We start from the raw sequence: 72,089 nt of genomic DNA on the forward strand, positions 1-72,089 counted from the left end.
GAGGACATTAATAATTGTGAATTGGGATTAGAAAGATTCAATACAGTCAGATGAAATAGATCAATTCTTACGAGTGATAAAAAACGTGGTGGTGGTGTTTTAGTTTCAGTAGATAGAAAATTTAATTTTGAAAATATTACACTTATTGTTAGGGATGTAGGATGTAGAGGGTATACTGAAATGAAACGACTAGCACTAAATAGGAAATCTTGGAGAGCTGCATCAAACCAGTCAAATGACTGAAGACAAAAAAAAAATACACTTATTGATAACACGTTTGAATGTGTAATCTTAAAAATTTGCATTGATAATGGTAAATTTGTTCTTTTGGTTAGTTATTATACCCGATTCACTATCTGATTATTATGTCTTTTTTTGTTAACGTTACTGATTCATTAGTTCCTCACGTGTCTAGTGTTGGTTATGAGAATTTATTGATTGTTGGTGATTTTAATATTCCGGGTTTCAAATGGTAATGCATCATCAGCGTTGGGTTATCATAATAATGTTGAAATTAGAGATTAGGCTTCATGAGCCACTAACTTTTGTATAACATATAGTTTCAGTCGATTTAATGAATGTGTTAATGCTAGAGGTAACATTCTAAATCTTGTTTTTTATAATGTTATTAATCTCTCATGCTGCATATCACATGATGTTTTTTGATTGATGAATTTTACAGTGCTTTAGAGATTAGTCTTCCATCTCAACCCTGGAAGTGAGTTGATCCCGTCTCATAGTGTGTCTGGTCGCTACACCACCTCCTCCATTCCTAGCCAGTTGTGGCTTAATTGGAGGTCATCTACTTGCCCTCAAACTGATCACATTCCACAGTACTCACTCCGGCCTCGTGAGATGCCCCAAGGGACATCCACATCAGTAATTTCGCCCCAGTAAAGATTACTCTTCCAGTTATTTTTACTGATAAGTTAACTTTTAATTATTACATTTTTGATTTCAGAAATGCTGATTATATTTCTATATGTAGTAAATTAAGCCTTTTTGATAAAGATTTACCTCTACTGATGTCAATGAAATTAATTTTAATAATATATTATTGAATTAAATACATTTATTAATAATATTATTCTTGAGCATGTACCAAAATTTGTTTACGTCAAGTAGTTATCCAAAGTGGTTCACAAAGGAACTTAAAACTGCGATTAGTAATAAGAAAAAATATCACAAAATTGTATAATTCTGAGTTTTCTTAGGAAGGAGAGATCTTTATGTAAGCAACTTTGTAGACGGAATGAAAATAAGTACTACATTGATGTTTAAAATGCTGTGATAAATGATTCTAGTTATTTTTTCATATTTTTTAACTCATTAGACTGTAGTAGATCTCTTCCTTAGTACAATGTTTTATAATAATGATAGAGTGGATTGTTTGCCAAGAATTTGGTAGTGTTTATAGTCGAACCGATTTGTCATCTACTGAAGTAAGCTTTAACAATAATAACTTTAATTTGATTCGATTTGGTGAGGATGAGATATGTAAGGGTATCATGGATCTTAACATTAAATCAGCACCCGGTCCTGATAATATACATCCTTTGTTTGTTAAAAACTGTGTTTTGTTTTACGCCTTACTTTTAACTAAATTATACAATATTTCTTTAATAACTGGAGTTTTCCTGGATATTTGGAATAAATGCTTTTTCATTCCACTGATATTAATATCCACTCCAGGATATTAATAATCCTGCTGATATTAATAACTATCGTCCAATTTGACTGCCTTATTTGTAATACTATTACACCATATTTGCATAAATATATTAATCTTCAGCAGAATGGTTTCCTTTCTGGCAGATCAACACTTTTGAATCTGGCTGTCTTTAATGAATACATTAATGATCATCTAAACCTTGGATTTACAGTGGATGCTGTTTACTCTGACTTAACTACTGCCTTTGATAGAGTGAACATTGATCTGCTCTTAGAAAGGCTTGATGCATTTGGAATTTCTGATACCTTACTTAAATGGATTTCGTCTTTTTCAAGGGAATCGTGTGCTCAATTTGTTAAGGTTGACAGTTATATATCTAATCCTATTTATGTAACATCTAGTATGGGACAAGGTACCACCTTGCACCACCTTTGTTCTCGGTTTATATCAATGATTTACACTTGGTTATTGAGTTTGCTTTACTTTTGCTTTTGCTAAACTGGCATTAGCTATTAAGGACTTGACTGATTCTTTTGCAAAGGGATTTATACTCTATGGTAAATTGGTATCATCTTACTGGGTTGACATGCAACGCTAATAAATGTTTTTCTATAACTTTTGGAAAACGGGTAACTAATAAGTTAGTGATTATAGAATCTATCTCAATCAAGTTACTAAAATTAAGGACCTTGGGGGTTTATTTTGACTGTAAACTTTCATTTAAAAATCATACTGATTATATTGTTTCTAAAAATTTGAATTTTATAAAAAGGTTTTCACGAATTTTAGGAATACCACCATGTTTAGAAATTTATATTTTGTAATTATTTATCAACGTTTTTTATATTGCTCGAGGATCTGAAGACCTAATACTTTTGAACTTTTTAAAAAACTAGATAAAGTGAATCACCTTTTCTTTGGAAATGTTTCTCATAAAACTGGTAACACAATGCATTATTTGGACTACAATTATAATCGAATTGCGTCTGCATTAGGTATACAGTCAGTAAATTGTCACTTTTAAGATGCGATTTAATTTTTGCTTATAAAATTATTAATAATTTTGAAATATTGATTATCCAGAATTGCTTTCAGAATTTGATTTCTCTTGTTCCTGGTCATAAAATTATATTACGTTTACATATATAAGACTTTTGATCAATTGTTATTATTAAATTGTAATAATAACACATTTTGATTTGTATAATTTTAGTTTGTATCAAATTAAATTTAAATCTAGATGATTATTAAAAATGAATGAAATAATTCTATGTGACAGTATAATGTTGACCATTTATTTTGTATCATGGGATTTATCCTTTGTTTTAATAAATAAATGAATAACATAATTTTAAACTAAAACAAGAAACATTTCAATAATTGAAAATATCTATAAACAGTATCAATTATTAAAAATGTATTGAATCAAATCTACCCCTTAATCTAAGTTCTGATGGCTTCATTTTATACTTGGAGCAGAAATCAGAGGAAGCTATAATTTGGAAATGAAGCGTTTCTGGATCCATGATTAATAAAGCTTTTCCTTTATCTTTGTTTTGTAGGATATGAAGTATATCCTATAGTATATCTTATAGAATATATACTAAAATTCTTTCTGTTTCTTCATGACACACTGTATAATGAATATGTAACATTAAATATAACTTATTTTTATAGAAATTTTACTTCATTAAATGCCAGATATAAACATCCACAATTTTTTTCTAAATAAAATCTTTATTTCATCTATTATTAAGTATATAAAATCATAAATATTTTCATCAACTTAAAATCAATTATCACTTACGAATAAAATGTTAATGCACCTTCGGCAAAAAGCATACAAAAAATGTCTTTTTCTGAAGAATGTAATAATAAGATATACGAATAATTAAAAATTTATAAAACAATTTATTAAAGTGAAAGTAATACAGTTAAAAATATGCTATTTTAATTTTATTTATTTATTTTTTTAATAAAAAAATTATTTATTTTCTTTACTGCAAATGAAGGATTCTTGAAAAGATTTTGAATGTAGGTAGTATTTATACTTTACACACAAAAAGATTGTACGGTTTTTGCATATCTTACATCTTCGTCTTGCTTTTTTCACATGCTCTGAAATAACATGTGCCCTATCTAATCATAACGAACATAATCTGGCAAATCTTTTTTTGATGGAAGACCCTTGGTTGCCTTTGGTGGTAAGGGAAAATTATCTTTACGTTTTTCTTCATTATCAGCAATGCTTCGTGGTATTTTATTCACTCTTTATCACTGGTAATATAAGAGAAGACCTAAAATCAATTTGACTGATCTTACTGTTAATTGCAAGTCTGCATATTTTCCATGGATTTACTATAATAAAATTTATATAATTTATAACAATGGCCACCATCATTTTGTTCCACGTACTCAAATTCTATAATTTCCAATACCACTGTCGTAGGAATCAATGTCCCCCATACTTTTAATATATTTTGCTATCATTAATGGCTGAGCAATCAATGTGTCTTTTCTTTCTTTTTGGTTGCATCTTTTTGTATTTGATAATGCATTTACGTCATTGTGGTTACCGACAACTGTGACAAACATTATCATTCCACCTAGGAACTGCAAAATTTGTTTTTTCAATTGGCAATTAGGAAGCCTATTTTTTCTCTGACACAGCCAGTCACAAAAAATCCTTTTTCGTTCAGTAAATTAAATAGATCAAATGTAGAAAAGAAATTGTCAAAAAATTCTACGCTCATTAGGATTTAACAAAAATCTAGACTTGTGTCCGAAGACTGTATCAGATTTTTCTTTGTTTGCACCTTCGTATGGAATAAATTGTTATAAATATGCAACTGAACTACACAAACATCAAAGCTTACATCCAGATCTAATTGGTTTTCCATGATAAACATTTTTACTGAATGCCTACCAAAATATGGTACTACGATTTCTTCATCAACAAATAAATTATGAGAAAAAACACCAAAATACAACAATTTTGTTTGTTGACAAACATAGAAACTGACCATTTTATACAATAATAAAAATAGTAAAATGACAGACAAAACAAACATTTAACAATTAAAACAGAAAATTAGTACAACGCAGGATTGCAAATTATTGGTAATGTAAGAATAACATGTTGCAGGCCTAGCGTGTGATTCGTCACTCTATAAGCCAAAGATGCATAATCGCACCATTATTTTTAACAACCCGATTCATTAACAGTTTTCAAAATAAGTTTCATGAATTAATGAAAAAAAAAGCAACACTTAAATAAGCAAATAAAATAGAAACATTATTTTTAACAAGCATATTGCGATCATTACATACCTTACATGGAAGGGGGTTACACGATCTCGTAAAATATAGTAAATTGATATGCAAGAAACTCACTAATTAAAAACCTATACCGTATAATTTTTTTTGTGATTACAACACCTAGGAAAATAAAGGCAAATTATACAAAGTGTCAAAAATTTTATAGAAATTAAAAAGAAAAAATGTATACAAAAAGGTTTGTTAACAAACCACTAGCTATTAATCAGTTAAATACGGATCAATTTGTAATATTATGATACTTTCTTAAAAATTAAAAAAAAAGATTGTTAAATTAACAATTTAAAAGTTTATCGCTTGTAAAAATCCACTGTGTTTATACATTTTTCGCAATGTTATTAATTAATGTGTAAAAAATTATTAATAATTAAAATAAATTATACTTAAAAATAATAATAACAACAGTAATTACATGTAATATATTAATATGCTGGTAATTAGTTAATTATACATAATTGATAATGAAAGAATGTGATATATAATTATAAATATAATATATATGTTACTGTATTGCTATAGCAATGATTGTTCCAACATTATTCGTTCGAATCCATTTGGTACTGGATTATTGAAATTATCGACAATTACATCCAAGATCGCTCCATCATCAACTGAAACAAAAACAGGATCATTATGCAATTTATTGGAAACTCATTTCCATTAAATTTATACTAAATATATATACGCACGCACTCACACACACCCACACCCAACAGAAAAAAATCACAAACAACCAGATCAGGTGAACGTGCTGGCCAAGGAGTGTCGCCAAATCGGGAAATCAAATGTCCAGGGAAGGTTTCTCGCAGAACATCATTGCGATTCTCGCTGTATGGGCGGTGACACCGTCTTGTTGAGACCAAATTTCATGTCCTTGAAAGTCATTTGGTTTCGGTATCGAATGACATGTTTACGTATCTATGAGATGCTATTGTTACTCTGTGATTTAACTCCTCAAAAAAATAAGGGCCGATTATGCTGAACTTTGAAACCGCACACTGCACTGTAACATATCGACTGTGAAGTGCTTTTTCAAGAATTTACCGTGGATTATGCGAAGCCCGATAACGGTAATTTTGTTTATTCACAAATCCTGACGGATGAAAATGAGCCTCGTCACTTAAAAGAACAATGGCATCCAGGTGGACATTTTCGAGGATGACCTCGCAAGCTGCTTTGCGAGACATCCAATCCTTTGCATTAGGAGGAAAATCGGAGGGGGATCGAATGTTGATGTACAAGATGTTTGTGGATTTTAAACAATCATATTATAAAATGACTGATTGTTTAGGACAAGATGAATGATAAAAATGGATGTTATTGATTTGAAAATTAATATTGAAGTTGAAGAGAATTTTAAATCCAGTACAATTGTGTATTGTTTATTAATATATGAAAATATAGTGGCTTACTCACAATTAACCGGCAAAGTAATAAAACAACCTTCATAATTAGTTTATTTTATTTTTATTATTTCATGATATTTTAAATTATTTGTTTATTTTTTATCTATCTATTTTTAATTTTTTGTAATACAGAATTGTGCTTACTATACTCTTTCATGGTGAAAATTTAACTAGAAAGAAGGGGCCGCTCTCATAAAAAAAACCTCAGGTTCAAGCACAGCGGTTCGATGCTCAGGACTGGTTGGCCTGTGTTTGGACCTGAGGTTTCTATACTACTTATGTTATTTAATAACTATATGTTTAAATAACTGTATATTTTTAATTTGTTCTTGCAATTCATAAAACCAAGTTAGGCTTTTTAAACGACACTAGGTTTACTGTTATAGGTTTATACTAATGAAATTATGATTTCCCTAGCAAATTACTGTTTTTGCTACTTCAACTCCATGTCAGGGTTTGTAAGTAATTACTGGGGTTGAAAATTATGCTATACATTACTTATAACTGCTGTAAACTTATGATAACATATTGTAATCATTAGTCTATTTAGAAGAAAAAAAAAAAATAGCTTTTAACGAATACTCCTCTATTAAGAGACTGATTCAGGACAGCAAAATATTCTTTTTCACTTCATTTTCCCTCGGTACACTATTTTATTATTTTTTTCCGATAAAAATTCATACTTTAATGAAGAATTAAGATAATAGGACTTTGTATTCAGGTTCTGAAAAAACATTTTAAAGAAAGATTTGAAAATTTAAATAATGGCGAATTATCATAAATATTTCTATAAGTATTTTTAGTCTTATTGGATGGTTTAAAAGGCTAAGCCTTTTATTGCGAACAAAATGACACCTCATTTGTTTAGATTGGTTGATAAACAACCGAGGTTTGACTGTGCCTGTACAATTATTATTATTAATTCAATTAGTGAAACTTTGTCCAACATCTTTGGAGAACACCTTGTACTTTTCTGATTATTAAAAAAAATAAATAAAATAATTACCAAACAGTGCTGGATACACAGTTCCTCTTATACCACTGACTGGTTTTTCAAATGATTTACCATTTAGATAAAAGTTTAATTCTATGTGGTCATATGTTACGCCCTGAAACAAATAACAAATTTAAAAATTGGTATAAGACAATCTCCATATTGATTTACACACACATATATATATATATATATGTGTGTATGTAAAAAAAAAAAGAAGTAAATAAACTGTATAGTTTATCATCTTGAAGCCCTTACCTTATAACACCTGACAACTCATTGTCATGAAGAATCAAAGCCCACGTATCTCAACATCAAAAATAGTGTGGAGGAACCTTTTTGAATCATAATTATAAAGAAGCTTCACAACATATCTTGATGGATATGAAGATGCAAAGCTCTCTGCACACACGATAGTGCACATACAGATAAAAAAATTTTAAATACAAATTTATATAAATATTAAAAATATGTACTAATTCCGACACGAATATTTGTCTAAGGATACAGACTTCTGACATAAGGTAAATCTACTTTTAATAATTAAAATTATTCTAATCCTTTTTTTCATAATAAAAGCTATTCTGAAGAAGAGATCTTGTGGATCTAATAACAAGTAAAGGCAATAAGTGGTAAATCACATAATTGGAAAGATGGAATAGAAGTGAAATAATGATTACGCCCGCCCACCACAAAGTACAAGCACATAAAAAAAAGATTCAATACCATGAAATATGTAATGGTTTTAAAAATATACAACTGGAAATTTCATTAACATATTAAAGCATTTGTATACTTTTATATGGCGATTAAAAAGTCATATTACCGCTAGATGATAAGCTCGTATTCGATTTATACTTACAATTATGTCACCTTCTGAAGCATTGTCGGTAACACGATTTAGCTCAACATTGTTATGACGTATTACACCATCACTACATAGTACCCATGATTCTGAATCCATACCGCCGGGGGCTTTATTTAAATCGGTGTTAGCTGTAGCCAAACCAAGACCCCATATTCCTAAAAACAAAACAAAATTATTAGATATGTATAACAACATAAAGGTATAACAAAATATGTCTGGCTATACATTTATGAAATCTACATCGATAGTAACAAAAAAAAAAAATTGTGATCATTATAATATTTGGTACAAATAAACTTTAATAAATAAAAAATTACAGTTATAAACATATTCAAAAATTTCAAATTGGCAGCGACATCAATTTTATAATCTTTAATATCTCAATTAATCATTACTTTTTTAAAAATATGTTTTATTACGTAAAATGTTAAGCATTATTTTTGAAAACAGGATGATAAAATAACGGACTTATTCCAGAAAATTGACAACATAAGTTTTGAACATTTTTTATCTCCACCACTAAAAAGAATTTACTAAACTGAAATAATTTAACAAATTCATTATTAATTGTTATTTAATAAATTACATTAGATTTTAGCAACAACAGTAACATAACTGCATAGGCCACTAAAATTCAGAATTAATGTCTGCCAATACTTAGATGATTTATTTCCCTGAATGATAGATTGACAGAGAAGGAATCTGCAAGATCACCTGATCTAAATCAAAACATTTTTCTACCTTTAGGGTCACGTAAAAAGTACGGTTTTCATAGTACGCCAATGCTCAGTGTTTAAAGATCTTCCATAGAAAATTGAAAAAGGTATTCGACATTATCATAGCTACAATAAGGTTTTTAAGGAATATGTCAATCGATAAACTGTCAGCTTCTGCTGTGTACTACCATCAATGTAGAAGGTCTCTTTGAATATTAGCAGTAAGGTATCTCTCTCTCTCTCTCTCTATATATATATATATATATAGTATATATTCTGTTAAACTTAAATAATACTGTTTACTGTAATTATTAGAAATAATTTAATTTAATGCTGTTGTTTTGCTATAATGATAATGGTTTATGCAATCATTGTTAAGAATGGTTTGCGTAAAATGCTGGAAAGCTGTACAATACTAATAACTGTTATTTTAATTTATTTGTTTGTAAATAAATAAAAAGGCAGCCAATTTTACAACAAAAATAATGCTTCACAAGTTAATGTATTTACAATAAGTTTAATTAGCGTTATTTATTAAGAAAAGTATGAGAAAATATGTCACTGATTTTCTCCAATGACTCGATTTTCAAAAATAGGGTGTCATTTCATTTACGGATGACAGGTTTAATATTTTAGCAAATATAACACATTTTGATAAAAGTAATTAGAGCGACCGAGCGATCCCACGCTGGTCCGGCTACTGGTGCTGAGTCCGCCGGCCAGGACGATTGAAGCCCGGCGAGCTGGAACGGAAAGGTAGCGTCCGTGTCCAGCGGCTCCCTCGGCGGGGATGTTGGCATCCGCCGGGAGGTCCCACGTTGAGGCGGCCAGGGAACTTCTTCGGTCTTCTTCCATCTTCTTCTTCTTCTCCCAGTGGTGGGGTCGACGATGAACTGAAAATTCACTCTCGTGTAAGCTCTTTTATCGGGGCCTGAGAGTGGCGGGAGAACTGTGCAGTCATCTGTATGGAGGTAGTGATGCTTGTATCAGCGCTATGTATATTGTGCGCCAATCACATCTGAGCTGCTACTGTTTTCAGCTGCCGATATTAAATTAGGCATATGTGATAACAATATATATATATATATATATATATATATATATATACAGACGAGATCTGTTCACAAAATAACCAAACATTTTTAATTATGCACCAATGGAGATATTTAGTGATGTGTGGTCGGCAACATTGTGTTCCGCACAACCTCCTCTGTAAACACATGTTCTTGGATTGTTGGTATCTCATTTAGTTTTCATGTTATTGTTATTTGAGGGCAACGTTTAAATGTTAGTAGTGATTTTTGTAATGTGCGATTTTCAGGAGCAACAATGCAACGTAAAATTTTGCTTGAAACTGAGGAAAGCTTTCACAGAAACGTTTCGACTTTTGAAACAAACTTATGGAAGGGGTGTAATATGCAATGTTACGAATGGTTTAAAAGTGGTCGTCAGTCGATTAAAAATGGCCATCGACCAGAAGGGTCTTCGACTAACTTATAACACCCGTCTTCAGAAAATCAATGATCTGGTGCGTGCAAATCGGCGACTGACTGTCAGAGAACTTGCAGAAGAGGTTAGAATTTTGACTGGATCATGCCATGACATTTTGAGTGAAAAACTGAACACGCATCAGTTGTAGCAAAATTTGTACCTTGTTTGATGACGAAACAGCAGAAAGAACATCAAAAGGATGTTTGCTGGCAACTTCTTGAACAAGCCAATGACGACGAAACATTCATGTAAAGGATCATAATGGTAGATGATGCCGGGGTTCCGGCTACGATATCAAGACACAAGTTCAATCATCACAATAGATCGGTAAAGGATCTCCAAGCTCCAAGAAAGCACGTCAGTCTTAATCCAATGTCAAAGTGACGCTCTCTGTTTTTTTTTAAATTTTAATGGAATTGTGCATTTTGAATTCTTCCCTCAAGGTGAAACAGTGAACTGCGAGTACTAGCAAGGCATTTTACAACAGTTACGTGAAAAAAGAAAAAAAAAGAAACCAGAGTTGTGGCGAGACAACTCATGGTTCCTTCACTATGCCGATGCGCCCACACACTCAGCTTGGTCAATTCGTCAGTTTTGTGCCAAAAATCGGATGACTGTCCTCCCTCAGCCACTCTACTTGCTAGACCTGGCTCCTTGTGATTTTTTCTTATTTTCAAAATTAAAATCGGTGATGAAAGGATGTCATTTTGAGACCGTTAATGATATTAAAGCAAATACATCACGGACCTTAAAGGCCGTTTCAAATGAAGCTATCCAGGATTGCTTCGTGAAATGGAAACAATTGTGGGAAAAGTGAATGAGTAGGAGAGGGGAATACATTGAAGGAGACAAGGACCTGTAAAGTTAACAGTAAAGATTAAAAAAATTAAGTTTGATTATTTTCTGAACAGCCTCATACATAAAGGTGTCTCAATAAGAACAGCTATTTTAAATTATGCACAATTTTTGAGCTACCATATTTGATAGCTGTATTATACTGAGACTTAAAGGTTCTAGAAATGCCATGGTACACATTAGAGCTACATTATTTATTGTAAAAATCGATTACAGAAATGGGGTGTGTTTGCAGAAACAATAAGATATGTATTCATTTAAGTAAACATAATGCCTTATTTCAGACAACTGTTGAAGTCGATTAAAAAATTTTTAGCATATGTATTCCTTCAAGGATGATATACCACCTATGTGTCAACGTTTTGGTCGGTCTTCACAAAACATCACTACAGTGTGTAAGAGTGTAACAAATAATCCTAAAACATCAATACGCCATCGAGCACACAACAATAAACATTTCATGAGCCTTAGTACAATGAATTTTGACAAAAGACCTCTTTCATGTATACAATATCAACTGAAATAAGATCTGCTAGCGACAGATCATCAACAACAGAGAGACTTCATCAACTGATGTTAGAAAAAAGGGAACGGTAAATGAAATTCAGCAAAAAATAATCTTTAGTGACATGTCTCATTTCCACTTTAATGGCTTTAAAATTTAAAAAAATTGTTAAATTTGGAGCAGCGAAAATCCAAGGGTACTTCACAAGCATTCCGTACATGTACAAAAAGTGATGGTATGATGTGCTATTTGGGCTGAGGGAATCATCAAGCCCTATCTTTTCAAGAATGATGCTGGTGAATGCTGTTCATTATGTGATGCTCAGGAATTCTTTTTATCACAATTGGAAGGAATATGGTTCCAATAACACAGTATGACCTGCCACATAGTACAGGGTTATCATAAAAGAACGGTGCGGTTTCAGTAATTCATAGGAAGATTGTAGAGAAATTTCTAGATGTTATATCGGTATCCCTGAAAGCCTCCGACCCAAAAGTTTGTTTATCAGCAGTTATAACCGCAACGTCAGTTCTTGTATTGTTGTTGCGATGAGTTTAGTGAGTTACTATGTTCTCTGATAAAGACAAAACAAAGTGTGTTTTATTGATGGCCGAATTAAAATCCGTAATTTTAGTTCGACGTGCGTTTCGATGTGAATTTGGAAGAGATCTGCCACACAAAATAACATAACACGTCGGTTCAAACGATTCAAAGAAACCGGATCGGTTGAGAAACAGAAATCAACCGACAGACCAAGTGTACCAGATGAAACGGTTGAACTAATTACACGATCGGCAATTAGAAGTCCTGGGAAGTCCATCGCTATTTCAGTGATATCCATATCTAAAAGGTATTTGCAAAAAATTACTCACCGGCTCATATTTAGAGTTTTGTGGCATTCTAAACTGATATTTATACCACTCATATTATGGAGACGTAAGATAGATAGACTCTGTTCCTTATTAAATGTTTCAATCAAAATCGAATCATCTTGCAATTTTCTAATATTCTTCAGGGAACCACTTTAAGTTGTTATAACTTTGTTTATCAAGAAAGGCGAGACCTTTTGGAGGGATCCACCTTCCTGATTATTGTGGAGAACAACAAACTGGATGTTTTTATAATTACCAGTCTCTTCTACTAGGCTATTATCCTCATCAGACAAGGCTGAACGAGGCCTATTTACAAGACTAAAATTGATGGTTTTTCAGATGGACCATCAACCATCATAATATTTTTTTTGAGAACTTGAAATTTTGGACCCACAAGTACCAACAACATAACGGACCACTCCAGCAAGCGCACACGTACTAGAGCTACAGCTAAATACAGCTGGGTTTGCCCTGGTGCCCAGAGGACATCATTCGAGACTCACTACATAGAGCCATTCAACCATCAGCACGATAATTCCCACCTTGGATTACGGTTTTGTAAGATGTCGCAACACCACCAAGAGTAAATGTAAGGAGAAACTGTGTAGGATGTTGTTGTGTACGGGTATATGTTGTAATTTGTGTAGTATTCTTGGTGTAGTGTGTAGTGTAAAGTGTTCTGCAGCTCAGCGTGTAGCGGAAAGAAAAGCTGCAGAGGCTAGACACGTGGGGATGCCAATCCCCAAAGTCTTAAAGAATAAGACTCCGCATCGGGACAAAAAAGTGGTGCAAGTTTCATTATCACTGAAGCAATTTTTTTTCTCTACATGAATTATCTCATTAATTATGGAACGTCCCTTGTACATCCATATGTACGAACATAACCACCACATTTTTTTTTGTTTTTTGAGGTCCCTGGATCAAGAAATGTCAAGTTATGAAGAAATCCCATATCCCATTTTTTAACTGATTAACATGGTTTCCTTCTTGCAGCATAGCTTTAGAGCTATGATGCCATGAAAGTAAAGATTATTTAAAAAATACAGTGTGTCAATAAATATGCTATGAAATTTTCCACAAATTTTCTTCTTTCATCAGACAAATTTGCTGATATTTTATTAAATAACAACATTTACATGCGAAATAAACAAAAATTCTACTGAAATGAATTCAGGAATAAAATTTCTATTAGCTAGAAGCAATAAATCAGTCGATCTCAAACAACTTTGTAAAATTTATGGAAACAATTTTATGAACGAATGAGATGTGAGACAATGGTATGATATAACATAATGGTATGATATGGTATGTCATACCATACAACTATGGTATGAACTGATCAAGTGTTGTTCACGATGAAGAGAGACATCAGCCGATTATCATGAATGTTGAATTGTTAAAAAAGATTAGCAATATGGTTTAAGATAACCACTATTTCAAAGTATTCCGATAAATTCCCTTCAATCTTTTTGTTCTGATTACAAAATGAACACAGCACTAGACTACAGCAAGTATTATGCTTGGTGAGGTATTTAAATTTCTTACACAATAAATATCAACAGGGATTGCTATCGATGTTTTTAAACTTAACAAGTACTAATAGTGATGATTTTTTTTAAAATAAAATTGTTATGGTAGTAAGTCTTTAGTCACACATACAACCAGACAAAACAGCAAGCTGAAATCATATGCAAGAGAATTTCACAACAAATTAAAAGTTTACGAAATACTATGATGAATTTTTGGCTGGAGAACTTTCTCAACTTTACATTATTTCTAGAAAATTCTTCTTCTGTGTGAACTAAATGAAATTAATATGAGTAAAATCAATGTCTATATATTATTAGAATCAAATTTATATAAGTATAAAACAGTTTATCAACAAGAGTAAAGAATTCAATAATGTTTTTTACCTTATACCTATTATTTCATAAAAGTGCTTTCGAGGATTTCTCTCATCATCAGTTAATAAAACTTTTTCTGGTACTTACATATTTACGTCACCGCAGCTACAGCTTTATTTAAAATTGAGTATTTATTTTATCGAGTCTCTTTATTAATTTTAAGAAATGGTTATTTATATTTATTTATTTTATAAATATAATTTAACCAAACTTAACCTATGCTCGCTAACCTTGACTAATTAACACCGTATTTATTTAATAAATTCAGTAATTATTTATTATTTAAATAACAATAATTACTGAAATTTATTAAATTTTTTTTTTTGTCTTCAGTCATTTGACTGGTTTGATGCAGCTCTCCAAGATTCCCTATCTAGTGCTAGTCGTTTCATTTCAGTATACCCTCTACATCCTACATCCCCAACAATTTGTTTTACATACTCCAAACGTGGCCTGGCTACACAATTTTTCCCTTCTACCTGTCCTTCCAATATTAAAGCGACTATTCCAGGATGCCTTAGTATGTGGCCTATAAGTCTGTCTCTTCTTTTAGCTATATTTTTCCAAATGCTACTTTCTTCACCTATTTGCCGCAATACCTCTTCATTTGTCACTTTATCCACCCATCTGATTTTTAACATTCTCCTATAGCACCACATTTCAAAAGCTTCTAATCTTTTTTTCTCAGATACTCCGATCGTCCAAGTTTCACTTCCATATAAAGCGACACTCCAAACATACACTTTCAAAAATCTTTTCCTGACATTTAAATTCATTTTTGATATAAACAAATTATATTTCTTACTGAAGGCTCGTTTAGCTTGTGCTATTCGGCATTTTATATCGCTCCTGCTTCGTCCATCTTTAGTAATTTTACTTCCCAAATAACAAAATTCTTCTACCTCCATAATCTTTTCTCCTCCTATTTTCACATTCAGTGGTCCATCTTTGTTATTTCTACTACATTTCATTACTTTTGTTTTCTTCTTGTTTATTTTCATTCGATAGTTGCGTAGGACTTCATCTATGCCGTTCATTGTTTCTTCTAAATCCTTTTTACTCTCGGCTAGAATTACTATATCATCAGCAAATCGTAGCATCATTATCTTTTCACCTTGTACTGTTACTCCGAATCTAAATTGTTCTTTAACCTCATTAACTGCTAGTTCCATGTAAAGATTAAAAAGTAACGGCGATAGGGAACATCCTTGTCGGACTCCCTTTCTTATTAGGGCTTCTTTCGTATGTTCTTCAATTGTTATTGTTGCTGTTTGGTTCCTGTACATGTTAGCAATTGTTCTTCTATCTCTGTATTTGAACCCTAATTTTTTTTAAATGCTGAACATTTTATTCCAGTCTACGTTATCGAAAGCCTTTTCTAGGTCTATAAACGCCAAGTATGTTGGTTTGTTTTTCTTTAATCTTCCTTCTACTATTAATCTGAGGCCTAAAATTGCTTCCCTTGTCCCTATACTTTTCCTGAAACCAAATTGGTCGTCTCCTAACACTTCTTCCACTCTCCTCTCAATTCTTCTGTATAAAATTCTAGTTAAGATTTTTGATGCATGACTAGTTAAACTAATTGTTCTGTATTCTTCACATTTATCTGCCCCTGCTTTCTTTGGTATCATAACTATAACACTTTTTTTGAAGTCTGATGGAAATTCCCCATTTTCATAAATATTACACACCAGTTTGTATAATCTATCAATCGCTTCCTCACCTGCACTGCGCAGTAATTCTACAGGTATTCCGTCTATTCCAGGAGCTTTTCTGCCATTTAATACTTTTAATGCTCTCTTAAATTCAGATCTCAGTATTGTTTCTCCCATTTCATCCTCCTCAACTTCCTCTTCTTCCTCTATAACACCATTTTCTAATTCATTTCCTCCGTATAACTCTTCAATATATTCCACCCATCTATCGACTTTACCTTTCGTATTATATATTGGTGTACCATCTTTGTTTAACACATTATTAGATTTTAATTTATGTCCCCCAAAATTTTCCTTAACTTTCCTGTATGCTCCGTCTATTTTACCAATGTTCATTTCTCTTTCCACTTCTGAACACTTTTCTTTAATCCACTCTTCTTTCGCCAGTTTGCACTTCCTGTTTATAGCATTTCTTATTTGCCGATAGTTCCTTTTACTTTCTTCATCACTAGCATTCTTATATTTTACACGTTCATCCATCAGCTGCAATATATCGTCTGAAACCCAAGGTTTTCTACCAGTTCTCTTTATTCCGCCTAAGTTTGCTTCTGCTGATTTAAGAATTTCCTTTTTAACATTCTCCCATTCTTCTTCTACATTTTCTACCTTATCTTTTTTACTCAGACCTCTTGCGATGTCCTCCTCAAAAATCTTCTTTACCTCCTCTTCCTCAAGCTTCTCTAAATTCCACCGATTCATCTGACATCTTTTCTTCAGGTTTTATTAAATAAATACTCAAAAAATTACGGTGTTAATTAGTCAAGGTTAGCGAGCGTAGGTTAAGTTTGGTTAAATTATATTTATAAAATAAATTAAAATTAATAAAGAGACTGTTTTAAATCTATGTTAAACTCTATATCAGCCCATTTTCCACCGAAATCCGATTGACTATTTTGCTTTTAAATAAAGCTGTAGCTGTGGTGGCGTTAATACGTAAGTACCAAAAAAAATGTATTAACTGATAATGAGGGAAGTCCTCGACAATTCTTTTATGAAATAATAATAATAAGCATCAGGTAAAAGCATTATTGACTTCTGTACTCTTGGTGGTAAACTGTTTTATACTTTTGTCTTTGACATAATTAGTACGGAGGGGAGAATATGAATACAAAAAAAAAAAAATGATTTTGCTAAGTTAATATATTTATAGGTAAATAAGCAAGACAAAAGATTAATAATTACCAGTCTGTTGTAGTTTGACTTCAAAATATGATTTGCTTTGCACCAACGGTGCCGTACATAACGCACCTCCAGCACCACAAATCCGAAGCCCATTTTTTATAATAACAACTTCATGACCTGAAAAAAAAAACAACCATCAGAAGCTGTCAGTTTAAAAACGTAAATAAATCAAAAAATTTATGAAAAACCAAATAATTTTCTGAAACAGAACTTAGATTTGTATAAAGGCGGTAAAGTTATTCTGGGTATTTATCGATTGAAATTTCATGATTTTCTGAAAAACTATTCTACTCTTTGAGTAAAATTTTCAGATATAGGACCTGTGAGATTTGTATCTTCCTGCCCATTTGACCGACTGACCAAAACTAAATGATCCCATATGCAGAGAAATCATAGTGCTAAATTTCATCCAAATCAGTCTGAAGATAATCAAGCAACAAACAAGCCAATGTATATAAATTATATCCTTCCAAAATTCTTCAATGCTAAAATTGGGTTTTTTGACTAGAGGGTCATGGAACATTAAGAGCTCTGACAGGCACAATTTGATCTGTTTAGGATTGAAGACAAAGTCATCGGATATGAAATTAAAAAAAAAAATGCAAAAATCAAGGATACATTTTAATGAAATTATTGTGACATTCTAAGCATTATTATGAAATATCTGTTTGAAAAATGTAATAATAATAATCATAAATAAAAAATGGCACTATGTTAATGACAAGCTTGGAAAAAAATTATATACTACAATTGAATTCCTGCACAATAGAGAAACTGGAAGTAAAATCGGAGGTGATAATAATATTATTTTAATAATCATTTTAGATATTTATAAAAAAAAAATTTCTTCATGTATCATGCCAAAGAATAATTATAAAAAACAAACCATTTAATAATTCAGTGTACGTTTATTCTTATAATACAACTGAGGTAAAGAAAATTAAAGAATTAAAAAAACAAAACTGATGGCTTAGACAACATTCATACTAATTTAAGTTTTCCTTTTGATACGCAGAGTATATATTACTTATGTTTTGAATTAGGAGTATGTCCGAATCATTTTAAAATAACAGAAACTGTCTCAATACATAATGCTGGAGATATAAATAATGCAAAACTACTGACCAATTTCGTAAATTTCTAACTTCGCAAAATTTTTTGAAAAGCTCTTACACAAAAGGAAATAAATGTTCTACATAAACAAAAAGTAGTCTTTAATTTCCAATGCAGTTTTAGAAAAGAGAATGGTTTACAAAAAATGCTATTACGAAAGTTGTTGAACTATTATATATAAAAACTAGAACAAAAGATTGCAGCTGTGCTTTTGGATTTTGTAAAAGCCTTTGACACGGTGAATTATAACAAACTAAAGCAAAAATTGAATGGTATTGGTGAAAAAAGATTATTGTTGAGGTTAACTGAAAATTATTTAAAAGATAAAACAAATTTGTTAAAATAAATGGTATCAAAAGCGAATTAGTTGATCTCATCTGATGGGAGTTACCCAAGGTACAGTATTAGGCCATAAGAAACCGGTTTAGTACCACAAAATTATTCTAATTTAGGTAGGGAATATGAACAATTAATCATTAAAATAAAGGATAAAATGAAAACAGTTAAATCCAACAGGGAAAAGATTAATTTTTTAAGTTTATTACCAAGCAGCTGGAGCATTCAAAAAATTCAAAATGAGATTAGTGTTAGTCAGTATTTAGCCTGTCAATCCAAACAAAATTAGTTAAAGCAAGTGGAATTTCACCACAATTCGGCAAAAAATACCCAGCCGTGTAATTGATAAAAATCTTATTAAATGTTTCCAAGATTTTTACCAGAATGATGAGCACATCTCAATCCCCCCCCCGACCACAGCCGAGGGGAGAAGATCCCGCCTCGTAGCGTGTCAGGTCGCTACACCATCCCCTCCGTTCCTAGCCAGTAGTGACTTTAACGGAGGACATCTTCTCGCCCTCAAACTGATCACATTCCACAGCGTTCAGTTCAGGCCTTGTGAGATGCCACCGATGCAGATGCCCCGAGGGACATCTACATCAGTAAATGCACCCCGATAGTAGAATTTAGATTTATTGCTTCCGAAGAAGACACCTAAAGCTACCATGTCGCCCTCAAGAACTAAGCTAGAAACCTAACCGCGGAAGATCGAAGACCCCGCGCCTAGTTCTAACAATTTAATGAGCCAATTTCGTGAATGTCTCAAATTCGAGGCAGTATAAAGAACAAGTTTGCCCACTAAATGTGTTGATTGCAACAAAATTTAGACTTGGTTCCCTTAATAAACCCAGCTAAAGAAGAATGATGATCACAGCCAAATGATGCCAAGACAAGCTGACTGGAAGAAAATTAATATTAAAAAAAAAGGCTTATCTTATGTAACTTAAAAGAATTGTACACACCCTTCAAAGAAAAACATAATTTAAAAATTGGTTTTACAAAATTTTCTGATTTAAGACCTAAATTTTGTGTTTTGGCTGGTGGGTCAGGAACTCACTCTGTTTGTGTTTGTATCACTCATCAAATTGTAAAACTATTTTGCCTGCTCTAAAAATGAAATTTGATTATAAAATTCTCATTTCAACCACAGTATGAGATACAGAAAATGAAACGTCGTCACAGTGTGAAAAATGTTCAGGCAGTAATGAAGCGTTCAGATTACTGCAAGACAGCTGTGATGATTTTGATTCTGAAATTATCTTCAAACAGTGGGTTTTTGTTGACCGTTGTGAACTAACTACTCAAATTCTTCCATTTCAAGAGTACTTAGACAAACTTAATGAAAATTTAAGTAATCTAAAAAAGGCACCATTTTGTTGAAAAGAAACAAGTTAATTCCTCAATATTAAAAAGGAAAACTTGTTAGACAGTGAATGTATTGTAATGGGACTCTTAAAATTTATTTTGTGATACAGGATGAAATCGTCATATCACTAGTCAAAAACTTATGCCACAGTACATACATTTCTCATATATTTTAAAAAAGAAGGAAAATTACAAAGCCAAAGCTACTCTGTGGATTAGTGGATATGTGAAGCACAATACAAAAGCAATTTATAAATAAAGTAAAAACAATTGTTTTATTTCTCTGATGGCTGCTCAGCCTAGTATAAAAACAAAAAAACTTCATAATTTGTGTGACCATCAAAAGATTTTGAAATTGCAGTTTAATGGAATTTTTCGCCTCATACCATGGAAAAGGACCATGTGATGGTAATGGTAGAACTGTAAAAAGGACTGTGACTAAAGCAAGCCTTCAAAGGACAGTCAACAATCAAATTGTTACACCTTCTAAAATGTACAATTGTTTCAAAGACAATATTAAAAATACATTTATTTTCTGCTCTAATAAAGTAGTTCAAGAGACTGAAGAATAATTCAGTTCTTGTTGTCAGGTAATCACAACAGTCCCAGAAACAAGAACGTTTCGCAGTTATGTTCCAACAAGTCAGAAATGTATTCTGAAAGTCTGGCCAACCCCTGAAACATTTACATTAGTATCAGTACACAAGGACATTAGTGTTTCTGATTGCTTAACAGATTTACCAAAGCCAAAATGTAAAAATTATGTCTGCTGTGTATACGGTGGCTAGTGTTGGTTAGGTGAAGTCATTGAAGTCAAAATAAATGAAAACGAAGAGGAATATCAAATACACTTTTTCCATCCGCAGGGTCCTGGTACTTCATTCAAGAAATCATTGAGGGATAATCAAACAAGGGTTCAACTGGAAAATATTTTAAAGATTCTCATACCTTCAGAGCTTTTTCCAACAACTACTGGAAGAGGACCTAACATTACACCAAAGATGAATGAAGATTTATCAGTTCTACTCAATAAAAAAATGGCAGAAGCACAAAGTTATGTTGGTTAAGTTTGTTTACAAAAAGTGCAAGATTTATTATTCATTTCCATTAGCACTCCTGCTACCTTATTTCTCCAAATAAGGTAAAAGTGAATTGAACAACTTGTTAATGTATTTGAATTGTTTATCATTCTGTAACTGACTTATTTATTAATTATCAATAAATTCTTTCTAATGAGTTTTGTTGTAATTTTTATAAACTGAAAAAAAAAATACATAACATCAGTATTTTTGGATACACTGATTATGGTTAGAAGGAACGGTATTTTTAGCGGTATTGGCTTCATTACTTGACAACCCCTTTGAGTAACAAAATAAATTTTATATGGTTTTAAATGACATAAAAAGAAGTTACTGCTGTAAAAATTTCAGATTTTTTCAAGCTGTTCCACATACGGTCTTTGAGCCCCAAAAATGAGACATTTTCAAAACCTTATGATTTGGCGGCCATTTTTTTAATGAAGGACACTGTAACAATTCAATTTTTTTTGTAAGTATTAATAGCACCTAAGAGTTTAAAGGTAAAAATAAGCCTGGTACCTTATAATGAGCCCTTCATTATTTATTTTGGGGCCAAAATTTGAAGAAAAAAAAACAACATTATGTAAACGTAACTTCAGTAAAAATTACAAGATTTGGTTATGTAACAAAATCAAATTTAAGTACACTAAGATGAAGTTCCATCTTTCCTCTTTCAAAAGAGCCCTTTTTAACCGCTGTAAGATGTCAAATAAGAATGCTACAGCTCATGGAAAAAGTGATGAAAATGGCTGTTTATACCAGTTGGTGAGTTAGAAAATATAGTCTATTAGTCAAGAAAAATTTTTTTTTTAAATATAAAAAAATATTTATGGCCCACTACAAGGTAGGTAGTTATCATATACCAAATATCAAGATCAAAAATAGTGATGCACTGATCATTTGGTGAATTAAAATTGAATACCAATTTGTGTTGCTTGGCTGGTACCATGCCCTGCCTCTACACTCTTTGATATTGTGATATATTCTATGAAATAGTTTGCTGACAATAAGGAAAAAATGCTTACATTATTACTGTTAATTGTTTTATCATAAGATAATGAAATAATGAAAAAGCCTCTCCCATGTAAATGTAAACTACACCTTCACGAAGTGTAGCTATGGCTTCCTACATGGTGCATCCTGTTCTCACAGATGTGGCTCTGGCAACCAAGTGGCCATCAGTATAAGTGGCTCAGTTTCTGCCTATTCTGTTGTGGACAAGCGGGTAGGATGAAGAGAACTCTATTGCCTTGGTGGTGAGAAATGATCCCCCAAAGGCGGATGAATCACCAGATCAATGGCATTGGAATGTTGAAGGCAATGGGAAACCACTGCATTAAAGATCCTTAGTCGATCAAGGCAAGGAATGAACCTTTTTGTAAAAGAATCCGGAGATAAAGTTTCCCCTCATTTGAATCTCTGGGAGGGGAATACAACAAGGTTTCATACTTATGAAGAGGTAAGAATGAAGTATGGACACAGAAAGGATAATTGTGGAGGGAGGGTTGGAAAAATTATAAAGAAAACACAATATGAATAGGAACATGGAATGTACTGACAATAGTGCATAAGGATAAGCTTGAAGATGCAAAACAGGAAATGATTAAAATAAATTAGATATACCTGGAATGAGTGAAGTGAGATGGGAAGGAAATGGAGAAATGTCAAGTGGGGGCTTCCATTTGCACTAAGATGCTGAAAGAAGGGGTAGGAATGGAGTTGTGTATTAATAATTAAAAAAAAAAAAAAAAAAAAAAAAAAAGCAGGAAAATAATTAAGATGGAATATGTTGATGATAAGGATAGAAGAGATATAGATGTTGTGATAATTGTATATATGCCAACATCACAGTATATTGAAGAAGTTTAGGAGTATTATGGAAGGCTGGAAAATACACTAGAAAAAGAAAGGAAAAATGCATATGCACAGATGATGGGAGACTGGAATGCTGTAGTTGGTAAAAGACAAGAAGGCAAGGTAGTAGGAAAATATGGTTTAGTTAATAGAAGCAAAAGAGGAGAGAGATTCGTTGAGTTTTGCATGGAAACTGATATGGTAGTGGGAAACACATGTATGAAAATCATAAAAGAAGATGTACATGGGTGTTGAGATTGGATGGAGAGAAGTATCAAACTGAATATATGCTCGTACAACACAGCTAGAACTGTATGAAAAATGCAAAACCTTACCCAAATGGAGATATAAACCCTGATCACAACTTAGTAGTAGCAGAAATCAACTTGTAGCTCAAGAAAATAAAGGTTGGTCAGAAACGAAGTACCTATAATCTGGATAAACTATGAAACAAAGAGATAGTCAAAGAGATGCTATTTTGCATTTCTCTGACACCTTTGGGCATCTCTCTTTTTTCTGGTAAAAACAAGAACAGGAGGGGAGCCTGTATATAGTGTGAATGATCATTGGTTAAATATTAAAAACAGTATAAAAGAAGCAGCTGAGGAAACGACAAGAATTAAGAACAGAGAAAAGAATATGGAAGGAGTGGGTCAGTGAAGAAATGAATGAAAGGAGAAAATGGGAAAATGTTCTGACAGAGGAAGGTAAAAGGAACCGTACAAAGCTTAATAATGAATTAAAAAGAAAAACTGAGGTAGCAAGGGAAAAGTGGTTACAGGAAAAATGTGTTTCAATAGAAAAACAAGGGAGATATGATGATCTAATGTACAAAGACGATGCAGAAATGGCATTCAGGAAAAATGGAAAAAGTTGTATAGTGTATCAGATCAAGTCGAAGAATAAGAACATAGTAACTGAGAGGAATGAAGTGAAAGAAATATAGGAAGAGTAGATGATGGCTTTATAAACACTGAATGATAGGCCAAGGGGAGTAGATCTAGGAAGACAAGAAGAGAACAAAGTTCATGAAGATCACAAGGATTATAATGTATTAAAATGTGAAGTATGGCCATGAAAGTGATGACTAATAGAGAAATAAAAAATAAAATATATGATGAGGATAGACGTCCTACAGACTTTCTGGATAAAATAATGGTGCCATTACCAAAGAGATTTAATGGTAGAAAGTGTGAAGAATACCAGATGATTAGTCTAATTTCACATGCAGAAAAACTCTTACTAAGAATTCTGAACAGAAGGTTGTACAATAAATTTGATGAGAATATTACAAAAGAACAATACGACTTTAGAAGAGGAGTTGGAACTAGGGATGTCATAGGAGGGAATTATTGATGAAAGATATATTGAAAAGAGAAGAGTATATGTTATGTTTGTAGACTTTGAGAAAGCTTTTGATGGAGTAAGATGAGATAAATTGATGATAATTTTGAAGAAGAAAGTAATTCACTGGACATATAGGAAACTTATGAAAGAGTTGTATATGAGCCAGAAAATAAAAGTAATAGGAAGCGAGACAATGCAAAAGATAGAAATAGAAAGGGTAGTGCAACAAGGATATGCTGCATGTCATCTATACTATTCAATATTTATCTAGAAGAAATCATCAACACTGGTTTGAAGGGTAATAGAGGGGTGGCAATAGGTGGTAGAAGAATAGAATGTACAAGGTGTGTGAGAAAAGTAAATGAGATTGGTAACACTGCGAGCGATTTGACAATGCTGGGTCTACTGGTCTGAGCTAGACTAGTTTGTTCATCTCTTCCACAACCTCAGTACGAGTTTCAACTCTGTTCAGCCAACACATTATTTTTGACAGCGCCAACAGTGAAGTTGTGTTACGAAAATGGAGCATCGGAATTTAGAACAACGTTGTGCAATCAGCGAGTGTGACCTTTGAAAAGTTGAAACAGGCCTATGGGGAACATTGCTTATCAAGAGCACAAGTTTTCTGCTGGCACAAATCATTTATGGAAGGCCGAAAACACATTGAAGAACCTCGCTCAGGGAGACCTTCAACTTCAAAATCTGACGAAAACTTTGAGCATGTGAGGGTTCTTGTAAGATCAGACAAGTCGTTTAACAATAAGGATGATGAGTGAACATATAAATTTAAACACTTTCACCGTACATCAAATTTTGACAGACGATTTGGACATGCGAAAGGTTTGTGTGAAATTGGTGCCGAAAAACCTCACAACTGAACAGAACAATCAAAGAAACGCGTGCGTTGATCTTCTAGAGAGTATTGAAAATGACCAAGAATTCTTCAATCGTGTGATCACAGGTGATGAATCCTGGATATTTGAGTATGATCCTGAAACAAAGCGGCGCACAGTCCGTTATCTCCTCGACCAAAAAAATGTCAAATGAGCAAATCAAAGATCAAAACCACGCTGATTTGATTTTTTGACGGTAGGGGTATCATGCATAAAGAATTTGTTCCTCCAGGACAATCTGTCAACCAAGTGTTTTACAAAGGTGTCCTTGAAAGGCTCAGGAAAAGAGTCATTTGCATGAGACCAGACATTGCAGAAAAGTGGCTGCATCATCATGACAACGTCCCGTGTCATACGGCCATTTCCATCATGTAATTTTTGACCTGAAAATGCATTCCTACAGTTCCTCAACTACCCTATTCACCTGATATGAGTCCTTGTGACTTTTTCTTTTCCCGAAATTGAAACATGTCTTAAAAGGATATCATTTTTGAACTCTGGAGAACATTCAAAAGACTGTGACCGACGAGTTAAAAGCCCTACCAGGTGAAGCCTTCCAGCGCTGCTACCGGGAGTGGGGACAATGACTTTGTCGGTGTATAGCTGCCCAAGGGAACTACTTTGAAGGGGATAATATTGTTGTTTGAAAAATATAATTACTTTGGTAAGTAAAAAGTCAATCTCATTACTTTTCTCACACATCTTGTATGTGATTTGCTGTCAGTGTGGTGCTGGCAAAAAGTGTAACAAAGTTAATTGAAATGCTTAGAGATCTAAACAGGGCTAAAAATTAACAAAAAGAAAACAAAATATGTGGTATTAGGCGATATGTGGTATAAGGAAAAATATTAAAGTATGACTTGGGGCTGAGGTACTACAGCAGGTGGTGAAATTTAGTAATTGGGCAAATTCAGTTCTATTTAGTAGGAAAAGGAGTTTGTTATGTGGAAAATTGAATTTAGATTTGAGGAAGAGATTGGCAAGATGTTTTATTTGGAGCTTCATGGTGCAGAAACGTTAACTTTAAGAAAGGAAAACAAACGATGAATTGAGGTGTTTGAGATGTGGGTGTGGTGTAAAATGGTAAACATCTGCTGGAAGGATAGAGTAACAAATGGAGGTGTTGAGTAGACGAGGAGAGGAATATGTTAAATACCATTTTAGGTAGGAGAGGAACTGGCTAGGGCAATGTATGAGAAGAAAGAGCCTACTAATAGATGCAGTTGAAGGATTGGTAAATGAAAATAGAGGAAGGGGAAGAAGATTTCAGTAGACTGATGGGATTATGGAATGAGGAAAATTACCGGAAACAAAAATACTTGCACAAGAGGAGAGCAGTCATGGCAAGACATGCCCCATTGGAAGAACTCAATGAATGAATATGTTTTTTAACATATTCCATGTTAAAATATACCATGAATCATGGTATTTTATAAAAATCTAAGAAATGTCCAGATTGTGGAAATCAAATTACATTAAATGAAAAAAAAGGAAGTGTTTTGTTGCTACAAAAAAATTAATTCAGTTGATTCTCTCCAGAAAAAAGTAACTTAAGTGTGACAAAACAATTTCACAAAATAAAAATGTTTGTTTTAACATCATAAATTTAACTAAAATACAGGTTTGTCTAATTTTTGCATTTTGGATTACAGTACAACCACTGTGCCAAGATTTATCAGTTTAAACTAAACTTTGCTAACATGCAAACTATTCTCAGGGATTTGTTAACTTTTGTTTTACGATTTCTTAGGGCCGTCTATTTATATTCAAATATATAAATTACTGCCATGTATTTCAAATATTCATAAGATTTGCTATAATATAGATGGTAATTTAATTATTTTAACCGAGATTAATAATGTGATATATCTGTTTTTATTTCGCTTTTAGCATGCATTACAGATTTTTCACTTTGCAGGGTTTTTAGTTTCTAACTGTCCATTTTTTACGATGATAACACAAAAACGTTTTGCGCTCAGAAAAAAACGATACGAGATTGGCATGTCTTCTTGTACATGTGTGGACTGGGATTCATGCCTTCATGAAGTTTGTGTGTTGACTGTATTACAAGAGTCTTCAGTGATTGGTACCATAGGAGTAACTGTAAAAATTGAAAAAGTGAAAGTAACAAAAAAAGGGTGAATGGTGGTAATTAGATCATCTGAGGTATTGAGCGTGGCAGTAAAGTGTTAATTTGTTTCAGTTCCAATTTGCGAAAGTGAAACTTTATTAGCAATAATCAAACAGTACATTTTACCTGGCACTACTATCTTTAATGAAAGTTTGAGGTCTTGTAATTATTTGTTGTTTGAAAGTTACAACCATCTAACAGTTAGCCATTTAATAAACTTTGTTGATTTAGATACTGGGGCTCATATGCAAGTGATAAAAAGAACAAAGACAAATGTGAGTAGGTATGGAACCGAAAGCATCATTTAGTTGGCCACCTGACCAAATTCATGTTTTGCTGACTTATCCCAGACTACAAACTTTGAATCCATTCCTTGTTAAAAGCAACTGGACAGCTTTACAAGAGTTTTGGGCACCAGCAACAGCCAGAAGTATTGCCTCCAACAGATGATTCTGAATTTTCTGAAGAGAAGTTTGAAGGTTAGTTACGAATATTTTTATCAGTTTCAAACTTAAAATAAATGTTTTTTTATTGTTCATATTTGGGTTAGATTAATATATCTCAATATCATTGTCCGAGGCAAGGGGGAAATTGTAAAAAAATTACCACTTGGTTTGACAGAGGTGGATATTACTAGTTAAAAAAAAAATGTTGTGGACTAATTTTTTTTGCAAAAACTACACATTTACAAATATAAGAGTACATTAAAATTGGTGTACAAGAATCACATTTATGTGTGTCAAACAGCCCAATTTTGTACGTTAAAAACTTGTTCTGACTTTTGATGAGGAGGGCGAAGAGTTGACAAGAATATAAAAAAAATAATGAAAAATGATATTTAAAATTGGAATAAATGGTAAATTAAAACTTTATAAAAGGGAGCTATAAACAAAAAAATAAAAATAAATCTAATCTTCTAATGTTTAGTTCTACAAAATCAAAATTTCCTAGATTTATGATAAAAGTTTTCTGATTTGTCGGTATTCTTGCAAACAAGCAAAATTAAAAATTCAGTGATTAGAAATACTCAAAGTCTATTTCTAATAATAATTAAATAGAAATACGATTCCACTATAGAAAAACATGAGGTAATGCACATCGTTCCTCAGGATTTCAAATTATTGCTTCTCTTCGAACAGCTTACCCAGGTCAAATTAACAAACATATTGTTCGGAAAACTTAGTTTAACTTTTAGTACAATAGAACGGAAAGGTGGTGAAATCAATTAAAAATAAATTACAATACTATGACGAGCTTTTAAGTTTTTTCACCCCTACTTCGCATGTTTTTTTAAAAATATTATAATAACGTAAAAGATGACGTTTAGGTTAGAATTTCGAACAAAATGTTTGAATCACATTTTAAAGGAAAACTTACCCATTTGATTAGTATCCAGTGTAATCGGGTTAGTATGTTCCCTTCTAGAAATATTTTTCGCGTTTAGACCGAAACCATCTAAACAGTTTTTAAAACAACATAACATAGCAAGAGACATATTTATTCGACACAATTAAAAAAATAACTTTTTGAATTTTAATGCACTATTCGAATCTTCACTGCACTAAACGTTACATACATATTGATTCAGTATTTCATTATAAGAAAAGTCATTTACAATAAATTCGTTAATTTTTATTAACGATGTAAACATACCGTTCAAACAACTGAACATTGCTCTAAAAACCCACTTTACCAATGGAAAAAGATAATATACTCACTCGCCGAATCATATTTCAGCAAGGAATACCAACACTCTAGTTGTATCGGATACAGTTAATTTAACAGTGAAGTTCATAATATGTTGTTAAATTGAATTTTCCAAAAAGAAAGAATAAAAGTAAAATACCAATTTATAAAAATATTTAAATAATTTTTGTTGTTATTACATCAAATTTACAAGAACTTGATTACGTCGTTTTTTTAGCGGCCATGTTACATCTTTTGTGACTGCTTGTCGTCGTGTAAGGTTCGTAGTAGTTATTTTAATTTCAATTTTTGGTAGTTTATTTATAAGATCTTATTTAGAATTATTTAAAAATGAATGATATTATTTAATTCATGTGGATATTTATTATAAGATCTTAAATAGTTCTAGTTTATTGTTAGATTCGATGATTTAGGATAAAAATTTAGGTTCGCATCATGTGGTCACCCCTTTTTTATGTGGGTTTTATGGTTAATGAACAGGCACATTCGCTGTGTTAATATTTTAAACATTTTTTTTTGTGTATAACTATTTCTTTCTACAATTAACATTAATGCTACGATTTGAAATGAATTCCTTTAAAATAAATTGAAATTGGAGGTTATGTTGCGGCGCTTAAAATAAATTTTACCGCATATTTTTTGTAATATGCTGTGTATCTGATTTATTTCTTAACAGGCTTTTATGTACATATGAATTACTGTCTTCTGAAGATTATAACAAATCTACTACTGTTACAAAAATGGCTTTCCTATAAAAGCATGTATTTATATATATAAAGATTTTATTTTGTACATTTATATATGTAACTTTCAATATTGTGCATGTTGTAATTTTGTACGAGGTGTACAGGGCTCTGTTACTCCTCTCCTTTCATATTTAGTGTATAATGGAAGAAAAAAACTTATTCTGATTATTACTGATTTTATTGATAGTTATATCGCTAATTTATCATTTTAATGCAATAATGTTTTTATTAGAATATTTCTAATTAAACTTTCTTGAGTTTTTTCCAAACAAATGAACTATTAGATGTAAGTGTGTACTGAATAGGAAGGTTACTTATTAACAATTAGCGCAAGTGAAAATGACAATTTTTTTATTCCAAAATTTATCAATTTAAACCCCTTTTCTTATTCTGTTTAGCCTCTGGAACCACCGTAAGGGATTACTTAAGAGGATGAATGAGGATGATATGTATGAGTGTAAATGAAGTGTAGTCTTGTATGGTCTTAGGATGACCATTTCTGAGATGTGTGGTAATTGAAACCCAACCACCAAAGAACACTGATATCCACGCTCTAGTATTCAAATCCATATAAAAGTAAGTGCCTTTACTAGGATTTGAACTTTAGAACTCTTGACTTTGAAATAAGTTGATTTGCGAAGATGCATTCACCATTAGACCAACCCTGGTGGGTTAATTTAAACCAGTTAAGTGTTAATTTCTGTCTTTTTAGCCCATTTTTAATAAGGTCCAATGCATTATAATATGGAAAGCCAATAGATGCACAGTAGTTTTGCTTACCTGAGTTCTAGAAGTGGTATTGCCATTGCTGTTACAGTATTTAAATAGATTTGTTATAATTTTCAGAAAACAGTAATACGTACGTACTAAATGTCATTATTGATATATATTAATATAAGTGCTCCAGCATGTGTGGATGAATTTATGGAAACATTGGTAAACCTGCCAGAGCAGCATTGTAAAACAAAATTATTAAATTAAAAAAATAGATGTGATTAAAATTTATAATAATTTAAAACATAAAGGTGAAATAATTTTAACCTAAATTATGAAGTTACAAATTGTAAAAAACTTATAAAATAAATTCCAATTCAATTTTTAAAATTATATTTGTGTTTGTTAATGTACACATTGAATAGATTTTAGAAAATTCTAGGATTTAAAAAACTAATTAAAATTCAGTGATGTAATCTTGTTCTTATAAAAAAAAATTATTAATTGTATTTGAATGGTTTGATAATTACTAAAGAATAATTTATCAAAGTTCCCTGTTTGGTTTGATTAGAGGTGGATAATTTTTGGTAATTATGTGCAATTAATTGTGGACTCTCCTTTGATTTTGATGAAATTTAGATTATATCTTATTTAGATATTAAGTTATTGGTTAAAATTGAAATTATTTATCAGAAATGCCTTTCACAGGAGTTACATCCCGTGTAAGTTACACAGTACATTTGGTAGAAATAATATCAGCGAAATTAAGTCAAGAATGAAATTATATTCACTTAGGACTAAATTTAGTTTGGTTAAGCTTAACGTGTGGGTTTTGATAAAGTTCAGTATGCATTATTTATGGAGAAGTAAATAACTTGATCTAAATGAAATTTAATAAGTTAGGTGTAGGTTAAATTAGGTAAGGCAAGGTAAACCCACCAGGTTGGTCTAGTGGTGAATGTGTCTTCCCAAATCAGCTGATTTGGAAGTTGGAGTTCCAGTATTCAAGTCCTAGTAACTCAGTTATTTTTATACGGATTTGAATACTAGATCGTCTATATCAGTGTTCTTTGGTGGTTAGGATTCAATTAACTATACATATCAGGAATGGTCGAACTGAGACTGTTCAAGACTACACATCATTTACACTCATACATATCATCCTCATTCATCCTCTGAAATAATATCTGAATGGTAATTCCCGAAGGTTAAACAGGAAAAAAGAAAAAAGAAGAGGTGGTACTTACGTATTAATGCCACCGCAGCTACAGCTTTATTTAAAAACAAAGTAGTCAATCAGATTTCGGTGGAAAATGAACAGTCTCTTTATTAATTTTAATAAATGGTTATTTTATAAATATAATTTAACCAAACTTAACCTACACTCGCTTCGCTCGCTAACATTGACTAATTAACACCGTAATTTTTCGAGTATTTATTTAATAAATTCAGTAATTATTGAAATTATTTATTATTTAAATAATCAAAACACTCCTGTTAATTAGTCAAGGTTAGCGAGCGTAGGTTAAGTTTGATTAAATTATATTTATATAATAAATAAATATAAATAACCATTTATTAAAATTAATAAAGAGACTGTTTTGAATCTATGTTAAACTCTATATCGGCCCATTTTCCACCGAAATTCGATTGACTATTTTGTTTTTAAATAAAGCTGTAGCTGCGGTGGCGTTAATACGTAAGTACTGAAGAGGTAAGGTTAGGTGGTAACTTTTCCATTTATTGAACTTCGTACAAGATCTGCAAAAATAAAACCTAATGCTTGCTTCACTTACTAACCGTGACTAATTTAACCTTAAATATAAAGTTAACCAATTATTAAGTCTGATAATAATGTATATTACACTTACACAGTGCTGAATTATAAAATTTTTGGTAATGCTACTGTGTAATATATGATGAATGTAACTTTGCGTGAAAAGTGCTAACAAACAATAATTTCAATTGTAACAAATAATTTAGATCTTAAATAAATTATTTTAACTTTACTTCATACAAGGAAGTAAAAAAGATTAGTGCATAACAGTTTCATCGAGTTAGAAAAAATAGTGTAGAATTGTTATTAACAAAAAATGTTCAAGTAAAAAAAATAAAAATTTTTTTTAAAGCAGTAACCCATCCTTTACCAGACAACAGTATAATATTTTTGTGTAATTGTACATAATACTTTGGCTTATGATAAAGAGCTTTATTATGGTTTAATTAATTAGGAATCTTATAAAAATTAATTAAAAGATTTTCTTTTACAGAAAAAGATATTACTCTGTTGGTCAATTTTTAAATATTGTGAATTACATAGTATTGTAAAAACCTGTTCAAAATTGTGCATAAACATGTGCTCAAATGATTTTCATTGACACCTCTAGTCTTTGTAATTAGTATCTTCATGTAATGTCTACATTTAATTAACTGTTTACATATTTTGTCTTGTTGCTCTGATCAATGTTTTACCATGGTTTCCTTTGGTCTGTCCAGGCAAATGCTGGAGTAATTTAATGTATTCTAAATTTTCCCTTTGCATTGAAAATTTTTGGGCTGTTATTCCGTAGGTGGTGCTTGAGATTGGGTGTTGTAGTGTAAAATAGATCGCTTTGAGGGAAGAGCATTTACTGGATTTTATTTTGCTGTTGAAAAATTATTTTAGGGTTGTCATTCTTAATTAACACCAGGTATTTGTATTATTACAGTGTGCACATAAAAGAATATTGGGATTTTAAACTAATTAATATTTCGTAACTTTGATAGTAATGAATCATCATAAATAAAGTGAAAGAGTAACTTTTACAGTTTTCCCAGCAAGTGCTCAATATGAGCATCTTTTGTCATGTAACAACTGTTGCAACTGTTTCATCCTATACATAACGAGCATGTTTGAACTATTGAAAGCGACATAGTAGTAGTGGAAGCAGTTGTGCTTCAAATTGGGTAGATAGTAGGGAGCATAGGCACATATACAAAATCCCATAGGAAAAAATCACATATGGTCAGATCGGGTTACTTTGTTGGAGGCCACTGGAAACAAGCCTCTTCATCAGGTCTATGCCTATTGATCCAGCAGTTGGTGGAAATGTCATTAACCAATTCCATGAAGTGGTATGCCTATAATGAGTTACATCACCTGTTCCCCAAATTCTCCGGTCCATCTTGCAGTTGTAGAGTCATTTATGCAGCGTATTCAAATAAGCAACTGTTATGTTCACTTCAGCAAAACAGAAGCACCTGTGATATCGCCTAAAAAGCATTTAATTTTGTAGAATACTTTTGTAAGAGTTTGTGGGGATTTCCTGACCTGACCCCCCTCCCCTAAACAAAGACATTTGTTACAATTTTTACTAAGATGAAATATTGACTCAAAACAACACTTGAAAGAAAGAAAGTTGTCATTGTTATCTTTACGCTGCAGGATTTTGATTGCCAAGTTTTCTACATACAGTGTAGTCAATAGACTTGATAGGCTGTAATGGTAGTAAGTGGTATGTAGGTATATGTCCGAGTTTTCGTTAAACATTCCATGCTTTCATCACTGGTATTGCTAATTTGCAGCCAGGCTACATAACAGATATTTTAGAACTATGCAGTAAAGACATTCCTTGGTATATTAAACCATTTTCTTCTGACACACGCATGTCGCCTGTACTCTTACCTTTACACAGACATCCAGGTTCTTCAAACTAATTATGCCATCGATGAATTATTTTCACTTGGAAGATCGCAATTAATCTTTCTACAAAATATCTAATTGTGTCTACAGATTCATATTTATCAGACTCCAAAAAAAAATAAGGGCTTTCTGTTCAGTGTTCATCATCTTTGCTAGCTGTGCTGTCAAGTGGAAAGATACGGAATCAATTTATGGCTATGCACGCAACTAAAACTGTCTTTTTTGCCCTTTAATTTTAAATCGACACTGTGCACCTCATCCAAGAGATATAACAAATTTAAACCCTGTTGTTCATTTTTGTTCACCCAATATGTGTTGTACTATTTTTAAGAGAAAAAAAATTATATTTTGAACGTAAATAAAGCCATGTAAAATGATGATCCAGTATATTCTTGATAGGAATTGCCGGCTGATCGATATATGAAGCCGAATTTATTCTGATATATGGCAAATTTATACGTATGTTTAAATTACATGTAATTAATGACAAAAATATATGAATCTAAGAATTAAATAATTTCTGAACTAAATGAGAATTTATTTTCACGATCTAAAAATAGGCTTTGTTCATATTTTGGTATCCATTGGTATAAGTATGAATAATATCGACTGATATTTAGAAAATTAAAAATGTTAACTAATCCTCAAACATGATATTGCTGTATAAATGATGATCCTGTATATTCTTGATAGGAATTGCCGGCTGATCGATATATGAAGCCGAATGTATTCTGATGTACGGCAAATTTATATATTCAATTTATATGTAATTAGACAAAAACAGACATAAAGTTTAATTCTAATTTGTCATTTTATAGATAATTTAAACCCTGATATTCTTTTATGTACCCCGTGTATGTTCTGTGCTATTTTTAACAGATTTAAGATTCATTTATATTTTGAACAAAGGTATAACTGTATGAATGATGATTATGTGTATATTTATGACTTGACTAGCCACTACCTGTGGCTTCTTTGTACTATTCTTGCAACACTGTAGCCTGTAAAAAAAAAATTCATCGAAATCATTTGAGTTGTACATACTGTAAAATCAAATTTACATGTCTCACAAACTGATTAAATTTTTTTAATCTCATAATTATTCATTTTTTGGAATTCAGTTTTTTTTTAGCCTGTTTCTTTCTCTATAAAAAAAGAAGCTAACAACACAGTTGTAGGACTTTCCTGTCTTGCTGCTTTTTTCTGATGCATGGCTTACACATAGGTACACACACAACTTAAAGTATTTATAATTTTATTTAAATATAATATTTTTTTTGTATAGCTGTACATCAGTGCTACACTAGCGCTATTGAATGGGTCTCCTGCAATTGGTATATCACACAGTTTCTCTCCGGGCATGGTGCATTTCGGGCGAGTTTGGCTAGGTTTCGTTTGGTGGATTTGAGTCAATGCCTGGATTGTGGGAAAGATGATACACTGGACCACGTCCTCTACGTCTCTCTTCGATACGAGGCTGAACGTTCACAAGCTGTTAGAATGCATTCCTTTCTGGGTCTCCGTATTAACTGGATGATCCGCAAGGAGTGGTCGACAGCGGCTTATTTTCTTTGCACCTTTGTGCTGTGTAGGTCTGCAGAGGCAGTTTAATCGAGGTACTTGATCTTGGTAGGATCCTGAGCTGCTAGGTTTGTGGCTTAGGCATTGGATCGGTTGGAGGTAGGTGCATTGACATCGTGTCATGGCTATATTGGTATTTTTTATTGCCTTTGGGGCTTCCATCGGTAGGGGTGGCTGTGCCGCCGGGGTATGTTAACCCGTGCGACTGGGGGCATGGTTACCTTCTGCTGATGGCGGAGGGTGATCGTGACTTGGTAATGCCACACGAGACATGATGGGGGTGTGAGGTTTATCCCTGGCTCCTGCGCAGACCGTAATGAGGTTGTGTTCCTCTTGATAGGTGACTTAATTGGGTGTAGGTCTGAATTTCTGTGTTGCGTAAAACATAATTTTGGTTGGTATGAGCGTAGCACTGATTTAACTTTAAACTTGTTTGTTCTCTCAGGCATTCACAGTCACAAACAGTGTTGTCAAATCTTTACTAGGTGCGGGGTTCGTGCTTCCGCAGTTTCGGTCAGTTAGTTTGAGGGAAATCATGTCTATGCGAAGGCAAAATTTGGTTTGTATTTTAGTGATGCAAATGTCTGCCGAGGCATTTACATTGGTGGCATCCCAACCGAGGGCTGGCTGATGACTGTGAGATGTGAGTTAGAGGGTCTAAAGATGACCTCCGGTAAAGCCTCTCAAGGCTTGGAATGGAGAAGGTGGTGTGGTGACTGTAATGTCACAAGGTGGGTGTCTTCCCCCTACAGGGTTGGGATGCTACACTAGTGCTCCTTGTGGTGACAGGGTATAATTGATTCAGTATATCCATTTAGTCACTAGTTTGGAGAATTTTTTGGATGGGGGTACGATTTTGAAAAAAATTGCAAATATTTTTTAATTGTTAAAAAATGTGCCTAAGAAAAATAATATATTAATTAGGAAAAATCTTTAGATATTGAGGGTGACCTTGCTCTACAGCTTTACCCCTTGACCTTTTAAGTTGAAAATTTAATAGCATCAATGTCCCGTATACAGAAGTAATCTAAGTTTGGTTAAAATTGGCCTAATAGTTCTGGAGATATAAGGTGTGACACATCAAACACACATGCACGTACAAACATCTGTAAAATTTCTGTCTGGTTTTTTGGGTTCCTTAAGTATAAAAATTCAAGATCTGGTGAAAACCGCATATGTCCAAATTGGTTCAATTACAATACTTTCCCTTCTACAGCTAAGGGAAGGGACCTGATGTTTGCTAAAAAGAATAATCATTTATTATTTTTTTAAAAATAACAATATTTACTAATACCAAACCACTGAAAATAAAATTATTTTCGTGTAATTTAACATATATTTTGTTTTACAAGAAAGGGTTTAATAAATTACTGAATTGTTTAAAATAAAATGAAAAGATAATATTACTTACTCTTTTCAAAAATAATATTACTGTGTATATTAAGTATTTTAAAAAAAAATGTTTAAAATCGTGAATTGTCTGTTGCATCCTGTTCAACATCCCCATACATGTAGTTCAAATAATTTTCATTAATGACATCCAAATTTTGATAAATTTGTAGTATTTTTTTTTTTTTTCTAATTTAATATCTTCACTTATTTGTCTGAATTATTTCATATGCTTATACTTTATTTTAAATAATTATGTATTTTGTATGTTCTAAACAAAATTTTACTATGGTTTATTTCCATTGAGACGGATGACGGGGGACTGTTCCTTTTTTTTATATCCGCATAGTCGCATGCCTACCAATTATTATGTACTGATGAGAATAAAAGCTCTATTAACTTATCTTATCGACTAAATAGAGAAACTTAATTGTTAGATAACGATCGGGAAACCAGAATCATTTCCTTTTAGAAATTTACATTTATTAAAAATTGTTTTGTAAATGTTTTTGATTGGTTGAAGGTTTATGTTACCTCTATTTTTTTTTTTTATGAATAACTTTTTTTACCTTAGTCAATAATATATAAGGATTAAGTGGGTATTTTTTGTGTTCAGAGTTAGAAATTTTAGTAATTTACTTGAATTTAAGTTTTTACAATACTGATTGCTTAAAACTTAGAATTACAGTTTGTAATTTATTACTTTTCATTTTATTAGAAACTCGTTTTATAATGTTTTCTGTATATTTTTTATTTTTAAATTGTATTATTTACGCAATGTCTAATCGATAGTGTTTTAACAAGCTAAATATAATTTAAATTTAACGTTGTAAAAAACATTTTTTTCTTATGCTCCTTGCTGTACAGTTATACTGTATTATTAGAGTATACAATGCAAAGGAAAGTATGCTAATCTAATCGGATTTTGCATGTGGGAGTTTTTTGGCAGATCTTGACAATTCCTTTTTAAAAAAAAGTGTTTTAACAATGACAAATGTATGGTGTCTTGTTTTTTTGCTTGATATCTTAATAAAATTGTGAATAGATTACAATGACATTTGGAATGATGATTTTTGTTTACGTGCAATTTATCATTTAATTTCGATCACAATTGGTTAAGAAGGCAGAGAGATATGGATGTTATTAGTCCCATACCTAACATTTTTATTCAAAGAGTAAGTAAATTTTTCCACATAATTTAATGCAACTTAGGTAGATCTTTTCTGACTGTTTGGTTTTATTCAACACCCCTCTAATACGGAGTGGTGGCAATGAAAAATACTTCTCTTTTTTGTTTTTTGGACTCATCACACTTTTTTTATTAATTAGTTGATTCCATTATATTAGTATATCACGTCAATTTCTAGTAAAGGTAGTTATTTTTATATAGATTTGAATATTAGATCGTGGATACCAATGTTCTTTGGTGGTCGGTTCTCAATTCACCACACATCTCAGCAATGGTCGATCTGAGACTGTACAAGACTATACTTCATTTACATTCATACATATCATCCTCTGAAGTAATACTTTATGGTGGTTTGGAGGCTAAACAGAAAATCAATATTATTTCATGCCTCCCAGCCCTTATTGATGCTTCATTAAGGGCTGGTAGAAGAGCCCAATTTTTTTATTTGTTAGAATATAGTTTTATTTGATATTTTATGTGTTTGGATAATTTCATTAAGGACTAGGGAGATTTAAAATTATCGTTTTGCTCGATATCTTTAGACTAGATTATTTGATGTTTATTAAATTTTTTTATGATGATTCATTTAATTTTGGATAAAATTAGTCGAGGGGAAATATGGTCGGTCACCTTGGGTCCTGTATCTCAGAATTATACTCGGAGGGTTTGTGCAGTTTTCACATATTAAGATACCTGTTACTGATGGCATTTCTTAAGTCCACCATAAAGGGGACATAAAATACCTCTTTCTTTTTGTTGTTCATGGATTTAGTCACATTCTTTTGATTCTGTTATATTAGTATGCCACTTTGATTGTGTATTTGGACAATTTCATTCAGAGGTACTAATTTTGTTTTTGTATTTTTTCATCAATAAGGTATAAATGTCTTGTTTATACTTCCCAGATTAACAGTAGATATTTTTTTAAATTTTGTAAGATGATTTCTGAGTACGATTTTTAGATGCCGTTTAATTTTTGTTTTAATAGGTCTAGGCCATGGGGAGATGTGATCATTATGGTTCTAGTGTATCAAAATTTTATTCAAAGATTGGAATAATTTTTTTTATGTAATTCTTTACTTGTATACTCTAATATTCCACTTGATTTTTTTCCTATTTGTTTGTTGCGGGTGAAACTGTCGGCTGCATAACTTTCTCAGCTTTTGTATATGGTTTTTAAGTGTTCTTTTGTTTTCCTTTATATTTCAATAATCAATCGTCATAGCTCTTTAAATTTATGTTTCTTAATTTTTTATGAAATAAATAATTATATCGAATTTGTTGTAGTAGAATGGCTGATACAGAAAAGGCTTCTACAAAAGCTGCATCGACTGCAGCAGCTAAAGTTGAAAAAATTAAAGAGAAGAAAGAAAAAAAGGAGAAACTAAAGAGAGGAAAAGATGGAGAGAAGGCCGCCGCTGATGCCAAACCTAAGCCTTTAAAACGTATGGTTAAGAAAAGACATGGCAGATTATACGCTAAAGCTGTTTTCACCGGCTTCAAAAGAGGTCTTAGAAATCAACATGAAAATACAGCTCTTCTCAAAATTCAAGGTTGTGAGAAGAAGGATGAAAGTTGGTTTTATGTCGGAAAGAAATGTGTTTTTGTATATAAGGTAATCTTTTTTTTGTTTAATCATTTACTCGCTAACCAGTGTAACTTTTAGAATATACAGTTGTTTCAGTTAATTTTAAATTGCGGACGAGATCATAATCGATTAACTGTTGAACCTTGTTTAGCTATTAGTTAATTGTTAAAAGTAAGTCATAGTTTACCTGAATTTTATTTCAATTTATATAAATACTCTTTTACGATAATAGAATTTGGGTAGTATAGAATATATAGAGCTATGTTATGAAATAATAACCCTTTACTTTCAGCGCTTGGGTAGTTGGTAGCTAGATTGTATTTTTTATTTTAGTTTTTGTTGATTTTTCTTTTATTCTATTAACTTGGTTGATAGAATTAATAATTACTATTAACTTTGTACCGATTGATAACTAGTACTCTTATAAATTAACTCATTTTTAATTTTTTTATACTTAAACAGGTGGCGTCACCAATTAATGAATTTTGTAGCGAATGAAAAATCATTTGGAACAAATCCAAATTATTGTGAGTGCTAAGCAGTACTTTTGCCAAGTACTGTTTGAAATTGCCCCTAATTCTAGCAAGTAGTAAAAAATTGCATGATTAAACTCATAATTCAGTGTACTTGAATGGTTTATCTAGAGCCGATTGTGAATTTATTTTACAAATATACATTCCAAAAATTATGTTATTCAGTTTTTAGACATTTTTAGTAAATATTGACAGGAGATTGTATTTATAAATGTTATTTTAAATGTGCCACCTTTGGGATCATATGAACAAGAAATTCTATGAAAAACTTTAAATTGGGAAATTTTCTTTGATCTTTGAGTGCATTATTAATAACTATTGACATATTTGAAATCTCCACAATTTTCCATTACATCAACCTCTTTTTTTTTTGTGGAGACCCTTAATTATTTTACAATTTTGGGGCACAGTTTTCTTTTAAATCCAACTGTTTAGGAGTTACATGTCTCTCCAGTTGTACTATTGACAATATTTGCTTTATAATTTCAATGTAAACCCCTTTCATTCAATTTTGTTATTGTCAGTGGAGTTGTATTTTTTGTAATATTTCATTATTGCGGTTTTTATGAATAAAACTACACTTTTTCACCTTAACAGTTTTACAAACACATATCTAGTGTCCCAAATTCTGTACTAATCTATTCTAGTAAATAAGTGAAAAAAGAAATTGAGAAAATAGTTATATTTATTTTATTTCAGTTCATGAAAATAATAAAAATTAATAAAATTGACAAATTATTTTACTAAAACAAGATTTATAAAAACAAATAATACTTTAGACAGTAAAAAAAAAAAAAAGTATATCGGCAAATAATCTTTTGTTACAATTTAGGAAAAAATAAATACGTTGTTTAAAAAAAAATAAGAAAATTAAAAAAGAATCAATTATTATTGACAAATAATTTAATTATTACATAGTTAAACTAAATTAACAACTATCCATAAAAATTCAGCTGTCTCAGCTTAACTCATTTTTAAGGTAAAATGTGTTATACCTTATACATTTTGTCATTAGATGAGACGTTGCTCCAAAACAGTTGTGTTTAAGAGTAAATGGCCAAAAATGAACATTTTAAAAAATTATACATTATATCTGAAAATGTTATAAAACAGCATTTTTAATGTAATCAAATTTCCAGGAGAAGTTGTCTAAACTTCTTCATAATATTTTTAGTTTACAAGATCCCAAGGTTGGTATGCTTCAGTAAATGTATTTTTGTGCATAGTCAATTCATAATTGCCCAGAGGAAGTTTATCTGTGTTGATAACAGATAAAATTTAGGAAAAAACAGATAAAATTTCTATTTAAAAAGGTTAAAAGTTAATACATTATTTCATTCTGTGTGTTTAGTTGTAATTTATACAGAGTGTATCTGGTTGCTAATTACTCAGATTCTACATATCAAAGAAGAAAAAATGTTTAAAAAAAAATTATTTTTCTTTTGTCTACGATTTTGTGTCATAAAAATTTATATCTTGAGATTGGATTGAGGAATTATTTTATTACTTATGGCACAATTATTACAAAATTTTTGTAATAAATAGAAATTTACAGCGAAAACACTTTTACAAATTTCAAAATAAAACATGTCTATGCTTTATAATCTTTACTATTTTGGTAATAGTACAAGATCTGGCAGCTTATTTCTGCAGGTATCTGTTTTGTTAATGGAACTCTATTTAAACGATGATTAATGATAATTAAATACATTATTGCCAGGTTGCCTAGCAAGAATTAGCCACAGTTACCTTTAATGAAATATATTGTAATTAATTTATTTTAACAAATCGCAACTATTATTTTTTTTTAAGTGAATTAAACGTCATGTGAAAGAAAATTATGTGAAGAATGTAAAAAAAAATGGTTGCCAGCTCTAAGTCAGCCGCAACCTCCAAGTTGCCAGGTATGTTATTGTTAATTATTTACGCTCATTGTGTTTTTCCAAAAAATTATATACTAAATTGAAGTTTAATTTTTTCTGTATATGATAACATACAGTTGGCTGTAGAAAAATGGCTGCAAGTATTTGTTTCATTTATTTGAACTAATTACTTGTCTGGATGATTGTGAATAAGAGAGAAGAAATGAATGCATGCATTGCTTCATGTTGTAAACAAGAATGCAGTGTGACTTATTGTGTACAGAAATAATTAAACTTCAATTTAGTATATAACTTTTTTGAAAAACACAATGATTGTAAATAATTAACAATAACATATCTGGCAACCTGGAGGTTGTGTAATTCTTTCTAGGCAACCTGACAGTAATTATTTAATTATCATTAATCATTTGCTTAAATTGAGTTTCGAGGATCTTAGACAATAATGGTTAATTTCTCAAATCTTTCATAGTTAATTAGTCAAAATTTTAAAGTCTTTCATTATAAACAAAATTCACCTTATTTTTGAAAAATTTGCCAGCAAACTGTTATTTATGACAAACTTTTAGCGATCATAAAAGTGAAAATATAGATAAAAGTGATATTAATGGATCTAAAATTGGCTTATTTTCCATTTATAAATTGCTAATAATATTTCCTGATTTCTGCTTAGAGTTTTTGGTACAGACTTTTTTTTTTTATAGTTATTTTCCAGTATTGAATGAAATTGAATGAAATGATTCCTGTTTTGGTTGGCAGCATTTTTGTACGCGTTTGTTTTTAATAAAAGTCTGATTTTTTTTAACTCTATATATTATTTAACATAAATTTTCTCACGATTAAATTATTTCATAGATTTTAATTTTTTACTGACAATTTAACGAAATTATTTTGTACGTTACAGTTAATGTTTTTGCAACACTAATTTTGCTATAACTCTTTTACTATAACTTTTGCTATAACTCTTTTGCTATAACTTTCTCAAAGATTATTAGAAGTGCAATTTTGATATGCATTTTATTCAATTTTTCATGTTATAAACATCTGAAACCATCAAGTTTACCTCTTAATTTAAATTTCAGTGGCTTCATTTTATCCTTGGAGCAGAAGTTAGAGTGAATTTTTTTTATAGCTATAACTGGAAAACAAACCGTTTCCAGATATTTATGAGTATATAATGGTTTTTTCTCCCTTATTTTCATTTGCAGATCAACATAATTTGAAATTCTTTCTATTTCTTCATGAAACACTTGTATAAATTTTTTGAAACAGTGGATTCATTATCGGTTTGGTAATGCATTATATCTTGTAAATTGTCATGACCAGTTAAGTAAAATATTAGTACAATTTATTATTTTAAAAATTTACCTTTTCATTTCAAGTTTATATTTGGAAATGTTACATTTTTTATTATTTATTAGTAACAATTCTGATTATCTATATTTCTTATCGTACATATATGTGTAATGAAAAGTGATCAAGCAGCATTTTGAAAAAATCTGCTTTATTTATGTATGCTCTCAAATGTTTTTAAAATCTGTTGTTAATTTTACCATTGTATGATTTTTTAAAGTTATTAAAATAATAATTGACTGGTGATTATAATTGAGATAGTTTTGATGAATATAAAAAAAAATATTTTTCAGTTATGGAGATTACTTACTCAGTTTGTTATCTATGTGTGTTATCTATCTGTCTCATAGTATATGCATATATACTATGAGACAGACAGACAGATATTCACATGGTAGTCTAATTTATCTTAAAGTTTTGAAAGCTTTTGTGATAGTTTTCTTTAAGTCATCTGCATCAATAGAAAGACAAAAATTTTGTCTCTTGTAAAATATCACTAAAGTCACAAGGTATTAAGTCTAGACTGTGGCCTGACACCCCTCGTAGGGGAAGACCACTCGCCTTGTGATGATCCTGGTTTTGGTCTATGTTTAACCCCGTGTTTTTATCAATCACTTGATCAGTCTGATGTCTTGGAATGTGTTCTTCCAGATAATTAAAATCTCTGTGTGCCAGTGAGGTAGAGCTCAATCGTGCTTAAAAATGAAATTTTTGTCTTCGTCGAGTTGTGAGGCGCTTGGCATGTCAAGATAAATTCCTCTAGTTATTGTTTGTTTGTGGAAAATGGTTTTTGTCACCAAAGATAGGAATAATCTTTCTGATTATATTCGTGTATATTCTTACAGAAATCATTACTTAAACTTTGTACAGACTATAATTTATAAGCAGTTGTTTTGAACAGTTTCTGTAAAAAATTTTCCACACTGGGAAGATTGTGGAATTTGTAATTCTAAACTCACTGAGCTAATTTATACATCTGTACAAGTTGTAAATATGATACGCTTGTCATATTCATATATTGTGAATATGTACAAGGCTTGTTTTTCTGACAGATTTTCTTGGAACGTTTTTTTATATAAACCCTATGTTTTAAAAATAATTACTTTTCATCTTAGATGGATTGCCTAGTTGGTGGTTATTTACTGTATTTTATTTTGAGAATGTCAGTACAAGATTAGTAAACACCTTTTTCTTTGGTTAATTTGAGCTTCTAAAAATTTTCTCTACAGGAATACCAGTTATGTGGCAATAATCATTGTTGATATCAGTAACAGGAGAAGTTGTACCAACTTAAACACATTATTTGTAAAATACATTAGTTACTGTATTTTTATAAAATTTGAATATTTTATAAAACATCAAGAGCACTGTCTTTCATTTGTAATCGCCCAGCCTATTGATTTACATGTTCGATATAAAAACAAAGAGAAACTAATTATTGCTTTATATGAATTTTTTATGGCATCTCGGAATGGGATTGTTAGGTGTCCAAAATTGATTACCTCGTGTGTAAAAATATTCTTTTTTTAATGATGAAAATTGATAAAATGAAAGTTAAATTAGAAATTTAACTCTAGAAATTGATAATAATGAATCTGGATTTTCCTCTAGTGATCGGTACATTCTGGTGCCTACTTTTTGTGGTACTTAGGTATTAACGCCACCGCAGCTACAGCTTTATTTAAAAACAAAGTAGTCAATCGGATTTCGCTGGAAAATGAACAGTCTCTTTATTAATTTTAATAAATGGTTATTTATATTTATTTATTTTATAAATATAATTTAACCAAACTTAGCCTACGCTCGCTTCGCTCGCTAACCTTGACTAATTAACACCGTAATTTTTTGAGTATTTATTTATTAAATTCAGTAATTATTGCAATTATTTATTATTTAAATAATCAAAACACTCCTGTTAATAATTAGTCAAGGTTAGCGAGCGTAGGTTAAGTTTAGTTAAATTATATTTATAAAATAAATAATTTATTGAAATTAATAAAGAGACTGTTTTGAATCTATGTTAAACTCTGTATCGGCCCATTTTCCACCGAAATCCGATTGACTACTTTGTTTTTAAATAAAGCTGTAGCTGTGGTGGCGTTATTACATAAGTACCCTTTTTGTTTATAGTTCATTATTTTATGAAGAAAAACAATCACAAATAAAAAAATATATTAATATATATTTTGCATGTATATCAATATTAATTTAGTAAAACAAATTTTTTTTTGTCCATATCGTCCCTCTGTACTAATTAATTCAAAAGCATAAACAAAATTCAGCTTAACCCGCCAAAATACAGAATCGATAAGAGCTCTTAACCTTTCTCTTTTTTACATACCAATAGCGCTTTCGAGGAAATTCCCCATCATCAGGTAATTAAAATTAAAATTCAAAATCAGTTACACATTAAAATATTAAAAAGATGAAAAATATTTTTTAGTATTATTATTTATTTATTTTATTATTAGTAAAGATGTTAGCAGTTGCAAACGTGTTTAAAAAAAAATTTTTTTTCATCTTATTGTGTTTTAATGTGTAATGGTTTTTAATTGTAATCACCTGATGATGAGGAATTTTCTCGAAGCGCTATTGGTATGTAAAAAAGAGAGAAAAAAGAAGAATAATGATAAGGTAAGAGCTCTTATCGATTCTGTATTTTGGCGGGTTAAGCTGAATTTTGTTTATGCTTTTGAATATATCGATGCATAATAATATAACAAGTATACACCTGACCACCGCAGGACATGTAATAACAAATCGTGATGGTACATTCTGATGCTAAGCTGAGGGGGATGGACACACACAGACAGACACACTTACAAATGCCCTTTAGTAGGGTAGGATTAAAAATATTAAAAGCATTAAAATTTCTCCAATTAAAAAGAATCCAGATGTAGAAGGTTTTATTATATATATCTACTAAGTTCATATTTTGCAGCGCATTATTATATCGTATATGAAAAGTTTATTAATGTTTTATTTGTTTTACATTCTCTTCTTTATTTTACTTTGGTATAATATATTTTCCTTTATTTCAATAAGATTGGTTCAATTATCTTGGGTGTGATTATAAAAAAAGTGTCTTTTGAGTCCTGTTAGTATATTTCCATAGAAAAGAAAAGAAAAAAGTAACATTTTATTTTTTTACATCCACAACCCGATTGAATTTGTAGATGAGCTGATTTCATTTTCAAGAATAATAAACATTGATCCCAAAATTATTAAAAGAAAATTAGGAATGGTGTAGTTTCTTGTTCTCTTCATTGAATCAAATTTACTGATGAAATCATCAATCCAAGCTCACTGAAATGCTGGTATTGTTCAACCAATCGACCAGCATGTTCATGTTTATTTTCATAAAGACTGGCTATTTTTAATGAACATCATTACTCTTAGAGAAAGTAAGTTTATTAGTGTAGTTTAAAACATCTTTCTTTACAAATTTTTACTATAATATTCTGGTTTCTAGTTTATAGGAAATTTGTAGAGGTTAGCTGCTATACATATGATGTCAAACCTGTCAAAAGGGTTATTGCTTGCTTGAACTGATTTAATGAACATGAAGCTAAATTTATTACTGATGTATAGCTGGCTACCTGTTATTTATTTCTCAATAAATTTGATTGTACAGTTTTGTGAAAATTAAATTTTTTTTTTATTGTATTGAGAACTTGCTTGATGTACATATATTTTATCTTGTCATTCAGATCAAAGGTAATTTGTCTTCCATAGAAAGTTCAACTTTCTAAGAAAGTAGATGATAAAACACAAAGTGTGATTGTATGTAATAAATTTAGTTGCTGTATGAGACAAATTTATTCTGGTATGTAACATTTTAACATTAGATTGTTAAGAGATTTTGTTATTCTTCCATGAGTAGATTTAACCTATGTGATGTATTTTTTTTCTTTTGTCCTGAAGAGATATATCTAATATGTTGCTGGAAAAATATAAACTATGTTGAGGTATAAGTAACACACTAACTAGATTAGCTTTTCTTGAGAGTATTTATTTTACACAGTCAATCTTATGGAAGTGAAAAACTCACTTCCTACCACCTCGATTTCAGTTGAATAAGCGATAGGATACCACTTCCTCACTTTGCACAATTTATCAAGGGGACAGAGAAGTAACTACCTTACAGATAGTCGTGGGTATGTCTCAGAATTTTACTCGATCAGTAGATAAATTATTTCACAGAATTTAATGCTTCTTTGGTAGCTAAAATATGTTTAGCTGATGTTTGGTCTTATTTGAAACCACTCTTCCCATAAATGGGTGTGCAAAAATTTATAGTTTCTAAAGTTGTAATCTATTAAAATAGTGTCTTTCAGTTACGTATTTTGGTTTAAAGTTGTGGGGGGGGGGGTTAATAAATCTCATTTTTTTGGGTTATTTGTCACTTTATTGTTTTTCCTGTTATCTTCAGGCAGAATGAACTGGTTTTTATGGAATTTTGTACGAAATCATTGAAGGAGATGTGGAGATAATGATTACTGTAGATCTTGTAACTTTGCCGCAACTCTTTGCTGTCTTTTCTTTTCTTTTCTTTTTTAACAAATTCTTGGGTCACCCATGATTGTAATTTTTAGGAATTTTATAGAGAATAGCTATACAAATGATGTTAAAACCTATAGGGTTTATCGCTTGCTTGAACTGATGTATAAAACATGAAGTTGAATTTTTAACTGATGTGTAGCCATTCTGTTTAACATGTATATCAGTCATTTAGGGATAAACAGGTGTTGTATAATTGTATTGTAATAACTTAAGCATTGATATGTCGATTATTATGAATCATGTGATCGCTAAAACATGTTTGTAAATATGTTCATAGTAACCGGTTATTTCGCCAAGGTTTTTGTTCATAAGAAAAAGTTATTATACGGCTGTGTCATTGAAGATTTAATTTTTTAAATTTTTTTCTTAAATTTGTATAATTATTTCTGAAAACATGTCTTTGTTTTGAGAATGATAAGAGTGTTATTTTTATCTTTTAGCTTATAGCTTGATTTTGATTCCTTCATATTAAAAAATCATTACATAATGTCATTCAACTCTATTATGCCTCGACAGACATTTCTATCAGTGTATTTACACAACTTACTGCAGCCTTCATTTGCCCTCATCCAACTGTGACCACTTAACATTACTTACAACCCTCAACTATGAAATTAACAGATTAGAATTTTTTTTACATCTCCATTAATATGTGTGCTCAGTATTTATTTACACATTCTTAATTTTTATTTATTATACAGCAACTTTTTTTATAATTACTATCTTCATGTAATATAATATTCTAAATAATTGTGCATTTTGTGATGTTCATATTATGGTTTTATCAGCACCATTTTCTGTAATCTATCCTAGCAGATGCTGGGACAGTTAATTTTTTAACCAGTGGAGTAACATATCTATCATTATGATTGTGTACAGATCAGAGAAATAAGATTTTTTTTATAATTTTATTTTTAATCGTCTGTTATTGCATCTCTTGCACATATAATTATGCCTTGAAAGGCTCAGTAATGTAGTTGTGGTTGGCATGTTATTTTTTTCTAATAATAATTGAAAATTGCTAGTAATTCCAGGCTAATCCTTTAGTTTTAATTTTTTTCCCAGGTTCCTTTAAAAATATACAAAGTTCTTTTTCGTACTTTCTATTGATTTATAAAATTGTTTAAGTTTTCATGGACATATATACATGATGTTCAAGATTATATCTTTTGACAATGTTTTACATTTAAATATTGAAAAATATATAGTTTTGTATTGTACCATCTGCGTAATGAATTTTTTCTGTGATGATTTTAATGTTTATAGTGTTTTAGACTGAAATTTACTAAAATTTCTTTATACAGAAATCGAAATGAACATTTACTGAAATACTTTAGAAGTAATGATTTAATTTGTTCCTGTCATGATGTTAGGGGGCTAATGTTTGAACTGGATATTGAATATGTTATTCATGATGGGTGTTTATTTTTAGACTCGTCAAAAAGAAACTTAAAAGCAGTTTTGTTGCGTAACTCGAATAAGTTTTCTTCTATACCGGTAGCACTTGCTCTAGGAATGAAAGAATGTCAAAAATTTGAAAAGCTATTAAGTATGATGAACACTCGTGGTGAATCATCGCTGACCTGAAAGCGATAAGGCTTCTTCTTGTTCTCCAGGGCAGCTTTACAAAATATGTGTGCTTCTTGTCTTTGCGGGATAGTCGAGCTACAGATAAACACTACGCAGTTAAAGATTGGCCAAAAATAAATCAAATTACCTCATGAAAGGAAAATGTCAATATTCCCCTTGTCGAAGCAGATCGTATTATTTTACCACCTCTACATATAAAACTAGGCTTGTTGAAGAATTTTGTAAAAGCATATTAGATAAAGATGAAGACAGCTTTAAATATTTAGCTGAAGTTTTTTCACAATTAAGTGAAGCTAAATTAAAAGAGGGAATACTCATTGATCCCCAAATAAGAAAATTAATTTGCGAAAATATATTTGACAGAAACCTGAATCCTGAAGAACTAGCAGCATGAAAGTCATTCAGTGGTGTTGTTACTAGTTTTCTTGGAAACAAAAGCCGAAAAGCATGATCGGCTTATAAATGAACTCTTGGTGAACTTGAAAAATTTATGCTGCAGAGTGTCACTGAAAATTCATTTTTACATTCTCATTTGTACTTTTTTCCTTTAAACTTTGGTAACATCAGCGACGAACAAGGAGAAAGGCTCCACTAAGATATATTGGAGATGGAACTACGTTATCAAGGCAGATGGGATGAATCTATGATGAGTGATTACTGTTGGATAACACAAAAGGAATTAAGATAAATGTAAATGTCTGAAAAATAAAGGTAGCAAATTTTAATTATTATTATTTTTGTATTCTATTGTTTAAGAAGTTTTTCAATATTTTAAAGGGTTATAACCTAAAATTTGATTTTAGATTCATTATAAAAAAATACATTCTAATTCACCTACTTTTATCGGTTCTAATTTTTATTTATCGAGACTAACCTGCTATAAAGAACTCTTGTCTTTTATACTATTAAGTACAATAATTGTTTTTAACACATGCATTAATCAAAATTTAAAAAAAAAATTATATATATAGAGAGAGAGAGCTGCATAAATGATGATCCTATATATTCTTGATAGGAATTGCCGGCTGATCGATATATGAAGCCTAATCAAATCTGATGTGCAGCAAATTTATACAGGTGTCTCAAAACAACATAATTATAGTACAAGGGTTGTTCATTACACAATCCGGTACTATTAGCCTTTAATAAATGTGGAACACACCTATGATAGTAAAGAATAATTTTATTTCTCAATATAATCGCCTGCCACATTTATACATATACCCCAGCGTTTCAGTAGTGCCTGGATACCCACAGCGCAAAAGATTTATCGTTAACGTTGAAACCAATCTAGGACTGGCTGCTTCGCCTCATTGTTGCTGTTGAATTATTGGCCTCCCAGTAACAATTTCAGTGGGGTTTGAACCGGTGAAAATCGTTGGGAGCAGGATCCAGACTGTACAGGGGTTTTTGCGGTAACTCCCAGCCAAGATCGTTTAGCGTCCATGTCGTGCGGTGGGCTGTATGCAGTTGTGCATTGTCCTGCAGAAACAGAACGTATTTAGTGATAGCATCAGGCTGTTTTTTTCTTTAAAGCATTGTGCACATCTTGAAGAATTTTGTAGTAGTTCTCACTGTTAACATCGACTCCATGGAATAGAAAATTGATTTGAATGATGGCAAATTTTTTCGGAGGTGGTGAGTCTTGTATGCTTCCATTGCTTTGATACAGGTTTAATTCTGGAGTGAAATAGTGGACCCGCGTTTCATCGCAGTAAGTAATTTGATCGATAAAAAGCTGACCTTCTTCGTCAAAATGTTGCTTTAACTCTTTGCAGATTTGTAATCTTTGTCAGTGAAATCAGAAAGCTGTCTGTATCCAACATGCAATAATCTACTAGACTTCAAATGATCATGAATGATTTTGTTTGCAATTCCCACACACATTTATTGCTTCTGCAATTTGCTGGCATGTTATCCATCGATCATCAAGGATCAGTTCTTCCACTCGCTGAATGTTCACGGGAATAACTACAATAGGCTCTGAACCACCTCTACTGGAATTGTCTCATGACTGATGTACGGCCTTCTTTAAATGTTTGCACCACTTAAATGTTTTATTACGACTAAGAATTTCATCACCTCTGGACTGTGTAAAGGGTCGAGTAAATCTCATTGTGCTTTACACTTTAATTGATGAGAAATTTCATTACGCGTATCTCATATCCATTCCACTACATTGACCGCTGTGTTCCTTACGACTGACTGTTATTGTTGTTTAACATTGCTTTATGCCAGTGTGCCATCTGGTAATAGCTCACATTTATTCTTTATGTGCACAACCAACAGAATGCACAGGAATCACCATTTATACTGTAGTAAGTCCTGAATTGATGATGTGAACGCCCCTCAGAAAGAATTTTTCATGATATATTATACAAGTGAAAAAGAATAAAAATGTTCATTTAAGTAAGTATGGATTTGACAACGCTTTGTTTTGAGTTAAAATTTCATGAAAAATTTTGTTTTGACTTCTCCAAGGGTAAAATGAAACTGTAAGAACTAAACTAAGAGGTAAATTTGATGTTTTGCATGGTTTGTGATGCGATTCATTTAGTAAATTAGAGTTTTCATAACTATACCTCTTAATAATTTTTGAGAAAATTATTGTAAAACGCAAAAAATTGTAGCAAAATGCATTTTGATGTACTGTAACTTTATTAAATTGTCAGTAAACGAATAAAATTTGTAGAAAACTTACTTATGAGAAAATATAAGTAATGTTGATTTAAAATGAAGAAAAGTTTTAAGAATTTTGATTTGACTATTAAAAATATAACAGTCCAAAAATTGTAAATTTTTAATTGAAACAAAAATCGTTTTTGTAGTGAGAAAATATCTATGTAACAAAAAAAAATTAAAAATGAAATAAGTTTAAATAAATTATTTAAATTTTATTGTTTTATATTAATAAAAATATTAAAAAATAATAAACATAATGAAGCGTTATCATTCTGAATATTTTTAACCCAGGCGTTTGAAGTTTAAAACCTGGGTTTTAAATTTTAAACAAACCCTAACGTTATAGTTAGTTAATCACTTCAGATTGTAACTACCTTAGCTAGCACTGATCTCTCAGTGCTAAGATAGCTGCCCTTATTAAATATTTATTTTATGTCTATATGTAATATCTGTCTGAATTATGTATTGGAGCTCCTTTTGAAAACCAAAGTACCCAAATTGGTGTACGGATTGATAAATATGAATTAATTGTATTGAATATAAATTAATAAATAAAAAATTCCATTTATTTATATCTACTGTTGCATACATTTGCAAAGATCTATTTGTCATTGTATGGATGTTATGTACTATTGAATGACCTTTTTTATAATTCATTTGACCAAGTTGTGTATATTGTTTACACACACATACATACACACACACATATATATATATATATATATATATATCACACATATTTGTTATTTTTAAGTATTATTAATTAATTATTTTAAAATAACTATATATATATATTATATAGTTGCACAAATGATGATCCTATATATTCTTGATAGGAATTGCCGGCTGATCGATATATGAAGCCAAATTTAATCTGATGTGCATGACTTTGTTTTATGTATTTGCAGACATACACAAAAGCACAATGTAGTTTAAGTAATAATATTACTTTTTATTTATTATATATTTTTATGTGTTAGGCAAAGAATAGGACACCAATACCTGGAAAACCTGGTAAGAAGACAAAAGTGAGAGCGATCTGGGGTAAGGTCACAAGACCACATGGATGTTCTGGTGCAGTACGTGCTAAGTTCAAGAGGAATTTGCCAGCTACTGCTATGGGTAGACGAATCCGTGTTGTAAGTTCTATTTAATTTTTTTAAAAATTTATTTAATGTTCATTTAACAAAGGTTGTATATTTGAATTGATGTAGAGATATCATGTTTAGATTAATTGTAACATTTTTCAAGAGAGCCTAATGGTGCAGTAAGGGGAAATGTTCTCTCAACTTCAGTAGTATTTATCTTTTTAAATAAATTAACTCTGTTATTATAAATCCATCGGGGATACAATAATTTTAAATGAAGAGTTAAAAAGTAAATAACTTGCCATCATCTTCTACAATAGTTTTATAATTTATTACGTGTACTGTTAGTCGTGCAGAATTGCTGTGGGTTGTTCTATATTCCATGGTTTACAGCAGAGGTCGGCAATGTTTCGCTAACAGTGTGCCAACTAAGGGTTTAAAATCATTCGGGGTGCCAGCAGCATTCATATTTTTATACAAGTCAAGGTCAATGTACCAGTTCTACATACACATGTACACACATACTTACATGTACATAGAAATTACATTTTAGGTGAAAGGTATTTTTTACTCCTTGCACCTCAAAACTTATCAAAAATTTGATTTTACCCCCAACCCTACCATATGACTGAAAGTAATAAGTAATAAGACTTAATTTTTATTAAGTCTGTAAAAAAAAAAAAACAGAGATATTTTTAATTGTTAGAATTTTATTTATGGAATTTAGGTTTACCCTATTTATATCAAAAATATAATGCAGTACTGTGTTTGTTAAAACTAGTTTCATAAGATTTTTAGCGTTATAATTTCAATTTTTTCATTTCCAGTAATTCACTTTTCACACGTGTAAAGTGTCTATTCATCTATTCATTTAAGATGCTTGTCATCGTAGTAGTTTTGCACTTTGAATATTCTATCCTTCAGAAATGATGGATATTTTAAACATACTCTGCAATTGTAACCTCAGCGTGCTGTCTGATTAATAATGATTAACATCATTATTATTCTTAAAACAACTAAGAAAATAACTAAACTGCTAATTGATGTAGCTGACTTCTCGTGATAATTATCTAGCTTGGCTCTTCTTGTGTGATTTTACCTTTTCAAAAGTCCATTCACCATATATCACCATTAATTGATCAATTCAAATGACTGCCAACAACAAAATTATATCTGACTGAAAATTGACGGCATTCCTCCTAAGCTAAACTAAGAATGAGTTTTCAATGTACTAGAACAATATCTCTTTGAGAACAACCCTTTTATTCTATAAGAATTCTCATGATTGATAAAAAACTGGGAGTAGATTTACTTTTGATCGATGGTGTTTGCATGTGATAAAACACAGCTCTTCTAGTATCCCAGTTTTAAACTGTCGTTATAACTTTTCCTGGTATATTCATAATACATATATTAATAATTTTTAAGTATTTTTGTAACATAGATTGTTTATTTCTGTTGCAGATGTTATACCCATCAAGAATATAAAATGGAATGATTGTTTCAAATGTTAATTTTTATCAGTTGCGTAATAAAAATTTTTAATTAATCTCAGGTTTTTTTTTATTCATTTACAGTGTTTTGTTTTGTAATTTTTTTATCTTCTGCTGTATTCAATTCAAAATTATAAGATTATTGTCACCTATACCTGTTTGCAACCAGTCTGGAATTACAGTAAAAAAAACTTGTCCGTAATAAACTTAAACAGAATATTCATTCTGGAATTCAGAATGAAGTTTGAAATCTAAAATAGATTTACAGAAACGTAATGTTAATACAGTAATTTATATATAATTTTAATGTAATGTTATGGTGTTCAATTTTTAATGAAGTCTTCACTAGCGGGAAAGTATTGATTTCATTAAGACAATTGACCTGAGAAGTCATCTTATAATAGTTAAAATAAATGCCGATGGTCTGAATCTTAATTCTTTCTTTTAAAAGATATGAAAATATAAAACATTCTTGTATTTCAGTACATCAAAAGTGACATTTAAGTTTTAAAATGTATAATTAATATATTTTTATTAACCTTTGCAGGATTGATGTCGCACTTAACATGGCAGAAACTTGTCACAGACAATTGTTACTGTGTGGACAGTAAACTGTCCACACAGACTATAGTCGTGTGGACTTTTAAGAACTTCATCATTTAAGTCCTATCATGGTGTTAATGCAACTTAATATAATTATTTCAGCAACATGTCCTGCAATTTATTGGCTTTAAAATGAACCATTGCACTATCAATAGGCTGCCGCAAAAAGCTGGAAATAGAGATAATAAAATCATGTTACCAGCATTCTAAAACTAAGGTTTATAAGTTTTGTTAAACTCTGTTAGTGAACACGGCCGATTAGTCGCATTCGTGTCCATGATTTGTTTCTTCTCATTAAAGCTTTAATAACGCTCAAAATTATTGAACATATAGCGAATGAAACGACACATGTTATACCCAAGTCTCTTAGTAAACTGATCTTACTCATTCAAATTTACAACGATGGAAACTAATCGACATAGATGAACCGAATACTGGTGTTAAATGTTGCTTTTTAGGTGGCTGACAAGCTTTCTGTCCAGTTGTAAGAATTGGCATCTAACAGTTGTCACCTGCAAATGTATTCTACTGGCTGTAATTCTTGATTTAAGTCCACAGAGTAGTTTTTTCTTTTATGGCCACATTTGCCTTTTCTTTGAGGTGAAAAGGAACCGATTTCTTTAAATTGTTTTAAAATAGCATACGCTGTCTTTATTAGTCGTAGTGTTATATTGGTATGCTCAGAAATAGAAAAAATTTTCAAATGCTTTTTTATGGTTTTTTGTCCATTATATATTCAAGACACACAGAACAAAAAAAATACTATAATATGAAAATTATAAATAACCAAAGAACAATAATCTCACATTACTTTGTGTAAAGAATGGGTGCGGTGAAGCAGTGTAGCCACAACATAGAAATAAATCAAAAATTCCTTATGTTCAGATGCATGCTACTGTATTTTACAAAACTGATTACATAATTGAACATTCCTGTATAAAAAAAGATGGCAAAAGGTTACATAACTTTTCTGGCTTTGTGATGAATTTTTATTTCAAATATACATTTGGGTTTTTAAAAAATAGTGACTTTATCAGTATTTTTAGTACAATTGGGTGAAAGATTCAAATGATCAGAAAATAAATTTAGGGGTCTGATTTGATCTCTTTGATCAGGTGATATTTTATCTGAAAATTGAAGTGTTAAAATGAAAATTGAAAAAAGGAAATTACAAAAAATTGTTCTCCTTTGATGACTCCCTTTGAGTAAATAACATTTTTATCATCAAAATTATAGTATATTTAAAATATTAAAAAATGTTTGATCGGTGTTTGGATCTCCTTGTTCAACTATCTCATATAACTCATTTAATAATAACCACAACTTGAGAATCAGGTAAAGTATCACAGAAATTATATACCAAATAATTATACTGAATTTATAAGATGCCTCAGGAGTGGAACATGTATAGGAGGATGTTTTTCCACCTATGTACCACAGAACATTGACATTTGTTATCTTGCTACTGGGTCTTTTAACCTTTTCCCATCACAATGATTCGCGGTTGATTAGCGCTCAGCGAAAATATGTTTGTATCTTGATTGCCTCTCTTCATTGTCTTATTCTACCTTCTTTTGAAAAAAAATTACAGTATATTAAAGAGATTTAACAGATTCTGACAAAAAAAAACACATTACGATTGGATATTTTGTAACAAAAAAAAATTGAAACTGTACAAAAATTACGATAATTTAATTGCAGAATTTTTTTGTGCATTTCTACCGCGTTTTTTATTAACAAAATTTTTTTTTTTTTGCTTTGTGTTTTATGAAACATAGTTTGCTGATTTTAAAAATAATACTTTCAAGCAAATCGGTTGAAAATTGGGCAAAATATGATGAAAAACCCGTGTCATAAATCATAGAGTAGTAACATATGTCAGTATAAGTGAAAGTAGATTCAGAAAACTACGTTTTATAAAAATTCCCACCACTCAAAAGGCTATTCAGATTGACAAAAAACCATTTTTACTGTATACTGTTATTCATTACGAATCGATATGTGATACATGTTTACCGATATCATTTGTCAGAAAAGATATTTATAGACCTTAAGTAAAAGTGACGTATTTATGACCACAAATTTCTTCTTTTTTTTGTGTGCCCCGTATAGCATAATTTATTATGTGTTTCAATACATCGATATGTTGCTAGTAAGATAAGCTATTTTTGTAAAAAATAAATTCGTAACCCTCATAGCAATTATAATACACAAGTCACACACACACACACACACACAAGCACATTTCTGAGAAAAAAATGGTCATATTCTTTCTAGTCTAAATAAAACATTTTACATCGTATAAACGTAGTTCAAATTGTGTAATAAAACTGATTCCTTTGTGTATATAAAAAAAAAATAACTGACTTAGATGCCATATAAAATGATTTTGTAACAGCGTTTTAAAACTGATGCTGTACGTAACCAGTTCCAAGGCTACATGATCTGAAAAGGTTAATTAGATGGTGAATATTAATAGTGATGTATATAGATTAAGCTTATTTTGTTTTTAATTGAACAGGTTTTCGGATTGCATTCCAATCTCTTTTTAGACAGGAGTGTTTAAAAATTGGTTTATTCCTCAGAAGAGTAGGAAATTTTACATCCTCCTGATGCAATGCCCCTTCAGTCTGTCCTCTGAGGTATTTCAGTTGACCAGAAATGCACTTGATGTAGCCTTAGGTTTACGGCGAGTGTAACTCACAGTTCACGAAGAGTGTTTTATAAAAGGCTGGAGGCAGTTGTCTACCTTATAATTAGTGATCGGTGAAAGAAAGGGAGTCTGGGATTTTGAGATTCTTTATCTTCTTCTGGTGTGCTGGGCTGCATTTTTGTATTTTTTTTGCTTTTATGAGACTTTCTTGCTGCGTCTTCTTCCTGACTCTGTTACTTTGTTATTTTTTACAACTGGTAAAGCTAAAAAGATTGTGGGTCCTAAATGTAATATTCAGAGCAATTAGTGTAAGTTTCTTCCTGTCACGTGGGTGCTGAATTTCTTCCTGGTCATTATTAGGGAATAAAGAATCTGGTAGGAGAGGTTAATACTAGATTGTGAGTATATGCGAACAAATTAATCTAATGGTCATCTGTACAAACAAAATTTCATCCTTATTTCATAGATGTGTATCTAGAAGGGTTTTGGTGAATAGTTAGGTGAAGAAGGTGTCCTTGTTGTTTCTGTCACATCTACGATTCCTGAAAAGAAACGGTTCATATTCTGAAAATTAATTTTTGACTTAAGCCATCCCCCATTCAACGGCTAATACCCCTATCCATGACTTTTCTTTAAATTCAATTTTCTTAAAATCTCAGAATTTGTATTTGTTAATAAAAAAACCCAGACTATTTGATGAGATGCACACCTGGTAAAAAAAAACAAAAAAACAAAAGCGCTTATGTTACAAAAGTATTAAAAGTTAATTATGTAAGAAATAATTCTCATTTGAAAAACCATAAACTGTATAAAATAAGACCATGAATAATAGAAATTTTAACTAAAATATTGTAATCTATACTAATAGCTGTTGGAATTTCTGTAGAGAATTCAAATTGTGTAATTTTCCCTTGTTTATTATGAAAAATTGATTTTTTTTTTTTGAATGCCTGACTACAGTACGTACAGTTCTCCCCTGATTTTTTCGGGCTTTGAAAATATTTTCTTCAGAAGTCTTTTTCAACACTAATCAGATACTGCAGTTGACAGCTTCAGTAGGCTGCCTATTTTTGAGTTTCCAAATTGTCGCATTGGCGAGTGTTATTTTTAAACAGATAATACAGTTATAATCCCTAACAATGAATCTTCCTTAGCACCGTGATTCTGATGACCAAAAAGCTTCATGTGGTTCCATCCGGGAAGGATTTTATCATTTGTTATGCCATACAGTACTTCAATGTATTATTGTGAAATTAATTTGCTAGTTATATTTTGTTAATATTAGTCATAAAAGTTAGTGTACAAACTGCTTGTTTGAATTTTGTGACCGTGTACTTCATAATATTATGAATCGTTATAGAAAATTGCTTAAATTTTGTCAGAATATTGTCTTAGAGAAAACCCTATTAATGAATTACAATGTAAATATGTTATCTTGGGCCATAGAGTAAAATGGAAAACAAACTGGCTGTTAAAAAAATAAATCTGACCAACACAAAGTAGGACTTTCCTGTCATGTGTCTAAAGCTGCATTCTGGGAAAGTCCTACAGCTTTGTTGTTTCTGATGCATGGTTTACCACACACAACTTAATATAAAATATTTATAATTTTATTTAAATATAATATTTTTTCATTAATTTACGAGGGTTATATTTTTTTTAATGTCCGATCGGTCACGAAATTAAAACCTCTGAAAATAAAAAAATTTTATTTGTAACAAGTACTTACATAATTACGCTATTTCTCTACATAGTTGTCACTCCAATTTAGACATTTGTCGTAGCGTGGTACCAACTTTCCAATACCCTCGTCATAGAACTGAGCCGCCTGTGTTTTCAGCCGTGTTTATACGCCGGTTTGCAGCTCAATGTCTGTGCCAAAATGTTGTCCTCCTAGCCAGCGTTTCATGTGAGCAAAGAGATGAAAATCGGATGGAGCCAAGTCCGGGCTGTACGGTGGGTGATCAATCACTTCCCGATGAAAACGCTGCAGAAGCTTCTTCGTTACAGCTGCAGTGTGCGGCCGAGCATTGTCGTGGAGAAAGACAACGCCTGATGACAACATTCCTCTTCGCTTATTCTGAATCGCCCTTCGTAGACGTTGAAGAGTCACGCAGTATGAGGCTGCAATGATGGTCGTGCCCCGTTCCATAATTCCACCAAGAGAACTTCATTGCGGTCCCAGAACACAGTAGCCATACGCTTTCTGTTGGAGAAGATTTGTTTGAACTTCTTTGGTTTACTGGGAGAATGAGAATGCATCCACTATTTGGGTTGTTCTCTTGTTTCTTCAGTTTCGAAATGGATCCATGTCTCGACCCCTGTGACAATTTTGTTCAAAAAATCTTCTACTTCATTCTGGTAGCACTGGAGAAATGTTAGGGAGGAGTCCATTCTCATTGTATTGTGATGGTCAAACAGCATCTTGGGAACCCATCTCGCACGCAATTTGTGGTACTGAAGTCTCACTCACTATGGTGTAGAGAGCTGACCTTGAAATTTCAGGAAACGAATCACTCGATACAGAAATTGTGAACCGACGATTTTCTCGAATCGCGTCATCCACTCGCTCAACGAGATCGTCGGTTGACACTCGCTTCCTTCCCTGACCGCCTGCATCATAAACATGTGTATGTCCTGCTTTAAAGTTCCCGCACTTTGCTGTCACTCGTTGAAGTTTCACCATACACATTACTTATTCGTCGATGAGTTACAGTTGCATTACACCCCTCAGCCTGAAGAAATCGAATTACCGCATGCACTTCACACTGGCGGGGATGCTATTGTTGTAGACATGTTTACGTGCTAGCTGCGTGTTCAGAACTGAATGAAGTGACGCGGCGTGATTAAAGGCCATACTAGTGACGCTGCGCAACACATATGTGCAAAGGTTCATCCGATTTTTCCGCGGGTTTTTATTTCACGACTTATTGGACCTTGAAAAAAATAACCCTTCTAGTTCAATGATTCTAACATGCACGCAATACTGTATTTAATTCACGCAGATGTGGCAGTACTAGTGATGATTGGCACTAAATAAACTAATTTAGTTTCACAACTTAAGTAGAACAAATTTTGCTTGTACGTTTGGCAGACTGGTATAGCTACAAGGCTTAATGCACCAGGTACTGATTCAACTGGACGATAAAGTTTAAGAGCCAGCCAGACCGAGTTACTTTTTTAGTTTTTAAATATTTTTAATTTATTTAGTTCTACCACTCTCCTGTGGTGTCCCAACATAGCAGGTAATAAATACTACAGCTTTTTTTAAGGTGGGTGTGTGATTTTGTAAAAAGATTTTTTTGCAAATGTTATTTTTTAATTGTTAAAATTGTGCCTAAGAAAAATAAGATCTTAATTAGATGAAATCTCAAGATACTGAGGGTGACCTTGCTCTACAGTCTCAACTCCTTGACCTTTTAAGTTGAATGTTTTAAGTTGAATGAAGTTGAAGTGTAATGGCATCATTGTACCATATTTAGTAGTAATCTGGCCAGGTTTGGTCAAAATCGGTCCAGTAGTTCTAGAGTTATAAGGTGGTAAAGAGGCAAACACATACATATGAACATTAACATCTGGAAAATTTCAATTCGGTTTTTTGGGTTTGTTAGGTGTCAAAATCTGCTGAAAACCACTTATGCCCAAATTAGGTCAGTTAGAATAGCCTTCTAGAGCTATCTAGACAGGAAAGTAAAATTAGAAAAATTATAACAGTAGTATTTTTTTAGAAAAAAAAGAAAGAAACTGTACATAAATAATTGACCCAATCTTTTCTGGATTTTCTCATCCCCAAATTCAACAATTTTGTTTATGATAAAGCCAATAAGAAGAAAGTGTACCTCATCGCTAGAGGTAATTTTTTTCTAAACTCATTATTTTTCCAATGTTTGTTTTCTTCAAGTGTATACTTTTATATAAAAATAGTAAAATCTTTACCCTAGTTTAAGGTGAAAAAAATGGCAGCAAATTTTAATTATCAGTTAATTTGGAATACACTTTATAATGTGCCAACCCCATGGCAACCCACTTAAATGGAGTTGGTATTCAACTGTTCAAGGTTATCGCAGATATTGACTGTATACTGAACATTATTACTCTGAGAAAAAGTAATTTTAATTCGTTTACGTTTATTATAATAATAAGAAATGCTGGGATGGTGTGAAATAATTAATGTGACGTGACATTTTCTATAAGGAAATAATTCATTTTATATATTCCTTCGACTTGGCTGTTAAAAATAAAAGTAAACGAGTATAGTTTTTAAATTTAATTAAAAATTATTTGAAAAAAAAATCAGATTAAGATTTTTTTTACAATTAAGATTTAGTGAAAGAAATATAGTTCAAATACATATAGAAAATTTAGCCATATCATGATTCTAGGTGTAAAATGCTCATTCAGTATTACATTAATCCACGGTATTAAACGTCAACTTAAGCTGTACAATTTGAACTAGAAAATATGCAACATTTTGTATTCTACTTTTGTGCAATTAAACAACTCTTTCACCCTTCATTCTACTTTTGCCTCTCCTCCATTTATTTTTTTCTTTTTTTCATGCTTCCTTCCTGAGATAGGGTACTTTTTTCTTTCTTGCAGTTATTACAATTATCGTCTTTGCAATCTTTTCCACATGATCTCGGATCTTAGTTCTCCTGAAAATAATCTTTTATTTCTATATATATATATATATGTGTATAAATATGAATAACAGGTAATGTCAATGTTTAAAATCATATTCATCTATAATCATGCATTAGAAATTAAAACCTGTCATAAAAAATTAAACTTTACAGTTGAATATAATTATAATTAATTAATACATTTTTTTGTTATCACATAAAACAAACAAAAAATACATAATGAGATACCCGAATTCAAATCTGTTAGACATCAAATTTTTCATGAAGAAACTGAAAAATTTCATGATATTTTCTATTACTGAAAATAAAGAAGAATGAAATCGTATAAAGATGATATTCGGAAACGCATTTGTTTTCAAGTTAAAACTTGGTACTTATATATTAACGCCACCGCAGCTACAGCTTTATTTAAAAACAAAGTAGTCAATCGGATTTTGGTGGAAAATGAATAGTCTCTTATATTAATTATAATAAATGGTTATTTATATTTATTTATTTTATAAATATAATTTAACCAAACTTAACATACGCTCGCTAACTTTGATTAATTAACACTGTAATTTTTTGAGTATTTATTTAATAAATTCAGTAATTATTGCAATTATTTATTATTTAAATAATCAAAACACTCCTGTTAATTAGTCAAGTTTAGCGAGCGTAGGTTAAGTTTGGTTTATTTATAAAATAAATAAATATATTAATAAAGAGACTGTTTTGAATCTGTGTTAAACTCTATATCGGCCCATTTTCCACCGAAATCTGATTTGACTACTTTGTTTTTAAATAAAGCTGTAGCTGCGGTGGCGTTAATACCTATAACGTAGGCCTAAGTACCTATAACTCTTTTAAAATATTACTCTGGCTTTCTTCTGTTCTAAGAGCAAAATGAAGCCATATTGAAATTAAATTCAAGAAGTAAATTTGATGGTTTCTTATGATGTTTCACCTGAAAATTAATTACAACAGATTTTCCTGTGCTGAGTAAAACAAATGTTTATAATTTGTTGGGAAGAATGTATATTATCTCAGTTTTGTTTAGTAAAAGCCGAGCATAAGATTTTTTTCTTGAAAAAATGCCCTTTTTGGCATACTTAGAATGTTTGATTATGATAATTGATTTAAATAATAAATTATAGAAATATTGAGTACCTTGTTTTTACACCGCCACTTTTTTTGATAGAACTTCTCTGTCAAAAAACAACATATTACATGTATTAAACAAAAAGTATGTTTATTAGAAAGGCATTGTAAATGTATATCAGAGGATGATATGTATGAATGTAAATGAAGTGCAGTCTCAGGTCAACCATTCCTGAGTTGTGTGGTTAATTGAAACCCAACCACCAAAGAACAACACCAGTTTCCATGATCTAGTATTCAAATGAATACTTCCAGTATGAAAGTAACTTCCAGCATAACCTATTCTCGTCTAATTAACATGAAATATACAACTTATTAACTTAACCTTATTGTTATTAATTTGTTGTTTAATGGTGTTTTGTAATTTTTATTTTTCATTAAAAAATATACTCTTTCCACCTTAAATAAACGTTATTAATTTTCTTATGAAATCTGAAGAAGTTGCAACAAAAAATTTAGCAGTGCTATAACAGACAAAAAAGGAAATTAAAAAGGAAATTCTTAAATCAGCAGAAGCAAACTTAGGCAGAATAAAGAGAACCGGTAGAAAACCTCGGGTTTCAGACGATATACTGCAGCTGATGGATGAACGTAGAAATTATAAGAATGCTAGTGATGAAGAAAGTAAAAGGAACTATCGGCAATTAAGAAATGCTATAAACAGGAAGTGCAAACTGGCGAAAGAAGAGTGGATTAAAGAAAACTGTTCAGAAGTGGAAAGAGAAATGAACATTGGTAAAATAGACGGAGCATACAGGAAAGTTAAGGAAAATTTTGGGGTACATAAATTAAAATCTAATAACGTGTTAAACAAAGATGGTACACCAATATATAATACGAAAGGTAAAGTCGATAGATGAGTGGAATATATTGAAGAGTTATACGGAGGAAATGAATTAGAAAATGGTGTTATAGAGGAAGAAGAAGAAGTTGAGGAGGATGAAATGGGAGAAACAATACTGAGATCTGAATTTAAGAGAGCATTAAAAGATTTAAATGGCAGAAAGGCTCCTGGAATAGACGGAATACCTGTAGAATTACTGCGCAGTGCAGGTGAGGAAGCGATTGATAGATTATACAAACTGGTGTGTAATATTTATGAAAAAGGGGAATTTCCGTCAGACTTCAAAAAAAGTGTTATAGTAATGATACCAAAGAAAGCAGGGCAGATAAATGTGAAGAATACAGAACAATTAGTTTAACTAGTCATGCATCAAAAATCTTAACTAGAATTCTATGCAGAAGAATTGAGAGGAGAGTGGAGGAAGTGTTATGAGAAGACCGATTTGGTTTCAGGAAAAGTATAGGGACAAGGGAAGCAATTTTAGGCCTCAGATTAACAGTAGAAGAAGATTATAGAAACACAAACCGACATACTTGGCGTTTATAGACCTAAAAAAGGCATTCGATAACGTAGACTGGAATAAAATGTTCAGCATTTTAAAAAAATTAGGGTTCAAATACAGAGATAGAAGAACGATTGCTAACAAGTACAGGAACCAAACAGCAACAGTAACAATTGAAGAACATAAGAAAGGGAGTCCGACAAGGATGTTCCCTATCTCCGTTACTTTTTAATCTTTACATGGAACTAGCAGTTAATGATGTTAAAGAACAATTTAGATTCGGAGTAACAGTACAAGGTGAAAAGATAAAGATGCTACGATTTGCTGATGATATAGTAATTCTAGCCGAGAGTAAAAAGGGTTTAGAAGAAACAATGAACGGCATAGATGAAGTCCTACGCAAGAACTATCGCGTGAAAATAAACAAGAACAAAACAAAAGTAATGAAATGTAGTAGAAATAACAAAGATGGACCGCTGAATGTGAAAATAGGAGGAGAAAAGATTATGGAGGTAGAAGAATTTTGTTATTTGGGAAGTAAAATTACTAAAGATGGACGAAGCAGGAGCGATATAAAATGCCGAATAGCACAAGCTAAACGAGCCTTCAGTAAGAAATATAATTTGTTTACATCAAAAATTAATTTAAACGCCAGGAAAAGATTTTTGAAAGTATATGTTTGGAGTGTAGCATTACATTGAAGTGAAATTTGATGATCGGAGTACCTGAGAAGAAAAGATTAGAAGCTTTTGAAATGCGGTGCTATAGGAGAATGTTAAAAATCAGATGGGTGGATAAAGTGACAAATGAAGAGAGGTGTTGCAGCAAATAGATGAAGAAAGAAGCGTTTGGAAAAATATAGTTAAAAGAAGAGACAGACTTATAGGCCACATATTAAGGCATCCTGGAATAGTCGCTTTAATATTGGAAGGACAGGTAGAAGGGAAAAATTGTGTAGGCAGGCCACGTTTGGAATATGTAAAATAAATTGTTAGGGATGTAGGAATGAAACGACTAGCACTAGATAGGGAATCTTGGAGAGCTGCATCAAACCAGTCAAATGACTGAAGACAAAAAGAAAAAAAAATAACAGACAAGTACCAAATATTGTTTCAATTTACTTTTATAACTCAATCAGAATTCAGGAAAACTGGAAATTTTGAAAATTAATTTTTCTTATAACAGAATTATATTAAATAATTTTATTTTTTGAACAACACATCTGCAGGTGAGCCTCTGCAAGATCGGGTAGACATTCCTGCAGTTTCTAATGAAACTGCAGGAACTGTAGGCTCGTTCCGCCTGTGGTATTTGTCATTTTATATCGCTCCCGCTTCGTCCATCTTTAGTAATTCTACTTCCCAAATAACAAAATTCTTCTACCTCCGTAATCTTTTCTCCTCCTATTTTCACATTCAGTGGTCCATCTTTGTTATTTCTACTACATTTCATTATTTTCATTTTGTTCTTGTTTATTTTCATGCGATAGTTCTTGCGTAGGACTTCATCCATGCTATTCATTGATTCTTCTACATCCTTTTTACTCTCGGCTAGAATTACTATATCATCAGCAAATCGGTAATATAATAGGGAGAAAGAAACTGTTTTGAAGTCTGATCGAAGTGTACGACGAATTCTTCACGCCGACCTGAAATTCCATCCGTGTAAGACGATGTTAGTGCAGCGACTTAACGCAAAGCGGCTTGCGAGGTCATCCTCGAAAACGTCCACCAGGATGCCGTTATTCTTTTAAGTGACGAAGCGCATTTTCATCAGTCAGGATTTGTGAATAAATAAAATTACCGTTATCAGGCTTCGCATAATCCACGGAAAATTCTTGAAAAACCACTTTACAGTCGATATGTTACAGTGCGGTATGCGGTTTCAAAGTTCGGCATAATCGGCCCGTATTTTTTTGAGGAGTTAAATCGCAGAGTAACAGTAACATCTCATCGATACGTAAACATGTCGAATGAATTTCTGCGACCGAAACCGAATAACTTTCAAGGACGTGAAATTTGGTTTCAACAGTATACCTTTCAGATAATACTTCAGAGGATGATATGTATGAGTGTAAATGAAGTGTATTCTTGTACAGTCTCAGTTCGACCACTCCTTAGATGTGTGGTTAATAGAAACCCGACCGCCAAAGAACACCGGTATCCACGATCTAGTATTCAAATCCGTATAAAAGTAACTGTCTTTACTAGGACTTGAACATTGAAACTCTCGACTTCCAAATCAGTTGATTTGGGAAGACGCGTTCACTACTAGACCAACCCGGTGGGTTAGTTTTCTGTCTACTAGAAACTTGTAAATTCTATTTTCACACCTCTTAAACAAGTTTTGATTGCATCAACGACATTTTTGTCCAGAAAATACTCATATACAGCTCTTAATCTGTCAAAGATGATTAAGAAATTCAATTACAAAGTTCTAACAAGAAACAAATAACTCTCCCTCTGATTTGGTCCGCTTTCGGGAGCGAAATCGATGCCTTCACCATCCTATACCGCAGCTTCATCACAGAGTTCCTAACGCAATCTGTTTTTATCCTGAAAATAAATTGCTCAACTAACTGGGGATCCATGTTAAAAAGCCTACCTTGACTTTTTAGGCCATGAAATTTGGTTTCAACAGGTCGGTGCCACCGCCCGTACAGGGAGAATCGCAATGGATGTTCTGCGAGAAACCTTTCTTGGACGTTTGATTTCCCGGTTTGGCGACATTCCTTGGCCGGCGCGTTCACCTGATCTGACTGTTTGTGATTTTTTTTTGTGGGGGTATCTCAAACGTAAATTTCTTCACTAGTCGACCACAGTCAATCGCAGAACTCAAGAAGGACATTCAACGAGAAATTGAAGCGGTTCCACAAGTGATGATCGGGCGAGCAATGTCAAATTTTAGAATGAGGTTAAGCGAGTGTGTGAGGAGTAATGGAAAACATTTGGACGACATAATATTCAAATAAAAAAAAAATCTTTTTTTTTTTTTTGTCTTCAGTCATTTGACTGGTTTGATGCAGCTCTCCAAGATTCCCTATCTAGTGCTAGTCGTTTCATTTCAGTATACCCTCTACATCCTACATCCCTAACAATTTGTTTTACATACTCCAAGCGTGGCCTGCCTACACAATTTTTCCCTTCTACCTGTCCTTCCAATATTAAAGCGACTATTCCAGGATGCCTTAGTATGTGGCCTATAAGTCTGTCTCTTCTTTTAACTATATTTTTCCAAATGCTTCTTTCTTCATCTATTTGCCGCAATACCTCTTCATTTGTCACTTTATCCACCCATCTGATTTTTAACATTCTCCTATAGCACCGCATTTCAAAAGCTTCTAATCTTTTCTTCTCAGATACTCCGATTGTCCAAGTTTCACTTCCATATAAAGCGACACTCCAAACATACACTTTCAAAAATCTTTTCCTGACATTTAAATTAATTTTTGATGTAAACAAATTATATTTCTTACTGAAGGCTCGTTTAGCTTGTGCTATTCGGCATTTTATATCGCTCCTGCTTCGTCCATCTTTAGTAATTTTACTTCCCAAATAACAAAATTCTTCTACCTCCATAATCTTTTCTCCTCCTATTTTCACATTCAGCGGTCCATCTTTGTTATTTCTACTACATTTCATTACTTTTGTTTTGTTCTTGTTTATTTTCATGCGATAGTTCTTGCGTAGGACTTCATCTATGCCGTTCATTGTTTCTTCTAAATCCTTTTTACTCTCGGCTAGAATTACTATATCATCAGCAAATCGTAGCATCTTTATCTTTTCACCTTGTACTGTTACTCCGAATCTAAATTGTTCTTTAACATCATTAACTGCTAGTTCCATGTAAAGATTAAAAAGTAACGGAGATAGGGAACATCCTTGTCGGACTCCCTTTCTTATTACGGCTTCTTTCTTATGTTCTTCAATTGTTATTGTTGCTGTTTGGTTCCTGTACATGTTAGCAATTGTTCTTCTATCTCTGTATTTGAACCCTAATTTTTTTAAAATGCTGAACATTTTATTCCAATCTATGTTATCGAAAGCCTTTTCTAGGTCTATAAACGCCAAGTATGTTGGTTTGTTTTTCTTTAATCTTTCTTCTACTATTAATCTGAGGCCTAAAATTGCTTCCCTTGTCCCTATACTTTTCCTGAAACCAAATTGGTCTTCTCCTAACACTTCTTCCACTCTCCTCTCAATTCTTCTGTATAAAATTCTAGTTAAGATTAAAAAAAAAATCTACGTAAGTAATTCACTATAAATTGCAAAAATTTATCTTTAATTTGATATATTAACTGTTTTAATAGTACGAAACACAGTTTAATTATTATCCCTCAAAAATCGTCAGGTTTATATGCCGGATCCTGTATATACATTTATATATATTTCACTTTCTTGTGGATACGATAACTTACGTAATTTTGCGCTAATCACTTTCAAATTGATACATAAAATATAATGACCAAAAATCTTGGTCCAGTTCGTTAATGGGGAAAATCGGACTATGGGATAGGAAATGGGGAATTTTTCGAAAAAAAAAATCGCTATAACTTTCTTATTAAGTCAAATATCGAATTAATTTAATGTTCCTGCTGTTCTTTGAATTAGGGCCTAAACGTATCTAAGTAATGTTTTTTAATATCACCAACCATCGGCCGACGGGATGGAAAGAATTTGGTTTGGAAGACAAAAAAAATCATACCTCCCTTAGTAGGCACAGCATCGAATCGGTCTAAAGTGGTCGTTAGTTATCTAAGCGTTAATTAAAACTTTTGTCTGAAACAATTTTTGATATGACCAACCCTTACGGCAACGGATGACCAAATTGTAAGAAGATGGGGCTTGTCGTATGCTAAACACGCAACCGTTGTCGTATCGAGTAAATTTGAAGTTTTAATTAAATTTTAAGGTTGACTTTTTTTTTATCCCCTTTCACCGGTGAAATCTATCTCCGCTTTCCGGCGTGCCGAAAAGGAATTTTTAAGAATAATTTAAATATTATAAGTTGTAAATTAAGTTTACATTTACCCGACTTTAACATTTGACGTTTAAGAAAGATTAGGAGGAGTATAGCGATAATACTTTCGCTTTATGTAGTAAAATATCAGGACGGATGGATATTTCGTACGGATACTAAAAATGATTAAAAAAATATTATACAGAGTGCGCTAGTGTCTTACTCGATGTTTCCGTACGAGCGGCAGAAGTATCTGTACTGTTTCGTACTTTGCCCGGTGGCAGACGACATGAACAAGAATTATACAACAGGGGTATGCTCGTGTATATATATATATATATATATATATATATATATATATATATGTACTAGAGACGCTATGAAACGTGCTACCGACATGATGACATCATCCTTAGAGAGTACATCGGGCTTATACACCGCCACTACTATTACTTGTATTCAACTTCTACTTGAAATACTGAAGAGCCGTTCTTAGGTTCTTTGTTCTTAGTCACCCTATACTACACACTACTTTGTCATCATCTTTTCGCATCTATCCTTCATAACCGCCCCTCCTCTTCCTTTTTTACTCCTTCCGACCCTCTCTAAGTTCTATTCTTTACTTATACTACCCCTTTTACTTCTCTCGAATAAAACGAGTTCCTCCCTCTCTTTCTACGCTATTTATCTCTCTTTCTTCTGTCTCTCTTTATCTTTTATCGGAGGACAGCGCTTGCTTCTTCAATCCTACTTCCTTTTTACTTACGTATTAACATAACCTGACCCGCTCAAATAAATAAGGAAAAGAGAGAGAGAGAGTGACTGAGAAAGAAAGAAACAGAGCGCGAGAGAAAATTAAAAACAAAATATATATATATTAATGTTGCTGATATTAAAGTGATTGGATCTGTATGAAACCAAATAATTAATTAAATTATTAGGATACTAAGTTAAAATCTAAAAATTAAGAACAAAAAGATTAAAAATATTTATAAAATAATGCTACAAATATTAATTTTAAATACAGGATATGGCGTTACTAATTATGAAAGAAAAGACCATTTTGTGTAAACGGCAAATGAACACTGTTAAATAAATTATTGTGTTCTGGATTCACAAAATAGGTCTCATTATACAGAGCGTTTCTAAAAGGGTGAACCGGCTATACTTTTTCGGATTCTACTTATAAAACTAAACAAAAAAATATTCTTAGAAAAAATGACAATATTTCCTTCGTTCTTTCATTGTTCACAATTTTTTTAAATTTATATCTCAAGTTCGGATAGACAAATCGCATTTATATTTTTGGTACTTACGTATTAACGCCACCGCA

The 72,089-nt window shown here is 31.5% G+C and overlaps 2 protein-coding genes across 3 annotated transcripts; one reads left to right on the top strand and one right to left on the bottom strand.

The window, feature by feature from the left end:
- Positions 1-3,563: 3,563 nt before the first annotated feature.
- Positions 3,564-29,369, bottom strand: LOC142333039 (SPRY domain-containing protein 7). The gene is made up of 5 exons (XM_075379826.1): positions 29,012-29,369; positions 17,517-17,633; positions 8,271-8,431; positions 7,421-7,523; positions 3,564-5,619 (listed from the first exon to the last, which is right to left on the bottom strand). The coding sequence occupies exons 1-5, from the start codon at positions 29,127-29,129 to the stop codon at positions 5,522-5,524; spliced, it is 597 nt and encodes a 198-aa protein (XP_075235941.1). The 5' UTR covers positions 29,130-29,369; the 3' UTR covers positions 3,564-5,521.
- Positions 29,370-29,455: 86 nt separating this feature from the next.
- On the top strand, positions 29,456-55,469 carry RpL35A (ribosomal protein L35A). Of its 2 annotated transcripts, none has more exons than XM_075379828.1 (4): positions 29,456-29,600; positions 39,933-40,257; positions 53,812-53,970; positions 55,384-55,469. In XM_075379828.1, exons 2-4 carry the CDS (start codon positions 39,934-39,936, stop codon positions 55,405-55,407), a joined length of 507 nt encoding a protein of 168 aa, XP_075235943.1. In that variant the 5' UTR covers positions 29,456-29,600; position 39,933; the 3' UTR covers positions 55,408-55,469. The 2 variants fall into 2 exon arrangements, with proteins under 2 accessions (XP_075235943.1, XP_075235942.1); XM_075379827.1 differs by having other exon boundaries at positions 29,457-29,600; positions 39,930-40,257.
- The last annotated feature ends 16,620 nt before the right edge of the window (positions 55,470-72,089 follow it).

Source organism: Lycorma delicatula, chromosome 12, assembly GCF_047948215.1.
Source record: "Lycorma delicatula isolate Av1 chromosome 12, ASM4794821v1, whole genome shotgun sequence".
NCBI classification, from domain to species: domain Eukaryota; kingdom Metazoa; phylum Arthropoda; class Insecta; order Hemiptera; family Fulgoridae; genus Lycorma; species Lycorma delicatula.

Excerpts from the sequence above, each read along its gene's own strand:
- LOC142333039 (XM_075379826.1), bottom strand. The coding sequence starts at position 29,129 with ATGTCTCTTGCTATGTTATGTTGTTTTAAAAACTGTTTAGATGGTTTC. Across the intron at positions 8,432-17,516 it reads AGTCAAACTACAACAGACTG|GAATATGGGGTCTTGGTTTG; the intron begins GTAATTATTAAT and ends TTTTGTTTTTAG. Across the intron at positions 7,524-8,270 it reads CTTCAGAAGGTGACATAATT|GGCGTAACATATGACCACAT; the intron begins GTAAGTATAAAT and ends TATTTGTTTCAG.
- RpL35A (XM_075379828.1), top strand. The coding sequence starts at position 39,934 with ATGGCTGATACAGAAAAGGCTTCTACAAAAGCTGCATCGACTGCAGCA. Across the intron at positions 40,258-53,811 it reads AATGTGTTTTTGTATATAAG|GCAAAGAATAGGACACCAAT; the intron begins GTAATCTTTTTT and ends TTTATGTGTTAG. Across the intron at positions 53,971-55,383 it reads TGGGTAGACGAATCCGTGTT|ATGTTATACCCATCAAGAAT; the intron begins GTAAGTTCTATT and ends TTTCTGTTGCAG.